This window comes from Dermochelys coriacea, chromosome 19, assembly GCF_009764565.3.
Source record: "Dermochelys coriacea isolate rDerCor1 chromosome 19, rDerCor1.pri.v4, whole genome shotgun sequence".
NCBI lineage: Eukaryota > Metazoa > Chordata > Testudines > Dermochelyidae > Dermochelys > Dermochelys coriacea.
Window position 1 is genome coordinate 19,319,778 of NC_050086.2, and position 63,926 is coordinate 19,383,703.

The 63,926-nt window shown below is 44.8% G+C and overlaps 1 long non-coding RNA gene across 1 annotated transcript; it reads left to right on the forward strand.

Annotated features, from left to right (window-relative positions):
* Positions 1–31,069: 31,069 nt before the first annotated feature.
* On the forward strand, positions 31,070–47,928 carry LOC122458248. The gene is made up of 3 exons (XR_006278172.1): positions 31,070–31,080; positions 46,610–46,614; positions 47,815–47,928. It is a non-coding gene; the product is annotated as an uncharacterized LOC122458248 (long non-coding RNA).
* The last annotated feature ends 15,998 nt before the right edge of the window (positions 47,929–63,926 follow it).

Below are 63,926 nucleotides of genomic sequence, written 5' to 3' on the forward strand. Positions count from 1 at the left end.
TCAATTTCTTTACATGTATAGGGACAACTTTCTGATTCAGAAGCAATGTATAAAACACTCAATTTGCGACTACCTGGAGGATGAAGGGATAACCACTAGCAGGCAGCATGGATTTACCAAGAACCAATCATGCCAAACCAGTTTGATTTCCTTCTTTGATAGGTAACTGGTTTGGTGGACAATGAGAAAGCAGTGGGCATAATATACCTGGACTTCAGCAAGGCTTTTCACACAGTTCTACATGACATTCTGATAGGTAAACTGTAGAAACGCAGGCTTAGTCAAACTACTATTAAGTAGATACATAATTTGATAAACAAAAGCAAGCAAAGAGTAAGTATTAATGGAGTGAGGTCAGATTGGAGGGAGGTCTCAAGTGGGCTTCCACAGGGCTCTGTTCTGCATCCATTTGTGGCCCATAATGCAAGAAGGATCAGCTAGTTCAGGCAGAAACTGTAGATGCAGGAAAGCGAACTGTAGATGCAGGAAAGAGCTGAACGAGGATGTGAGCGTTGTCATTCACATACAAGGACAAGACTGTGTGACAACTGAAGTTTGGTACCATAAAACATGTTACAGAGACTACACAAGATTTTTGACAAAGTCAGCAGGTAAGGATAGTCCTACTTGTCCTGAGCAGATGTACAGCAAAGCTTACAAGATTTTATGGACCACTATCATCAACCATATGTTCATTGTAGACCAGGAGGTGTTGCAAATGAGAAGACTTACCCAGATTTTCAAGAGCATGAAAATTTTGATGCTTCAAATTACACGTAAGCAATACATGATAGACATTTTCGTATTTATTTGGGCCAGTCATGGTAGAGACAAATGGAAATTACAAGATCACAACACTTTTCTAACCTTTCAGTTTGTGGTAAATCTCAAAGACAGTAGTAGTAAGACTCATGCCTTACAACAATACTCAGTTTCCATGTGAGGAACCCTGTTTTAGAAATCATGCATGTTGTTGTATTACAGAGCTGATAGACTGACATATCATCTGAAATGTGACTTCCCTCAGCTTGCCTTTCACATACCACACTGCAGGGGTGTTAGTGAGCTGGTGTATGCTGACACATTATCAATAAGGGCACTTATAAATAGACTTCCTTATCAATCACAGGCAAGAACAGATACAAACACAACTCGGAGTGGGGAGGAGAAAATTCATTCTCTACCTCAAGCTGATCTACCGTCTCATAGGTCATCAGCAGTAAGTACACTAGCTCCTGATGAGCAGTCAACTAGGATTCTGTACAAAGCTGAACTGATCAACAAGACCACATTGAATGATAGTCCGGGAATGAGTTGTCGCTGTCCACCAACATCAGTCTATTTAACTGTTGATGCTGCAAAGTCTGATGTGCCAATTGAACTTTACAATTTGATGGCCTGGATTACTGGAGTATCAGAAAGAAAAGGAGTACCCGTGGCACCTTAGAGACTAACAAATTTATTAGAGCATAAGCTTTCGTGAGCTACAGCTCACTTCATCGGATGCATCCGATGAAGTGAGCTGTAGCTCACGAAAGCTTATGCTCTAATAAATTTGTTAGTCTCTAAGGTGCCACGGGTACTCCTTTTCTTTTGCGAATACAGACTAACACGGCTGCTACTCTGAAACCTGGAGTATCAGAGGCACCATCACTGGCTGCTTATGTGATCTTCCAGTTGATGTGGACTACCCTACATCACTTTGCGAAGACATTGTTTATCTTGCATCCAAGGGTTGAAAACAGAGTCCTAAATCCTTTTGCCTTGGACTGACAATTAGACACTTGACAGAAACCTCTCAAGTTGTCTCCATGCTAAACAAACTGGGACACTGTGCATTGGAATACAGTGATTAGCTATGACATGAGCCTTGCTCAACTACAATGTGTTCAAGGGTCTGATAAGATTCCAATGGACTTTGCAAAGAAAGCGCCCGAAGTTCTAGTTTGGGACAATATTGGTTTTGGAGAAGAAACCCTATCCAGCCATGGCACCACCCACCATACAAATGGAATAATGCTGCAAAGCCACATCACTGAATCAACCCCATCAAACAGAGCCCCACTGCCAAAAGGGGAATGTATTCTCTTAAAACCCCCTTGTTTTGCAGTAGAGGAGTGCTACCAGAACAAGAGGCAAGGTCCCCAAAACCTGAGTCATGATGCACATGCCGCATTAGAGGCTGACAGGTGTGGCACAAACCAGTTGTTATGGAGCTTATTCCTTCACCCACTTACTTCCCTGGTCCTTCTCGCATGAACAGAGAGCAACAATACCCGAAGTCCAAAGGTGCAAACAATTCGATGTTTATTGGGGTGAACTTCCAGCAAGCATGATTCCAGTTTCCTTCCTTAGTGTCCCCCTTCCCAGCTCTGACACCACACAGCCTTACACCTGGGTCCCTGTTCCCATTCCTGCCCTTAGCCAAACATGACTGCAATTTCCCCACCCCCATTCCTGTTCCCATTTCCCCCCCACATACACCCCTCCCACTTCCTGATTGACTGCAGACTATATAGTAAAACAAGTTCTGCTTAGCTATACCTTAACCAATCTTTTTCCTGAAATTTAACTAACCAATCCTAACCTATTGTAACGTGATTATGTAACCAATTATATCCCACTACCTTAATTAGTTTACATCCAGCAAAATTAATTATACAGCAGACAGGAACAATCACAGAACCAGACAGAGATTATATAGACAGACAACAGCAAAGTGGGAACTATAATGACAAAACAATACAGAAGTGAGGGTTTCACATCCCAGCTATTGATAAGTGAGTTCTTGCCAGACAGGATGCTATCAAACTAAAAGTTTCCTTTTACATCTTCTAGGCACTTCCCTTTCTCTGGAGGCGACAGGCATTATCAGGACAGGATTGTATCCTAACAGCCCAATAGCACCTTTTTTCAATGTGACTAATTTTGAATGTGAGTAGCTGACTGTTCGCTTCCCAGCTTATGGCTGCCTCTGTTGCTTAGCCCTAAGAACAGGGCCTCAGACTGTCATAGTAAGAGAAGGCCCTTACACCGGCAGACAGTGATTTTGATTCTTTCTTTTATACCTCTATAACCAGCCAAGAGATAAGAATACACCTAAATTCTTACAGTATAGGCCTTTACAGACAGGCCTGAATATCTATATCCTAACACCTGGAACCAGCACTGAGAACTGGACTAGCAGACATTCTTATGAAGGCTCTCAATGCTGACTCATGTACAGTTCTTGGTTGGACAGATTTTCATACTGCTCTTCAACATGATTGTACTCTTGAGAAGTCAGCTATCCATTACCTCCCAGTCATAGAATAGAATATCAGGGTTGGAAGGGACCTCAGGAGGTCATCTAGTCCAACCCCTTATTCAAAGCAGGACCAATCCCCAATTTTTGCCCCAGATCCTTAAATGGCCCTCTCCAGGATTGAACTCACAGCCCTGGGTTTAGCAGGTCAATGCTCAAACCACTGAGCTATCCTTCCCCCCCAAACCAACACAGCTTCCTAATGTCTGAAACAAAGTATTGATACAGCTGATCAGCTTGAAATTAAGCATGTAGTCTTGGTTTTTGACTAAGCAATGTAATGGAGCTTAAACTATATGGAAGGAATGTGCTAAACCTCCATAACATTATATTAGCCATATTAATTTTATACAAGGTGTAACTGCTTCCCCCATGCCACAGAGTTTTCATGAACAGCCACCAAAGCAACAATTTGATCCCCCAGAGCCATCCCAAGGCTCAGTGTTCCCATCATACTAAAGCAGAACAAACATGATGGAAAGACGATGACTACACAAGACATTTGGTAGTGTAAAAAAGAAAAGGAGTACTTGTGGCACCTTAGAGACTAACAAATTTATTTGAGCATAAGCTTTCGTGAGCTACAGCTCACTTCATCAGATGCATTCAGTGGAAAATACAGAACTGACCATAGAATCATAGAATATCAGGGTTGGAAGGGACCTCACGAGGTCATCTAGTCCAACCCCCCTGCTCATAGCAGGACCAATCCCCAACTAAATCATCCCAGCCAGGGCTTTATCAAGCCGGGCCTTAAAAACTTCTCAGGATGGAGATTCCACCACCTCCTTAGGTAACCATTCCAGTGCTTCACCACCCTCCTAGTGAAATAGTGTTTCCTAATATCCAACCTAAACCTCCCCCACTGCAACTTGAGACCATTGCTCCTTTTTCTGTCATCTGCCACCACTGAGAACAGTCTAGATCCATCCTCTTTGGAACCCCCTTTCAGGTAGTTGAAAGCAGCTATCAAATCCCCCCTCATTCTTCTCTTCTGCAGACTAAATAAGCCCAGTTCCCTCAGCCTCTCTTCATAAGTGATGTGCCACAGCCCCCTCATAATTTTCGTTGCCCTCCACTGGATTCCCTCCAATTTGTCCACATCCCTTCTGAAGTGGGAGGATCAAAACTGGACACAATACTCCAGGTGTGGCCTTACCAGTGCTGAATAGAGGGGAATAATCACTTCCCACGATCTGCTGGCAGTGCTCCTACTAATACAGCCCAATATACCATTGGCCTTCTTGGCAACAAGGGCACACTGCTGACTCATATCCATCTTCTCATCCACTGTAATCCCCAGGGCCTTTTCTGCAGAACTGCTGCTTAGCCAGTCGGTCCCCAGCCTGTAGCAATGCATGGGATTCTTCCTTCCTAAGAGCAGGACTCTGCATTTGTCCTTGTTGAACCTCATCACATTTATTTTGGTCCAATCCTCCCAATTGTCTAGGTCCCTCTGGATCCTATCCCTACCCTCCAGCTATCTACCTCTCCCCCCCAGCTTAGTATCATCTGCAAACTTGCTGAGGGCGCAATTAATCCCATCATCCAGGTCATTGATAAAGATGTTGAACAAAACCAGCCCCAGGACCGACCCCTAAGGCAGTCTGCTTGATACCGGCTGCCAACTAGACATCGAGCCATTGATCACTACCCATTGAGCCCGACAATCTAGCCAGCTTTCTATCCACCTTATAGTCCATTCATCCAATACATACTTTTTTTAACTTGTTGGCAAGTAATACTATGGGAGATCGTATCAAAAGCTTTGCTAAAGTCAAGATATATCACATCCACCGCTTTCCCCATATCCACAGAGCCAGTTATCTCATCATAGAAGGTAATCAGGTTAGTCAGGCATGACTTGCCCTTGGTGAATCCATGTTGACTCTTCCTGTTCACTTTCCTTTCCTACAACTGCTTCAAAATGGATTCCTTGAGGACCTGCTCCATGATTTTGCTGGGGACTGAAGTGAGGCTGACCGGTGTATAGTTCCCCAGGTTCTCTTTTCTTCCCTTTTTAAATTATGGGCACTATATTTCCCTTTTTCCAATCGTCCGGGACCTCCCCCGATCATCATTAATTTTCAAAGATAATGGCCAATGGCTCTGTAATCACATCAGCCAACTCCCTCAGCACCCTTGGAGTCATTAGATGTGGACCCATGGAATTGTGCATGTCCAGCTTTTCTAAATAGTACTTAACCTGTTCTTTCACCACTGAGGGCTGCTCACCTACTCACCATGCTGTGTTGCCCAGTGCAGCAGTCTGGGGGCTGCCCTTGTCTGTGAAGACAAAGGCAAAAGAATCATTGAGTACTTCAGCTTTTTCCACATTATCTGTCACTATGTTGCCTCCCGCATTCTTGTTACCCTTCACATCCCTTGCTAGGGACACTCAGTCAATCTAGCTAATATTCATGTCTCCTGATCTGTTTCAGTTGCCAGTTTATTCAATTAGCTGTACTGGAGAAAGTTACTAGAATACTGGGGGAGATTTCAGACTCACTAAGACCTCACCGTCGATAAATCAAGGGCTAGATTTGTGCCATATACTCCAGATAGAAAGCCTTTTAAATAACTGAATTTGGTTAACAGTTAAACCAAACTCTAAAGATGAGGTGGTCCTGTGGAAAGGATTATCCTGCCATCTCTACACCACACAAAATATTCTCTAGGGTATTTTACCTTCTGTTGATGTATGATTGGATAAATATGGCAGGTTGAGATACAGAAGAAGAATCATGCTTCTGCTTAGTTACTGATTGACCTTAACTTCCTGTAGCCTAAATTTCTCGTGAGAGACTAAATAGTTCATTATGAAAAGTTTAAAGAACAGAAGGATAGTGCAGTGGTTAGGGTGGTACCTGATGATTTAAGAGATGTGTTAGTTTAAATGGAAGACATAAGCTAAAAAGTGGTAACGTAACCCAGTCACTGTCCAACATTAAACAGTGTTGAGGGTCCAGGGTTGAGAATACAGAGACCTCAGCTTGCTCAGTACCATAGCAAAGACACCCTTAAAAATCCTTTTAACCTTGTGTTAAATATAGGGAAAAGAAGGAAAAACAGAGCATTTGAAATGTAAAGTATTAAATTAGGCTTTCATTTTAATAACATCCCTTGTTCCTTTTCCCTTTAGTGGGAGAGAGTTTTAGAAGGAAAAAAATATGGCCACTGGTGATAAGAGAGAAGATGGTGGTGATGAGGAAGATGATGGCTAACATTTCAAGTTGTTCTGCAAGGGATAGTGTGAGTATAAGGATATGCAGATGTACATTCTGTAGTATCTCTATCTACTATACTGAGGTGAGGTGTTTGTGACTGTGCTACATGTATTAATAAACTATTTGTAAATATAGAAGACTTCTTATAGTGTGAGTATTGCAACTGTGCACATTGGGGTTCCCAATTATATAATAATTTAAATAATACTGGGCCTGATCTTGGGACAAGAACCCATCAACCCTCAAGGAGATAACTGGGAATTCTTAAGTAATCAACATAGTTTATACATCATCTATAGATCAGGCTACAGCAGGAATTGTCTTTGGTGTAAGACCTAGGGTGCCATCACCTTCAGCCCCCAACTAAAACCTCTCCAACGCATCATCAAGGATCTACAACCTATCCTGAAGGACGACCCATCACTCTCACAGATCTTGGGAGACAGGCCAGTCCTTGCTTACAGACAGCCCCCCAATCTGAAGCAAATACTCACCAGCAACCACACACCACACAACAGAACCACTGACCCAGGAACCTATCCTTGCAACAAAGCCCGTTGCCAACTCTGTCCACATATCTATTCAGGGGACACCATCCTAAGGCCTAATCACATCAGCCACACTATCAGAGGCTCGTTCACCTGCGCATCTACCAATGTGATATATGCCATCATATGTCAGCAATGCCCCTCTGCCATGTACATTGGTCAAACTGGACAGTCTCTACGTAAAAGAATAAATGGACACAAATCAGACGTCAAGAATTATAACATTCAAAAACCAGTTGGAGAACACTTCAATCCTTCTGGTCACTCGATTACAGACCTGAGAATGGCTATCCTTCAACAAAAAAACTTCAAAAATAGACTCCAATGAGAGACTGCTGAATTGGAATTAATTTGCAAACTGGATACAATTAATTTAGGCTTGAATACAGACTGGGTCATTACACAAAGTAAAACTATTTCCCCATGTTATTTCTCCTCCTCCCCCCCACTGTTCCTCAGACGTTCTTATTAACTGCTGGAAATGGCCCACCTTGATTATCACCACAAAGGGTTTTCCTCCTCCCCCCACTCCTGCTGATAATAGCTCATCTTAAGTGATCACTCTCCTTACAGTGTGTATGATAAAACCCATTGTTTCATGTTCTCTGCGTATGTATATAAATCTCCCCACTATATTTTCCACTGAATGCATCCGATGAAGTGAGCTGTAGCTCATGAAAGGTTATGCTCAAATAAATTTGTTAGTCTCTAAGGTGCCACAAGTACTCCTTTTCTTTTTAGTTGAGCTAGGGTAAGTGACTGGTCTCTTGGGACTGGAAACAACCTGAATATTGTGTGATTTTTGCTGTAAGTGACCATTTATCATTAAAAAGAAAAGGAGTACTTGTGGCACCTTAGAGACTAACAAATTTATTTGAACATAAGCTTTCATGAGCTAAGATGCCACAAGTACTCCTGTTCTTTTTGCAGACACAGACTAACACAGCTGCTACTCTGAAGCCTGTCATTTATCATTAAGTTTGTCTGAGTGGCAAGATAGACTGGAGAATCTAAAGAGACTGTCTGTGACTCCATGGTAAGTCTGTTATAGTGATCCAAGAGTTCACATTTGTTACTGGCTTAGTGAAATCTAATTATAGATTTTGGTTTTGTGTTTGGTCACTTACCCTAGATCAACTGGCACCCTACATCTTACACCACAGACAATTCCTGCTGTAGCCTGATTATTGCTTATTGTTTATGTAAGCAGAGTCAGAATGAGCTCTACCCTGACATCTGGTGGTGACCTGTAGAACAGGACCTCAGGGGCTGATCTCATTTGCATGGGCACACCCACCCTGCAGAGCATGATGGGACTGCTTGCCCAAATGGTCACTTTGGCTGCCGTTGAATTCCCAGTCTCTTTGCTAATGGGGCAGGAGTAATAAAATGTTGTTATCCTGGTTATGTGAATCAAGGACAGTAGAACAGTACTTGGCTGGTGGAGAGGCAAGGTTGGCAGTGAAGACTGAAGCAGAACCCCATGGAGAGGTGTGGCAATCATCCATTGACCCAAGCAGCGGAGCAGGTAAAGTGTCCCCATACCTGGCCCCCACTCCAGGCTGGGAGGTAAACTCTGCAGATGAACTTCTGAACTCTGGGGCTGCACTGACAAAGGGACATAAACTGTGGGTGGGGTCACTTTTGGGTTGCTGGACTCAAGAACCAAAGGGAAAGGACATGGCCCAATCTGCTTGGGGGTGGGTCTTAAAGTTCATGGTTTGTGTTCATGAACCCTAGTTGTGGTGTTTTCCCAATTTAATGCTGAGTTGTTTACCTCTTGTTATTAAAGATTTTTGCTACACCAAGACTTTGTGTTTGTGAGTGGGGAACCCTCTTTGAGGTGCCCAGGGTTGTGTGTGTAATTTTCCCAGGTTACTGGGTGGGGGCTCGAGCCGTTTTTGCATTGTATTGTTGAAAGGGAACCTCTATGTACTGAACCCGGCCCTTTTTGTCGTCAACTCTGCCTGGAAGAAGGGTTACTTTTGTACGTGTCACTCAGGCCAGTCACCAAGTCATTTCTTTTAGTAACACCTGCTGCAGGTGGGGGTGGGTGGGATGCAGAACTCAAAAGCACATCTTTAAGTTGAGATTGTGAGCTTTGGGCAGAGACTGTGATCAAGCAAGGTGAGGACCTGGCTTCTAGGCACTACCGTAATACAAGTAAATGATCATCTTCCTGCCCAGCTCAAAGAGGGCAGTGCAAAGCCTATGACAAGCAAAACTGTTTTACGAATGATGGAACCTATTAAATAGTTATTTGATTCCCCACCCCCTCTCCCGCCAATTCCCAATCCATTGCTTCTGGCCTGACTATCTTGTTCTATGCCTGTGCTGCTGTTGACTTTTAATCCTTCCTAGTGTCTGTGGGTTCTTATTTTAATCCTTGCCCCACTTGTTTCTTCTCATTGTTCACGACTACAGCGATATGTCTTCTCCCTCGCTGGTCTATTTTCCTTGCATATTTACTCTTTTTAACCCTTGCCTTTCTTTTCCTCCTTGGGATCTCCCAATAGTGGTGGCTCCCAAACAAAAGCCATAGGAGGTGCAGATGTGTATCAGTGGACCTACAAAGTCATTAAGTAGGCACACTATGTCATGTCAGCAATGGACAGTATCATCCATGATCAATATGGACTTACAGTGTTTTGAAAGCTGTATCTAAGTCCAAGCTACCCCACTTAGCAGTGACACCTGTCTTGCTATATATTAGCTTTGAGGAATGCAAACCTCTTAATTTTGGAATACCATCTGCTACTAAAAGGCTGCCAAGGAGGGACTTGAAAACAAATATTTGGAGGGTAGTATAAACAGCAAGGAGGGAGAGGACAAAATCAGGCTGTTATAAGGCAGCATAACCAGGAATCATGGGGTGAAGCTAAAAGAGAGAACATTGACTCCAAAGAGCAGGAAACGTTTCTGAACAGTGAGATCTGTTAGGCTGCATCCTCCTCCTCCTCCAAGATGAGTGTGACACAGTGGCTCCTTGGCAAAGGTCCCCTGTTCTTTACAAATCATTCTCACCTCATACCTGACAAACTTACTAGACCGAACGTGTCTTAGAGGATATTTATCCATAAAGAGTAACATGCTAGGTATCTGCAGAAAGCTCATAACTTGTCAAGATTAATAACTGTTGTGAGATGTATATACAGGAAATATATAAGGAATAATGTATTTATGTTGAAAGTGTGAGTAAAGTTAGAGTAAAAGTTCGTCACCAGGGGATAATGTGTCTCAGTGGTGGCCCATTTGGGCAGGGGAAGGCAGGAGTTGTCATTCCACCTAATTTAGCCAGTGATGCAGTGCTAGGCTCAATTGTTTAGCTGTGTGCAAGCCTAAGGCCCTGTGTACACTGGCAAGTTTCTGTGCAGTAGTAGAAGAGGCTGTGCAGTCCCAGCTGCGCTCCAGTCATAGGAATTATGATACTTATGGACAGATTTCACGATGCATGACAGAAAGGGGCCATGACCGGGACACATTGCAGAACAGGGTCAAAGTGAAGGCGCCTAGGCACTGGAGGCAAACCGCCGCTTTGGTGCTGCACCCACAAACTGCTGGTTCTATAAAAAGCTGGATGTGATACTCGGTGGTGACCCCATCTCCACTGAGAAGCCCATAGTGGATACTTTGGTGGCTCACGTGCCAGTTGAGAGTGGACCAAGCCAGGAGGAGGAAATCTTAGACAAGGATGTGGAGGGGGAGAGGGACCCAGAGGCAGAGGCTGACTCAGAGGTCAGAGATGCAGGCAGCCAGGAGCTTTTTCTACCCTGGAGGAGCCTTGCCAGTCACAGCAGTCGGATCTTGGCAAAGCACAAACAGAAGAGGAGGCCCCTGGTAAGTGGATTTGATTTTGGGAATTGTTGAAGCGAATTGTTAGGGGCAGGAGGGTTGCAGAAAGCAGGCTTGTCTCCTACCACATGCCTAGTCTGTGCGGCGGAACAGGCTGTTGATTGACTCCCTCACTTCACAGGAATCTTCCTCAGAGATCTCCAGGAAACTCTTGTGGAGATACTGGGCAATCCACTGCAGCAGGTTCTTCAGCAAAGCTGCTTTGTTTCTTGCCCCATTAACGGTAACTTTCCCGCACCACAGTGCAGCCATGGGGGTGGGGGTGGGAATCATTGCTGCACACAGGCACGCCACATAGGGGGCCAGAGCGGAAGCCGCAGGCTTGGAGAAGAGCCTCCCTTGATTCCCTGCTCATCCACAACAGTGAGATATCTTCCATAATGATCACGTCCTGTGGAAAGTGTGGGGACAGGAATGATTATCAGGCCCCCCCCTACAGTGCTGGCTCTCCCCAAGAGTCACATGCCCAGTGTACAGCAGGATCCAGGAAGAGTGATTTACCCTGCCCCTTTGGCTACTCACCATTTTGGGGGTCTTCTGGCTAATGTGTGTTTGCCTGGGGTCAGCAAGTTAGTGACAGGTGTGTGAATACTGGCTGTGTTTTAAATCATGGAATTGGTGTTATGTGTGTGCTGCAAACAATACTGCTTCTGCAAAATGTTGCATTTAAACTTCATAGAGATGACCGAGGGAGCCCAGCCTCCCTCTTTGTTTTCGGCGGCTGAACAGCTGCGCAGAATTAAAAAGCGGCCAAGAAGAACTAAGGAAGACTTTCTGCGTGACGTTATGATGCACTCCACCTCCGAGAAACAGGAATTGAAGAAGTCGCAGGTCAGTGAGAAGAGGGACCGAAAGGAGAATGCGGCACACCAGAATGAAGCCATGGATTGGGACTTAAAGGTTATGGAGTGCCAAGCAGACACTCTCCGGGCGCTACTAGCTCTGCAAACCAAGCAGCTCCACGCCTGCCTTCCCCTGAAGCTGCTGTTGCAAAACTCTTTCCTGTGCACCCCCCCAAACAGTGCCAACACATTCTTATCAACCTCCTGGCTCCAGTCTATCCCCCAGCATTCCACTCCTGCCCCGTCACAGTCCAGCCCTGCGGACTCCCAGTACCCACTGCACTCAACACCCAGCCCTCTGCAGTTTGGCCCTGCTGAAGTACAGCACCCGCTGCATTGTACTCCAAAGGAGAAGGTTGGATATGATCCCTGGATATAAACAAATCTTTAGCCATCCTGGGACCCCTCCTTCTCCTGGGACCTTCCCTTCCCCTATCCCCTTCACTGCTGCTGGGTTTTTTTGTTTTGGTTTGGTTTGGTTTGACTCTCTCCTCCGGTTCTTGTCTTTTAATAAAAGAATTGTGTTAGTTTGAAAGCAATCTTTAGTCTAGTAATTGAAACCAAAGAGAGCACTGCAAAGCAACATACAATTATGTTAAACCCACATATTGCATCATGTGCACCAATCACCTCCTAGCATTACAAGCACTGCACTCCTGAGCATATCAACATTAGTGGCTTTCAGCTTCAAATTGCTGCGTCAAGGCATCCCTAAGAGCAAGGGGTTCACCCTGTCTGAGAGATACAAAAGGCTGTTTTCAGTGTTTTCAGAGACGCACTCTGGGCCTTTCACTGAGGAATCCCCTTGTGGAGATTTTCATGAATACTTGGATCCTGTGTGACAAAGGTCCTCCTCTGCCTTGGTGGGTCCTGCGCTTATTGGCGGATTTGCTCACCTCAGAGATTCACGGCAGCCCTCAGTTTGGCCACTTTTGCTAGTGGCTCAAACCTGCCATTCACTCAGCTAACCTCATCACTGGCCAGCATGGGGAAAGGGAGGAGAACAATCCCTGCAGTCTCTGCTGACCCACCTAGTGGGTCAGGGGGACTGGCCAGGGACCTTCCCCTCTGGTGGGACCCACAGTCCAGGTCAACTCCTTTTATACCTAATAGGGAGTTGGGGGGATGGGGGGAACCTGGGCCCGCCCTCTACTCTGGGTTCCAGCCCAGGGCAATGTGGATCACAGCTGTCTACAGTGTTTCCTGTAACACGTGACAGCTACAACTCCCTGGGCTACTTCCCCATGGCCTCCTCCCAACACCTTCTGTATCTCACTGCAGGACCTTCCTCCTGTTGCCGCTTGTACTTCTCAGTCTTCCAGCCATACGCCTTCTCACACTCAGCTCCTTGCGCACCTCTTGCTCCCAGCTCCTCGCATACACCTCACTAACTGAAATGAGGTCCTTTTTAAACCAGGTGCCCTGATTAGCCTGCCTGTCCTAATTGAGTCTAGAACAGCCCATTACCTTACTCAGGGGAAAGGGGACTGCTTAATCTGGGGCTAATGTATCTACCTTCTATCAATCTCCTGTAGCCATCTGGGCCTGACTCTGTCGCACCTGGTTCTTATGAAACCAGCCAGACTGAACTAATTTATTAGCTAGGAAAGAGAATTACTGTATTAATAAGTGTAGATCCAGGTCCATATTTCATGATTTTGTTTTGTATTGTAACTATTTATTTCCACAAGACTCTCTTGGTTCTAGTTAAATCTTTGTTCTTTCTTAAGCAAACCTTCTTTTGTTTTATGATAAGTATTCACAAGTGCTGTGTGTTGTACAGAAGCAGTGGTGTAAGGTTAAACTGGGATACATGATGCCGCTGGCAGCAGCGGGTCTGGAATTTCTGTGAGCAGCCAGTTTTGGAGCTGGATATCACAGGGGACGCTTCAAAGGGACTAATGGTCTGGCGGTCACCTCTTGTTAATCTGCAAGGCGGAGGCAGGGCTGGCATAGCCCAGAGAACAGTGGTTGAGTGGGTGACAAGCAGGTGATGCCAGAGAGCTGACCCCTGGCCAGGCAAAGGCAAGACTCCCTCACACTGGAGGCAGGTGGGTAACAAGGTCACTCAAAGTCCTTGGTGCCCTGAGAACTATAACAGTGGGAAATGGTAAAATTCCCATCACATAGAACTGTTAAAGTCAAAATTATCCTGAAAGGAAACAATCCAGCCCTGATACCAGGGAAATGGGCTGGCTGAGCTGACAAGTCTTTTCCATCTTTAACTTCAATGACTGTTTGAAAGAGTTCATATGGAAGAAGCATGTTTTCAAGAGGGAGTTGAATGATCAGAGGATGGTGACCGCCTGGATAGGAATAGGAGACGATTTTCCTCGTAACAGCTCTGAAACAGGAGCTCTTCTGTTCTAACCATTTGTCATGGACTCTTTGCTCTGTGTGATGTAGCTTGTCACTTGAAGAAAGCAGATTTCTGTTTCCTTGTGCTGGCTGCTATTCTCTATTGCAGCTCATGTTTACAGCTTCCTCCATACACTTAGCTCTGGGGATCGCACACTGCAGAGCTAGTGCCATCATTAAAATGTGAATAAAGTCCTGCATTACCAAGCTGGCTAGCAATGAACCCAGAGCTATGGTGCTACAATACTCACACTGCCACAGTTATTTCCTGACTGCTTTATTAATTATTATTATTATTTATTTGTATTCTTGTAGCACCTAGGAACCCCCAGCCACGGACCAGGACCCGCATTGTGCCAGGGAACTTTTATTTTCAGATCAACATATGGGTCAATTTGCTGTAAACAGAGAGAGCCCTAAACTGGAAATTGTGTCTGACCCTTCCACTCCCCCCATCCAAACTTTAGGGTTTCAGCTGAAAAGAAACCTGGCTTGGAACCACTCCAGTCTTGAGTGTGGCCATCTGTGGAGATCTCCTCTGGCCGCCAGGAATGCCAAGTACCACAGCATTCCCTCAGTACAAACACCACCACTACACTTTGCAGAATTAAATAGCACAAGAACACAGGCAGGACATGCCATAAACCAAATCCAATAAGGTGTAGATATAACTATAGATATGTCTTTGTTTGATTTTTACTCCATCCGTTCCTATTGCTCCCATCACACACAGGGAAAGGTGCAACATGCCCCTGCAGAAAAAAATGACAATCATACAGTATAGCAGGATAGCAAAAGAAGTTCATGCATAGGAAAATGCCACCTCTCCCAAGCAGATTACACCCTGTTCCTAAAAATCAGTGCTCAGTTTGCTTTGAGGTTTAGGAAAACTGGGAGCCCCTAAGGAATCAGAGCCCTCCAGCCAACCCCAGCCTAGCTCTAATCTGCTTTTGCAGTCTTTTAGGGAGTATTATGCTCTGTCATGCTGCTGGACCCTTATATTCACGTATGGTTGGATTTACAGGGTCCACTAAAGAGGCAGATGGTAGATTACTATGTTTATCATAAGGGAAAACATCTGTAAATTTAGAATTGACTACTTTTTGTCCTCTTAATGAGGAATCGCCTAGTAACTTTGCTGAATGGTTATATCGATGGCAAACTTTAAGAACTGTTTAGGCTAACCCCTGGGAAAGGGAGGAACGAGCATTTCTGGTACAGTTCTTGAAGCATTACCAGAGGATTGTAAGGACTACATTCAGCAATATACCCTGACCCCCATAATTTAAATTATATTCTTGGAAGGGCTGAGCTTGGTGGAAAATAACTGTGTATGGAGGCCAAATCATTTAAAGTGGAAGCAGGAAAAAACATATGAAACTAATTGGAGGGGTTGGGAGCACGGATTCAAGAGTAATGGGACATATAAGGGGCAAGAAGAAAGGAGTTCAAGAGATTGAGGAGGTATGAATCGATCCTATAACAGTGGTAGTTTTGTGTGAGAATAGTCAGAGACAGATTGGTTCTTTCCTTCTATTTAATGGTCTTACAAGAACAATGTCATAAATAGTACCAAGGTGGACAAGTAAAACGATATCGTAAGCATCCCATTAATGAGCGAAGCAAGCTAATTTTGTGTCCCTCCCAGGATGTGGAATTTGGTAACTCTCAGAAGGCCTGTGGTGGTTAGTGAAAGGACAGAGGGCCAGCCTGTGACCAGCTCTCCACCGTCAAAATGTTTGGTTGACTTTTAAGCTTTGCCATATATACTGTAACTGGCCAGCACTATCCAGCCCCCTGCAAGTATGTTCACAACCTAGCCTTTCTCTCAGGACAGGTTCTGCACCATAAGCTTGCTATTCAGATCTGCAAGAAACTATTTTCCTGTAACCTGTAAAGTCGGAAGGTGTGGGGGAGAATCCAGCTCCTCAAACTGCAAATGAAGAAGGGACCCTCTTGGATGGAGCTTTCTTCACTCTGTAATCACCCTCTGAAGGGACACGGCACACACTGCTTTCGACACTGACCTGTGAGAACCATGGCTGGTGTACAGGTACTCACATCAACTATATTTGGTGCACTATCATTTCCAATTTAAGTTCCACTCTGTTCATTTATGTAAAAAAAAATGTATTTCATTGGCTGTGGGTTTTTGCACATTGCTTTGCTGCATTGTTTCTTCCCACTCATAAAACTATATTTTTTAGAATAAAATTATCTTTAGCAGTTCACAAACATATTGCACAATGCATAGCAGTATTCAAAGCAAACAGTGCTTGTAAAGATACAGCAGCATCATATAATTCATACCTCTAGAAACACAAAGTCATATTGATAATGTACATCAAGAACTACACAGTTTTTAGTAGCACCCAAAGCACAAGGCCCCCAGAACTGTCCAGCACAGAACACCTCCTGTGCCTTATCATTGCAGTGCTCTTTCAAAAGCCTCTGTCACCCACATAGCTCCACATTGGGCTCTTATAATGGCTCTTGTTGCAGGCTGTTCAAAGTAAGCAGACAGGCTGCTCCTCCTCCTCCCTGGCAGGGTTTCTCCTTTGCTTCACAGATATTCTGCAGAACACAACAGATAGCTATAACCATTGGGATATTTTCTCATTGAGACCCACTCTAGTGAGTAAACACCACCAGCACATCCCTTCAATCTACCAAAGCACATTCAACTGTCATTCTGCACCTGCTGAGACATACTTGAATATACCTTGGTGCTATTGAGGTGACAAATGTACAGCTTCACAAGCAGGGGAGCAAGGGGTAGGCTGGTCCCCTAGGGTATATCTACAATGCATTTTGAAACCTGAAGCAGGGAGTCTCTGGGCCCAGATGCACAGACTCAGGCTCACGGAGCTTACACTATGGTACTAAAACAGCAGTGTTGAAGTTGCAGCTTGGCTGGTGGCATGAGCTCTGAAGCCCCCTCCCTCCTCCTCTTCCCCAGGCTTTGCTGAACATCTGCGCAGCAGTTCTTAGTGCTATAGAGGCTGTAGAGCTGGGCTCTGAGACTCACTGCCATGTATTTTAAAATTCAGTGTAGACATAACCTCAGAATCACTACTGGCATTTCAATAGCTTCGGTGGTAATCTGCAGGTCAGAAAAGAATGTCCCTGCTTGCAGCTTTCTGAACAGTCCTTTGTTCTTAAAGAGGCAAGTGTCACACACCTTCCCTGACCAGCCCACACTGATTTTGGTGAAGCAACCCCAGTGGTCCACCAATGCTTGTATAATCATAGAAAAGAAGTCCCTTCTGCTGATGTACTCTGTGGCAATGTGGGCTGGTGCCAAAATAGGATATGCCTATCATCCAATCATAGTTTGAGAACCCCATTGCTGCAAATCCATCCACTATTTCCTGCACATTGCTGAGTGTCACAGTCCTGCATAACAGAAGATGATTAATGACCCTGTACACTTGCATGACAATGGCCCCCATGATGGATTTTCCAATTCCAAAATGGTTTCCCACTGACCAGTAGCAATCCAGCATTGCAAGCTTCCAGAGTGTGATTGCCACTTACTTCTCCACTCTCAATGCAGCTCTCCTTCTAGTGTCCCTCTGCTGAAGTGCTAGGGCAAGCTCTGCACACACAGCCAGGAATGCAGCCTTTCATATCTGAAAGTTCTACAGCTACTGCTCAGCATCCCAAACCTGCATTACAATGCAATCCCACCAGTCAGTGCTCGTTTCTTGGGCCCAGAAGTGGGGCTCCACCATCTGCAGCTGCTCTGTGCTCTGCACCAACAACCCTGAACTGTTTTTCGCTTTGTCCCTCAACAAACTGTCCTCCAAATAATCATTATGTCCTCCATTGTTGTGGTACTTCCTGAAGGTCTGCAAATACAGGAGAATTGTATGTTTTGTATTTGCAACATTCAGGAGGATAGTATAGAGCTTTGCAGTTTCCAGGCTTCTGTCAGAGATGGTGGACACTGAAAAGTGCCACATGGGTTTGTAGGATTTTTTAAAATGGCAAGAAAATTATGGGATATGGATGGCATTATGGGATTAAGACAGTTGCATGGTGAAGACTTGACCCATAGTTCCCAGAGATCCCTGGGTGCATAGGGATCCAGTGGGTGCTCAAGCACCCCTCTTCCCCCAGCCCTGCCCCCACTCCACCCCTTCCATGAGCCCTACCCCACCCCCATTCTAACCCCTTCCCCAAAATCCCCCCCCAACTCTGCCCCCTCCTTGACCCTATTCCAACTCTCCCCCCAAATCCCCGCCCCAGCCCTGCCTCCTCCCCTGAGCACACCACATTCCTGCTCCTCCACCTCCCTCCCGGAGCATGCTAAAGCTGCCAAACAGCTGTTTGGCGGTGGCCGAGCAGGAAGTGCTGGGAGGTAGGCGGAGGACCGGGGACACAGTGCACTCAGGGGAGGAGGAGGAGGAGGTGGGATGGGGGGGTGAGGGGAGCTTGTCTGCTGGTCAGTGCAGATAAATCATTTCTATCCCACAACACATTGCAGCAATTTCCCAAAATGAGTTGCATTGGACGGCTGCTCATGGCTCACTGGGATACTTACCTGTGGTGCGCTACAGTTCGCATCAACACAATCACTCCTGGTGAGTGTGCACAGTGCCTATGTAAGCAGCCAAGTATGCATATGGATGAGTTATATACTGTCAAGGTTCCTTCCCCACTCTGAATTCTAGGGTACAGATGTGGGGACCTGCATGAAAACCCCCTAAGCTTATTTTTATCATCTTAGGTTAAAACTTCCCCAAGGGTACAAACTATTTTATCTTTTGCCCTTGGACTTTGTTGCTGCCACCAACAAGCATCTAACAGATATATAACTGGGAAAGAGCCCGCTTGGAAATGTCTTTCCCCCCAAAACCAAACCTCACCCACCCCCTTTCCTGGGGAAGGCTTGATAAAAATCCTCACCAATTTGCATAGGTCAACACAGATTCAAACCATTGGATCTTAAGAACAATGAAAAAGCAATCAGGTTCTTAAAAGAAGAATTTTAATCGAAGAAAAAGTAAAATAATCACCTCTGTAAAATCAGGATGGTAAATACCTTACAGGGTAATCAGATTCAAAACATAGAGAATCCCTCCAGGCAAAACCTTAAATTACAAAAAGACACAAAAACAGGAATATATATTCCATTCAGCACAGCTATTTTATCAGCCATTTAAACAAAACAGAATCTAACGCATCTCTAGCTAGATTACTTACTAAATTCTAAGATTCCATTCTTTTCTGTCACAGCAAAAGCATCACACAGACAGAGAGAGCCTTTGTTCTTTTCCCCCTCCAGCTTTGAAAGTATCTTCTCTCCTCATTGGTCATTTTGGTCAGGTGCCAGCGAGGTTATCCTAGCTTCTTAACCCTTTACAAATGAAAGGGTTTCTCCTCTGGCCAGGACAGATTTACAGATGTTTACCCTTCCCTTTATATTTATGACATATACTAACTTTGGCAGCTGTATGCCAATGTAATTTACGTTGACCAACATTTGTAGTGTAGACAGGTCTGTGTGTCATATGGACAGTTAAACCCAGAGGAGTCAAGGCAAGAAAAGAACGAACAAAACTTTGCAGCTGTTCAGGCTAGCACACAAACCCATAAAGTAACCCAGGACCTCCAGAAGCCCCATATGGTGGGGATACATACAGTACATGTAACATAAGATCAGCCAGAAGATTATAGTCTGTATAAAACTGTAATCTTAGCAACTGAAAAAGTACAGAATCGAGACCCATTTTATCATGTGCAAAATCCACAGAATAGAGTATCGATAATGCATTATCATGTATAAACCTGGTATTAACCATCATAATCCCTAGGTTTTATTATTACTTTTCATCAGCAGATTTCAAAGCACTTTACAAAAGAGGTCAGTTTTCTTATCCCTATTGTACAATATGAACAATAAATATAGGCCTGACGTATTGTCTTTATAGTGCTATATTTTGAATAAGAGCAAATAAAATAAATATAACAATAGTATATGATTACATTCATATTCTGTATAGATAATAAATTAAAAGCAAAAATGGTTAATGCACTGTTAAGCACTCAAAAGTTAAAAAAAATCCGTGTTCAGGTTAGTACTCAATCATACCTCTGTCCTCCTGCACATGATGACAGTGGAGTTAGAGTAGAGTGAGCTTTGTCTTCTGTTCTTAGCAGGAAAAACTGCACTATAGGGACCACTGAAACCCTGATCTAGGGAAGTCTCCTGTCTCGTGCATGCTCAGTGTTCTTCAGATTTTTCTCTTTTGATAATAACATGAACAATAGCCACTAGAGGTCAGACTTTTATGTAGCTAGCATTCAGAGGGAATAGTAGAAGACAATTTAAAGATAATTATAATATTTTATTTCTTATTATACTATTTCTTGTTCTTCTGGCGTAGTGCTCTTTATGATGAAATGTTCTTGCATTCGGTCAAAGAAGCATTCAGGATGCCCAGCTGCATTAAGAAGAGCAGCGAGATCATATTGAAAATATATTGCCATTTTAGGAGCTGATATTTACTCGCTGGCCACAAACACAGTTACATTCAGTTTTGGTTTTCAGTTTCACCATGTCAAAAAGGCTAAAACAGAAATGGAGATGGTTCAGAGATTAAATTGATCAGAGGCATGAAAAGGCTGCCATCAGAAGTGAGTTTTAACAGATTAGGTTTCAGAGTAGCAGCCGTGTTAGTCTGTATTCGCAAAAAGAAAAGGAGTACTTGTGGCACCTTAGAGACTAACAAATTTATTAGAGCATAAGCTTTCGTGAGCTACAGGACTGTATAGACTTTGTGAGGAGACATGACAGAAGTATACAAAGTAATGAATAGTAAAATGGGGGCTCATTTTACCTAGTCACATAAGAACATAAGAAGAGGTAATCATTTAAGGCAACAAAGTTAAAACTGATAAAAAGAAAAAAATGCATAATGCATAATTAATCTGTGAAACTCACTGCCACAAGATATTATTGAGGCCTAACATTTAGTAGGAATCACACAATAATTAGACATTTGTATGGATAACGGAAACATCCGTAGGTGTAGTACAATAGGCAGAATTATATAAGGGATATAACCTTTCCATTTCCAGACTATACACAATGACTGAAAACTTCCTGGGTCAGCAAGCAACTTCCTTGTGGGGCAGGTTATTCCATAACTGTCTTCTCTGAGTGTGTTACACCTTCCTTTGAAGCACCTGGTGCTGGCTAGTGACAGGCTATGTCTCCACTGCACATCTCCTGCAGCAGCATGTAGGGTATGTGTAGGTGTGCTGCACATCTCTCCTGCAGCAGAATGTAGGGTATGTGTATGTTCCCGGGGTGAAACCTAGACTGTGGGACCGCTAAGCCCTCTGTCCCACCAGCCTGGAGTCCCTCTCACACTGTGATGCTGGTGGCAAGCTACAAACCTCTGGCAGGTACTGTACTTAGACACACATCCATAGGCAGGGACACACCCAACTATGATACATGAATGCTTCTCCTAGGCACTCATGAACTAACAATCAAGAGGCTTCATCCAATTCCCCCCAGTTCCCCAGCCTTGCACCCCAGAACTGTACGATCTTGCCGTGGTCTAAAACTTGACTAGTGTAAGTTCATTTCCCAGCCTGCCCCTCCCCCAATGTGAGGAGGACACACTCTAGCCTTTGTAAATTGAGCTGAGATTTCCCAAGCACTTCAAGCAAAAAACACTGTTTTAGATAAAATATAAAACAGATTTATTAACTACAGAATTATTTAACTAATTATAATTGCTAGTAATAAAAGGTCAGAGATAGTTACCAAAGAAATAAAAGCTAAATGCACAGTCTAAATCTTAAACCTTTTACACTAGACAGTATTTGGATCAAGCTGTTTTTCTCACCCCACTGGACATTGCAGGTAGATTATAGTTCTTAATACATAGGCTTCCCCTTTAAGCCTGGGACTAGTCTCCTTAGCTCAAGTCTTTGTCTTCCCAGCATTCTTGTTTCTTCCACCATTGGTGGGGGAGGAGAAAGGCCAAGTGATGTATCACTTTCCCCCTTTTATAGTTTCTTCCAGCTTGCTGGAAAGAACTATGCTTGTGACATGGGGGTCCTCCCCCACTGGTCAAGCAGTCTCCATTGTCTACGTGCTCTCTCTGAGAAAAGTCTTCTGGGATGGTCGTTGGGAGTGTGGATCCCTTTTAAAGGGCCATCAGCGTATCTGGCTACTCCACTGTTGTACCTAAAAGGATGGTTATGAGTATTCCCCACCCACAACATATTTCAGTAACACACACATAGCAAAACTTCATAACTTCACATACAATTCTAGCATATACAACCCAACAGGATATTAATGTTCAAGACTTTTAGAATGATACCTCACAAGGCATACTTTGTACAAAACATATCATAATAATATGACAGTAGGGAATATGGGAGGCTCAGGGGTCGCTTTGAGGTACAGAGTGCCACAGTGGGTGCACGCTGCAGTGAAAAGCAGGGTGTGCACCAGTGAAAGGCTCTGGCAGGGAAGCAGCTGCCTCCCCTAGCCAGTGTCTTGCCCTGCCGATGGAGCCTTTCCCCATGGCACAGAAAGATTCCTGCAGTTGGGAGATTCCAGAGCTGGCTGGGAATGGCTCCAGCAGCTCCATGTTGCAGGCATCTTCTCTCTGGTGGGGAAAGACTCCAGCAGGGGGAGGCAGCACGATATTACATTGCTAAAATACAACTCTCCCATTCAAAATTAATCTGGTGGAGAAAAACCTGAAATGTTTTTCTAGATCTTTAGTTTATGGCATCTTTGTATTGACATGATTCACAAGGCTTTGGAGAGATATCAGCATTTTCTAGTATTCCATGAACTTCCTGCTGTGCTTTTTCTTGAATTCATACCATCTCCTTGACTTGTATGTCCTTAGTATTGAGGAAATTAAAATCAGTGAGGTTAACGTCTACTATCTGCTTGCTGCTTTATCAATAATTTAATCTGTTAGTTAAAATTCTGTATCTTGAAGTATAGTCAATGGTATTTTAATAAGATAAATAAATTGTGTTTCTTTCAGTTTGTGCAGATCACTTAAAGAACGAACAAGCCATGAGGAAATTAAAAACCCAGCAGTGCTTTGGCTCTTCTTATCCAAATAGCATTTATTTCAAATCCATCCTAACACACAGTGCCTAGGCACTGAGAATTCAGCATTTTTGAATGAAGAAAGGAGCTGTCTCTGTGGCATGAAGTGTGGACATTTCTTCCTTTTTGCAGTGATTGTTCCTCCCATTGGGCCATTTTATACCTAAAAATAGCAGAAGTATTAGGGCTTATCTAGTGCCATAGATATGGATAGGGTCAAAGACAAACACAAATAACAAATGCCTGCTTCAAGGAGTTTGCAATCCAATGCCCAAGTTCTGTAGTTGACTTTCCTGGGCATAGAAGCTCATGCACACTCCAAATGTTGAAGGGTCGAAACCTAAATGACAAATTCTTCTGCAGCTGCGATTGCTGATTATTGTGCAAATTCCCAAAAGGCAACTGATGTGCTTTATCCTTGATACTTTTCTGGAATTCAGTGCCAGGCAAAGTGAACTTTGCTGCATTCAATGGAGGAGGCTGCTGTTGATGTGTGTAAAAAACTGATTTTCCAATAATTCAACTAGCAATCAGCTATCACAAGATAGCCTTTATTTTACACTATATATAAGTTCATGCCTACCTTTCTCCATGGTTGATCAACAATTCTATGACTCCAGATGTTCTGTACTCTCCAAGCATGAGCAGTGAGGTCAAAGGCTTCAGAAGGCAGTGCAGTATCTACAACGAGCTCCCAGCAAATCAGCAAGGCAAACCACTCATGATGCATGAAAGAGTTGAAGGACTGAAAGGGACCTCACTTATGGCAGGAGAAAGTATTATCTAGACCATCCCTGACTGGTGTTTGTTTAACGTGCTCTTAAAAATATCCAATGATGGAGATTCCACTAGCTCCCTCGGCAATTTATTCCAGTGCTTAACCACCCTGACAGTTGGAAAGTTTTTCCTAATGCCCAACCTAAACTGCCCTTACTGCAATTTAAGCCCATTGCATCTTGTCGTATCCTCAGATGTTAAAGAGAACAATTTTTCCCCCTCCTCCTTGTAGAAACCTTTTATGTATTTGAAAACTGCTATCATATCCCCTCTCTTCTCTCTTCTCTTCTCCAAATTAAACAAAGCCAATTTTTTCATGACCTCATAGGTCATGTTTTCTTGACCTTCAGTAATAGTAATCATAATGTAATTAAATTTAACATCCCTGTGGGAGTAAAACTACCAAAGAAACTCAGCTCAGTAGCATTTAACTTAAAAAAGGGGAGCTACACAAAAATGAGGAGGCTAGTTAAATGGAAATTAGAAGGAACAGTCACAAGAGTGAAATGCCTGCAAGCTGCATGGAAACTTTTTACAAACTCCATAACAGAGGCCTTAATTAAATAAAATAGTAAGAGGTGATGAAGCAAGTCTCTAGATATAGCAGGCCTCCTTTCAATGTCACCTGGTCCCACGCTCTCAAGATCAGTTTGGTATGTGGATGGGCATTCTGTATGGTATTCAGAGGTCTCCCCAGTCTTTTGGCAGTCAGGATCACTTTCGGGCTAGAATCTCTAAGCTAGGCAGTGCAGATATCTTCTTGGTGCAGTTTGGGTAATGAAGTAAGATCCAGATAAGTGGCATTTGCATACACCTCAAGTATACCACCAGGAAGGGTTCCAAGCACCTTGATGGCCCAAATCTGGTTCATAATGTCATCAATAGTCTGGGTCTTAGCCATCTTATACAAAGCTCTCACTCCAGGAGCTGTGATGTCAATCCATTCCTGGTCAGGCAACCTCTCTCCATGTGGCCTTTGGGATAATGCATCAGCATCCAAATTCACATGACTTGGCCAACACTGTATTTTGAAATTATAGGTGGCCAACACTGCCAACCACCTATGCCCCATGGTATCCAATCAGGAAGACTTCAGGATATAAATTAAGGGATAGTTATCAGTATCGTCTGTGAATTTCGCTCCATAGAGACAATCATGGAATTTCTTGGTCACAGACTACTTTAATGCTGGATAGTTCTTCTATGGTGATGGTTGCCTACTAGCTTAGGCAACTGCTCTCCATCCATCTGACTCATATTAGTAGAAAACTCCTCCAAGTCCTCTGTGGTAGATACATTCTTTTGTATCAACAAAAGCTACCACCAGAGCATGAGTCAGTGAAGCTATTAACATCTGAAAACCATTCTTACAATCCACTGTTCACCATCTCCAAAGGGTTCTTTGACTGTGTAGCACTTGACATCTGGATGCAGAGCCCAACGTTTTCCTATGGGGGGGATACAACTTGGTGAGTTCATTTAAGGGTCTACCATAGGCAGAAAATTCCTCTATAAATCACCCATAATAATTGCAGAACTCCAAGAAACTCTGCAATTCTTTCAAAGTTTTGGCTCTTGGCCATGTCCTCAAGGCTTCCAGCTTATCTGGATGTGCAGTAACTCCATCTCGAGAAATTATATGCCCTATATACGCTACTTTTTCCTGACAGTACTAGCGTTTGTCTAGAGATAGTGTCAACCCCTTTGTGATGGGATGCACTTGCCCTGCCTGGACACTGGGGTTAAAACCACACACCCTTGCCCCTGCTGGGCATGCTCCAATTGGAACAGCAGTATAAAGGGCAGCACAGCTCAGTCTGGGCGGAACACTGAGGAGGGAGGATGTATGACTCAGGTTCCTGCCCTGGAACTGCAGAAGCCTGAGACCATGGAGGCCAATACTGCCAGGATCCAAAGAGAGACTCAATTACCCACAGACACCCAGGAAAGCGGACAGCCCACTGGGAGCTTCACAGGCTGGAGACCCAGAGACCACACCACTGGAAGACATGGTAGGAAGTAGCTCAGGGGAACTAGACATTGGTCTGGTTGTAGAACTGATGAATAAATAAACACGTTTCAGTTGTATACCTGCTAAAAAGTGGTGAATACACTCACTGCTGACAGCGACCTGGGCTGGAACCCGGAACAGTAGAGAGGGCCTGGGTCCCCCTACCCTGGCCACTACCTCCCTGGGTGGTGGCCCATGTGTTACCAGATTTGCCAGTTACTGTGCAGTATGCTCATTTATTAGAGTTACTCTTCTGGGGGCAGGGGTCTGTAATTCTATTAATGTACTGCTTCTGTCACTTGTGTGTTCACATGGAGCTCTACTCCTCTGTAAAGGGGCTATGCCAGGGCTCGACCCTCTCTGGGACGGCAGGGAGCCACACCGGCTCACTACACACAGTTAACTTTCGGGAATTTGTCTGGCCACCAGAGTCTCCCTCAGCAGCCCTTGTGGTAACTGGACGGAGCACCATAGGCCCGGGCCCTGGGTCAGGGCGGGGCACCAAATAGTCAGTAGCTCAGGCCCTCAGCGGGGCTGAGCAAATAGCCCAATGTTAGCAGGCCAGGCCCTGGGTCAGGGTGGGGGAACAAACAGTCAATAGCTCAGGCCCTCAGGCAGGGGCTGAGCAGCACAGCATGTGTGAATTAGCCCAGGCCTCCAAGGACCTGGAAGAGGGGGAGACTGCCACCCATGAGTTGGGTGGCAGAGGGGACGCAGGCCCACCCACTCCGCTGTGTCCCAGCCCGGGACCCTAGCAGCAGCAAATGACCCGCTGTTGGGTCAGTGGGGATCCTGACCGCAACACACTGACATGGGTTCTGGCAAAGTTACAGCCAGATTAGGGTCGGCTGTCCCCGGGCTACTTCCTAACTCCCCTCCTTCTGGTACCTGGGTCCCGGCAGTGTTCTCCGGGGGGTCCAGCACCATGGGTTCCTTGGGGCAGTGGACAAGTGGCTGGCCTGGTAACTCCCCGGGAGAGCGGGCGCGGGGAGGGTCCGGCAGGGCCCCGGGAGAGCGGGCGCGGGGCGGGTCCGGCAGGGCCCCGGGAGAGCAGGCGCGGGGCGGGTCTGGCCAATCTTGGCATGGACCTGGGGCCATGGGGGTTTCCCAGTCGTGGGCTAGGCTGGCTACGTCTGGCCTCCCCAGCAGCTGATCCTTTAGTGAGCTCTGAGGGCCTGCCTTTATACTTCTGGGTCGCCGCCTGTCCCTCTGAGGGGGGGGCTCAGAGCTTCCTGGCTCCGCCCACTCTGGTGTCTGGAGGGGCTCGACCCTCTCCAAGGTGGCAGGGAGCCACACTGCCTCGCTACATCCTCCCTTCTGCAAGTTCCCTCCCAGTGGAGCTATCCTGCAGGACTTAGGTTCCACAGGGCTGGAGTCCTCCAGCTCTAGAACCAAATGAACACGCGCACACACACTAACAGAGCAAGTCTGAGTGACCCAGGTCAAGCAGCACTTTCCAGCTGCAACCCTTATATGCCACAGGTTTAACACCTCTCTAATCCCCACTTTCACGTCACAATTGTACTGGTAGTAAGCCACTTGATGAACAAACCCCATAGTATGTTTGGGTGCTACAGAGATCTTTAGCTTAGGTAAAAGAAGCATTGCTGCAGAGTAAATGGGAAGCTAAAAACACAAAACAGTAAAGTTCGGAGAGAGGGAGAAAAACAACCAGCTTAACCATAAAAGTTATTTATTGAATAATAGTGATAACTACACAAGGAGAGCCTAAACCAACAGTTTACATTATTAAAGGTTAATACCTGAGATAGAAAAGAAAACAGAGAGAGGGAGAGAGAGATCTCACCCACTCCACGAGGCTTGAACTGGTCGGGGTTCCCAGGTGATGGTGGTAGCTCAGGATCCTGAGTGTAGGAGACAGGCAGAGCCCCCCAGCACAATCAGTGAGGAGATGGAGTCCCAGTGAAACTGCTACAGCGTTTGGGTCCCTGCATCAGAACATGTACTTGAACATAGGTAGGGGTTTTTGTAGAGAAACAACAATGGTTCAAGGGAGAACACTAGATGTTTTTATGGGTAAACCAATGACTCAGGGGTTTTCTTTAGGCTAGACAATAAGAGCAGATCATGGGTGGTGTTTTCTTTCAGGGAGCTCACAGTGCAACTAGGCTGCTTCAGTATTTTGGATATTCAAGGATTTATTACTAGAATTGATCTGATAACTGCTGAGCTGGGTGTGTGCAGGCTTAGGTTCATTAACATCTGGAGCAGAGATCTCCCATGATGCAGTTCTTCCCTGCTTTTCTGGTCCCAGAGTTCAGTGCAGTTCTGTATTCTCCATTCTGTATGCTAATGGGGATGTCTTAATCTTGTCACCCTTGTCAGGAGGTGTGCCTTTCACTGCTCTCTGCAAGCCTTTCTCTGATCAGTTTTTGGTTCAAGCAGAGATTGGTGGTGGTAGGGGGGAGGGGTGTCTTTCATGAGTCAAATTGTGCCCTGGTTCCCCAAGAACACAGAGCTGTCTGGTATCACATGCCTTCTGACCACTAGGCCACACAGCCCTGAGAGAAAGGGCAGCCATACTGACTATAAAGCAAGTTTCTAATCCTTTAATCATTCTCATGGTTCTTTGCTGAACCCTATACAATGTTCCAATAACCTTCTTGTATTGTGGACACAAGAACTGGGCACAGTATTCCAGCAGCATTTGCACCTGTGCCAAATACAGAGGTAAAATAACCTCTCTACTCCTACTCGAGATTCCCCTGTTTATACATCCAAGCATTGCATTAGCCCTTTTGGCCACAGCATCACACTGAGAGCTCATTTTCAGCTGATTATCCACATGATTTCAAAATCTTTTTCACCATTATTGCTTCCCCAGAAAGAGTCCCCCATTTTGTACATATGGCCTACATTCTTTGTTCCTAGGTGTAGATATTTGCATTTAGCCATATTAAAACACATTACTTGCTTGCATCCAACTCATCAAGTGATCCAAATAGCTCTGTATTGTTGATAGCTCTTCATTATTTATCTCTTCCCCAATTTTTATGTTATCTCCAAATTTTATCAGTGATGGTTTTGTTTTCTTCCAGTTTACTGATAATGATGTTAAATACTTAAATAGGGCCAAGAACAGATCCATGCGGAATCTCAATAAAACATTTCTGCTCAATGATGATTCCCTGTTTACAGTTACATTTTGAGATTTATCAGTTAGCCAGTTTTTAATCCATTGAATGTATGTCATGGTAACTTTATATCATTCTAGTTTTTTTAATCAAAATGTCATGCTGTACCAAATCAAACACCTTACAGAGGTACATTACATTAACATTATTGCTGTTATTAATCAAATTTATAATCTCATCAAAGAAAAGCAGCAAGTTAGTTTAACAAGATCTATTTTCCATGAACCTGTATAGATTACATTAATTACATTATGCTCCTTTAATTCCTTATTAATCAAATCACTGATCTTCCAACTCTTCCTGCTCTTCACTATTTAAGTGGCTTCTTATAGATTTGATTAAAGCAAAATGGCTTTTTGCTGCAGTTTACAGTCATAGAATCATAGAGTTTCAGGCCAGAAGGGACCACTAGATCATCTAGTCTGTTCTCCTGTATATCACAGGTCATCAATGCCACCCAGCACCCACACATTAAACCCAACAATAAAAATGAGACTGTGACATTCCCCAGAGTATAATCTGGACTTTTGGACAGCTGTGTCCCCTCAAATCTCCAACTTGGGGTGTCTTTTACACTGCTTTTCTCTGAGAGCAACCAATCCTAGTCCTGCTCACACACAGCCTCTAGATTCAAAATCACTTCCAGCTGAATTACATGAATGCTCTGGCTAGCCATTCATGAATTACATACAGGGTAATTTCCAGCAACTTTCCAGTCCTATATCTTCTCCCAGAAATGTGCATCTTGTACTTGTCCTGCTCTCTACTGGACAGTGAAAAATCATATGCACAGTCCTTGTTATCTCAAGTGGAGATTCCCAGACACTTCAGTCCAAACACACTGGTTTAGATAAAACAATAAAACTGGGTTATTAACTACAGAAAGATAGATTTAAAATGATTACAAGTAATGAGGCATAAAAGTCAGAATTGGTTACAAAGAAAATAAAAGAATAAGCTGCTAGCTAATACCTAATTTAGCAAGCTAAATGGATTCAAAACAAAGGTTTTTCTCACCATAGGCTCTTTACAGTTTTTATTGGCTGGAAGTCTCCAGGCCAGGACTCCTCCCACAGTTCAGTGTTTGTTCATGGCATTAACAGCACCAGAAAGGAGAAGAATGGAGGAGAGAGATCAGTTGTGGGATTAGCTCTTTATTCTTGTACCTTTTTCCCCTCCTTGAGTGCTATCTGCCATTGGGGTTCAGGTGACAGCCAGTCTGTTTACACAGGAACTCCCAGATGTTTTCCATTGCTAATATGTAAAGTTCTGGCTCAACGCCTCCTTCCTGCCAAAGAATGACCACTTAACCAGATGATAGTTCATGATAGTCCATTTGATTATGGTGATACCTGGCAGGGGCATCAGTGTGTCTTTTGTTTCTGAAGAACTGGTTTGGGCCTGCTTTTCTAGGGTGACCAGATGAAACGGACAAAATATCGGGACACATGGGGGAAGCAAAAAAAAAAAAAAAAAAAGCAGCCAGAGTGGCCAAAGCTACAATATCAGGACAAATGGTGTCCAGACCGTGCATCAGTCAGGACGCAGGGCAAAAAACTAAAAATTGGTTTTATCGGGTCGTCTGGTCATCTATGCTTTTCTGAGTTTGGAATATGTCACAGCAATGTTATACAGTAGAAACTTTACCTATGTGCATAACTTTACATACACTGTCACCACACATTTTACCAGGACAATAATGTTCAGTAGATTATGAGTTTTCAAATGATACCTCACAGGGCATACTTTGTTCAAAATTTATCATAGTTTTGTAAAAAGGATGAACACAGCAGTCTGTCACAGAGACCAAAGTATTACAGCCCACAGGTCAAGAACAGGAGGGACTGCGGTGCACCACAATGGTAGAGAAATTATTAAGTGAGAAATACCCAGATAATCCTGGCAAGTGACCCACATGTTGCAGAGGAAGACAAAAAACCCACAAGGTCATGGCCAGTCTGACCTGGGGGGGGGAATTCCTTCCTGACCTCACATATGGTGATCAGTTAGACCTTGAGGATATAGAGCAAAAACCAGCCAGCCAAATACCTGAGAGAGAGCAAGCTTGGTGTCAGCTCAGAGCACTGGCCCACCCTACCCAGTGTCCAATCTCCAGCTGTGGCCATCCCTGATGCTTCAGAAGAAGGAGCTAAAAGAACCCTCCCAGAATACTTGGGTGGGGAGGTCTCTTCCTAAGCCCTGACAGTGGTCAGATGAAACCCTGAAGCATGAGTGTTAGGAACATAAGACATAAACTGGAAGTAAGTCCCAGAGTTGTAGAGTCCTGTTCCCTGCCATCACAAGCAACCCTGTCATACAATTGCGTTCATAAATTTATCCTGCTCTCTCTCTCTTAAAACTAATTGTTTGCCTCCACAGCTCCTATTGAAAGGCTGTTCCAGAATCTCACCCTCTAATGGTTTGAAACTTTCTTGTAATTTCCATCCTGCATTTGTTTGTGACCAGTTTATATCCATTTGTTCTTGTGTCAACACTGTCCTTTATCTTAAATAGCTCTTCGCTTTCCCTGTTATTTACCCCCAATGTATTTATACAGAGCAATCATATCCCCTCTCAGCCTTCTTTCTGTGAAACTAAACAAGCCAAGCTCTTCCAGTCTCCTCTCCATTCCCCTCATCATCCTAGTAGCTCTTCCCTGCATCAGTTCCAGTTTAAATTCATCTTTCTTGAACAAAAGTGAACAGAACTCCAAATGAAGTCTTATCAATGCCTTGTACAATGGCATGAATCTATCTCTGCTGGAAATTCCTTCCCTAACTTAGCATTTGCCTAGCTCAGCTGCATTACAGTGGTAGCTCATAGGCATCCTGTGACCAACCCCTGCACCCAGGTCTCTCTCCTCCTTTGTCGCATAGTAACGTCTCCACTGCAGCTTTTTTAAGTGTAGACCTGCCCTTGTGGAGGTAGATTACCTACCCTGACGAGAACAGCCATGCCACTGTTTCAAGTATAGACAAGCCCTCAGATATGGGGGCTCTATTCTCAGCTCTGCCTAATGTGTCTTTGGGCCAGTCTACACTTAAAAGGCTGCCTCGGTGCATCTGCGCCGCTATAGCACTTTAATGAAGACGCTCTAAGCCAACGGGAGAGAGCTCATGGGTGTAGTTACTGCACCTCCCCGAGAGGCGGTAGCTCTGTCGGCAGGCGTGACAGTTATATACAGTAGGTCTGTAGTGTAGACCAGGGCTCAGTGTTGATTCTCTGTTATCTAATGTCTGAATGATAGTTACTGCCCCACCCGTAAAACCTTGTCAACAGAAACAAAGGTTGTGAAATGTTAACAGCAAGCAGGGGAAGAGCTAGGATGAGAACGGTCACCTTTCAGTTTAGCTCACCCTCTCCTTGTTTCCAGGGTAACCATACTGTGTGGGTCTCATTGCTTCTCAAAATCATAGGAAGATCAGAACTTTTTGCATCCCTCCGAGCAGGGCTGGCCCCAGATGAAATGGCACCCCAGGCGAGGAGCATCTTTGGTCCCCGCCCCTTCCCCATTTATTAAACTTTTGAATACCGTATTTTTTGAATACCATGCTCAAATAAATTGGTTAGTCTCTATGGGTGCCACAAGTCCTCTTGTTCTTTTTGCATATTTTTATTGCATTTGCAGCCCATTTCAGTTCCGCAGACTTAAAAAGTCATCAAATATGTGTTGAGCATGGCAAAAAAAGTAACAGTATTTATTTTATATTGATGTGTAGATGGGGATTCAGCAGATATCTTTGGCATCTCATCAAATACATCCTTTATTAGCTGCTACTTACACTCTTCAAGTCTTAAAACACAGGAACGCTTTTACAATTACACAATAAAACAAAGTTCTCCGTTTCGCAGCTGGGCTCTCTCTTCACGTTGTTCTTCTATCTCACGGTCAGCGTGGCACTAAAGCAGTGAGTTGGCACAGCTCTGACTCTGCCTTTCTCCAAGCAGCACTGATACCCACCGGCTGGCTCTGCACAGTGGCACCGATAGGACTCCAGAGCCCCAAGGCACAACTCTGCTGCAAACACTAGGTTCCAGCATCCGGATCCCGCCAAAGGCTGGTCACAACGAGCCCAGAAATTGTACCATAAAAGAGAGACCAAGCCTTGCTCCTGCCGTTCCCTGCTCTATCCAGACCCCAACTAGCCTGGGGCAAGAAAACGGAAAAGTCTTCAAGGCGGCCCGGCCCGAGTGTGTTCCTGGGAGCCCGCGAACGCCGGGCTTATCCGCCCCGGTTCACTGCTCAAGCCCAGTGCCGACGCCCTTTCCACTGGCCCGTCCGTCGCACGTTCCCCGGGCGTTTGCGGCCCCGGCTGGGCACTGAGGAAGCTGCCAGCTCGCTGCGGGGATGCTGCCGGCCGCGCAACTTGCAGGGCGGGGGCCCAGAGGGACCGGCTGCAGCTCGCTGCAGGTGCCCGGAGCGGTGCTGACACGTCGGCCGGGCCGCCGGGCGCTGGAGCTGGCGCAAGGGGAGAGGCTGGGGCAGAGCGTCCGGCTGCAGCTTTCGCCTCCCGACAGGGAGCAGCTTGACCCAAACCCCAGGAAGACCCAGAGGAGCGGAGGCAGCTCCCAGCGCAGCGCGCCGCTCCCTTGCGTCCCGGGCAGGGGCAGAAGCTGCCAAGACTCCGGAGCTGGGGACGCCTCCGGGCAAAGGAGCTGGGCTGGGCGGGCACAGGCGGGATCCCCGAGACCCTCTCGCCGGCCTTTGCAGGGACTGGCGCTGGGCACCGGCTGGCTGCGCGGGGCCAGAGGAGCATCCCGCACGCTGGAGCCGGGGCCGCCGGGCCGAGCGGCTCCGGGAGCAGCAAAGCGCCCGCTCCTCGGCTGGCGGCCCCGGCGCTCCCCCGGGCAACCGCAGCAGGAGAGAGCAGGGGGCCCGGAGAACCAGCGGGTAAATGCCTGCACGCGGTGCCAGAGGCGGTCCCGGGGACGGGGTGGACCCGGAGCGCCCTAGGCCGGGGTCTGACTGCGGGGACTTCCCTGGGATAGTGGGGAGGGCACATGGCTGGCCCAGCCGGGTCTGTGCTCAGAGGGCCCACGCAGGGATGTGAATGTGTAAGGATAATTTAGTGGCCTAGCTTTCCCCTCTCAGGAAAAGTCCCTCGGGAGATTAAGGCACGGGGACCCCACCCAAGGATTCCTGCATCCAGCCGGAACGTCTGATGAAGCAAGAGCAGATCTTTTAGAAGACATGGACCTGGATTTAAAGCCACCCAGGGATAGACATTTTACCCCATCGCTTGGTAATCCTTTCCAATCGGTAATCGCTAGCGCTGGTCAAAAACTTGTCGTCAAAACTTTTTCCATCAAAAAATGCGTTTTTTTCAAAACCAGAATGTTTCATGGAAGCAGATTGCTTTAGTTGGAAATGTTGTCAGGAATGTAATGCATCCGATGAAGTGAGCTGTAGCTCACGAAAGCTTATGCTCTAATAAATGTGTTAGTCTCTAAGGTGCCACAAGTACTCCTTTTCTTTTTGCGAATACAGACTAACACGGCTGCTACTCTGAAAGTTGTCAGGAAGGTTTCTAAGGTCTGGTAGAAAAATTCTGGTCAGAGATTGGCCCCTCACCAGAATAGCCAAGAGGGAGGGACTGCCTAGATGGACATGAGTGTCCTAATTAGCAGGCTGCAGTCAGTCTCTCTGGCAGGTCTAGTAGCAAATACCACCAATGACTGGTGATGGGACACTAGATGGGGCGGGCTCTGAGTGTCTACAGAGAATTATTTCTGGGTGTCTGGCTGGTGAGTCTTGTCCACATGCTCAGGGTCTAGCTGATCGCCATATTTGGGGCCAGGAAGGAATTTCCCCCACCTCAGATTGGCCGGGACCCTGCGATTATTTCCTCTTTGTCGGCAGCATGGGGCATGGGTCACTCACTGATTTAAACTAGTGTAAATGATGGAGTCTCTGTAACTGGAAGTCTCTCAGCCATGATTGGAGGACTCCAGTAACTCAGCCAGAGGTTCTGGGTCTGTTACAGGAGCGGGTAGTCCAGGTGCTGTGGTTTGCCAGGTGCAGGTCAGACGAGATGATCACAATGGTTCCTTCTGACCTTAAAGTCTCTGAGTCTAAGAGGTTAGGGCTCAGCAGGCTATAGTCAGTCTTTCAATCTCTTATATGGGAGCTGGAGCTGATCCACTTTGTATCAATAATTAAATATTCTTTGGGGCAGAGAGAGAGACTGACTCGGTAGCCTGCTGATTAGGACAGTCCTTGGGATGTGCACTGCAGCAGGCAGAGTAAGGACTTCAAATGGGTCTCCACAGCCAACGCGTGTGCCACCAGCCTACTAAATGTGGGTCAGTTTTTTTCTCTCTCGCTCTCTTTCTCCCTCCCACCACCACACCTCTCCGAAAAAAGATTTCCCAAAGGTCTTGGTTAAATTGTTTGTGATATGAAATAGTTTTGTTTTCCAGCCAGCCCTGTTAATTTCCCTCACTGTTAAAAACGTGTCTGGTATTTGCAATTTGAACTTTGCTGTCTTCAACTTTCATCTACTGGATCTTGTTTTGCCTTTGTCTGCTAAGTTAAAGAGCCCTACAATATAAATCACCTCGTAAGTAAACTAAATAGATAGAGCTACTTTAATGCTCACCAGAGCCGGACACACTACACTGTAATGGTCACAGCAATGCTGGATCCAGAGGCGGTTCCACTTCCCTACTTCTCAGTGATCTCCCCTTGTTAATATACCTCCAAGAACTGTGTTAGTCCTCAGCCCCCGCGTGGCACTGGGAGCTACTGTTCAGCTGCTCTCCACCATGGCCACTCAGTCCCTTTGTGAGTCCTGCTTTGTAAGCAACAGTCCCCTACTCCCATCCTGCAAGTTTCACCAATATTGTTTGTTCCTGGCACCAGATGGGATCCATCTGACACTGATGCAGATTTCAGGGCATTGAGGTTTCTCCAGTATTCAGGGAGCAAGAACAGCTCCACTTCATACGTCCCAGCTCTGCTTTCCTGACGATTTTTTATTTTAATTTAAACCATTCCAAAATGCTTTTGTTGTTGTAAATGTGAACCTGTGCTATCCCCTAGTGGCTAACATTGGCCAAGCAGCTAGTGCCTGCCTCTTCTCACCCTCTTTTGGACAGTTTTCAGAGTAGCAGCCATGTTAGTCTGTATCCGTAAAAAGAACAGGAGTACTTGTGGCACCTTAGAGACTAACAAATTTATTAGAGCATAAGCTTTCATCGGATGCAGCTCACGAAAGCTTATGCTCTAATAAATTTGTTAGTCTCTAAGGTGCCACAAGTCCTCCTTTTCTTTTGGACGGGGGCACTATGGGGCATTCACCTACCACAGAGGAGGAAGGATTGTTTGGGAGATGAGAATTCGGGAGCCATTGCTTATGACAGTCACATCCTCCTTGGCAGGAGCTAATGGGTAACATTTTCAAAAGCCCGTAAGTGATTTAGGCTCAGTAGCCCTTTTGACTTTCAATGAGAATTAGACTCATAAATGCTTAAGAGATGCTCTGCAGGGGGATGTTTTGTCACATTCTTGTCTGGTGGTTTGGTTTAAAATGTCCCGTGGCCATACAATGCAAATCTTCTTTCAGATTATCTGGCAACTTTTAGAGACTTGTCTAACCCACTTTGAACATAGATTAAGTCTCTCTCAGGATGAGTTTCGGTAGAAAAAGGTTCATGTGGATGTGGCTGCATTTTGGATTAATTTAGTCCTCCCATTGCTCTCCCACGCTGCATTGCTTCACACCTGGATAGATCTGTCTGTTTACCTGTGTGCCTGCCACTGTGCTGGGGTCAAGTTGACTGGATATCACCTCCCCATTTAGATATTGGTACACAGCCAGGTGTGCCCCATTTGCAGTTACACACTCTGGAGTCATATGCCCTTCTCACCATTACAGCAGTCAGGCCTCATGCTTCCATGTGGAGCTGTGCAGAGACCATGGATTTCCCTGAAACCTGGGATAGAAGACAGACCAGTCCTGCTTTAACAGCAGCCACCACAGTGCCAAGCCATATGAGCATCTAGCGAAGGGAGAGGGGGCATTCTGGAAACAAGTTCCAGTTTCACAAAAAAGGAAAGGAGCTGTGGAAGAATTATAGAAACAAGGACAGCACTAGACCCTCCAGCCACACTCCCAGCACCTGCCCCACCGTCACAGAGCAAGACCCAGACTAGAGTTTTGCCAAGGAGGTGACCACCAAACCCCAGTATTTTGTGGACAGCCTCAAAGGTTCCCAAGAGACCTGGACCCCATCCAGGATCCTGATAAGGAGGAGGTTTCCCTGGAAAGCCAGGGTCTCTTCCCCACACAAGTGGCCTAGGCAGACCCCAAGGAAAAGACCGTGTCAGAGATGGATGCCCAGACCCAGGTAGATGGCCAGCCTGACAGTGCTGGGGAGGGGAGCGCAGTCTGGAGGTAGTATGTGGTGTGTTATAATACAACCATACAGGGTGCTAAACAGCCTCTCCTCTGGGCAGGGGCGCTGGAACAATGTGTATCGTGGGGGTGCTAAGAGCCAATGAACCAAACTGTAAACCCTGTATGTAATGGAAACCACTTCAAGCCAGGGGGTGCAGCAGCAACCCTAGTATGCCTGGTTCCAGCTCCTATGCCTCTGGGAACCTAATGGCCACTGTCATTTGGAGCAGATGTGTGCAAAGAGCCATATTGACTTTTGTCTCCCGCACACCCATCCTGACACACACATACTCAAAATGGCATCTGTGCCAGAGACTTTAAGCTCTACAACACTTATTTCTCTGAAATGTCAAATCCCACATCCATTGGCCACACTGACACCCCAGCCCCCTTTCCCTCCCACTCCCAGACAATCGCTGCCACCCCATGTGCTTGACTGTGATGGTAGGATTTAAGCTGTACAGTGTTTATTTCTCTGAAATATCAAAACATTCCTTCTCCCTCCCAATAATCCACCACTCCCCCCGCTAGGGTGACCAGTTGTCTCGATTTTATAGGGAGAGTCCCAATTTTGGGGGCTTTTTCTTATATAGGCTCCTATTACCCCCAACCCCCATCCCGATTTTTTACTCTTGCTATCTGATCACCCTACCCCACACACACATACTCAAGCTGTCAGCGCCACAGGGGTTAAAAATCAATCACATGGTGATGCGCACATGTGTATGGAAAAGGCAGATACAGAAAGAGAAAATACAATATCAAAAGTACTTTGCTTCTTCCCATTTGAGAATGCTCTGAGATTTCAGCTACCTTAGCTAAACGTTTCGTGAGATATTTCAAAATGCATAGAGATTAGAAGGCACTCAGTGTCTTTTAAGCAGACTCTTTGCATTGCTAACCCCTTGGATTCAGAACAATAACTGCAGAAGTCTACTTATTTTGCAGTGCACTTTGTGCTGATCTGCAGATATTATAAAGGAGGAATTAAGGCGAAGTAGTGCTTTATCTTGGCACAGACATGGCAAGGCAAAGCAGGGCTCCTGGATCAGTGATATAACTCTCCAGAATGGTCCTTCCAGAGCTGTTGCAGGACTGATGGGTGACATCACTGCCTAGCTTCCTGGTCTGCCCAGCATCTTTTTTTGAATATGACCCTTCTCTGCCTCTTAGCTGCCAAAAAAAGGACAGCCTGCAGAGGTGCACATGCAATTATTACCCGGCCCCCTGCGTCCCCCCCCTACCCACACCCCAACCCTAAACCCACCACCAGTCCGAGGTTGGTAGTGTTCCTGTGCAGAGGAGTAGTAAGGTGGAAAACCTCCACTTCCTTACCATCTCCAAGCTCACCCCAAACTGGAAAGTGACTAATGGTGTTCCAAAACTGAGGAAGAAGCAATATGTTATCATTATTGCCATAGAGACCTGAACCAATACAATGACTTTCTTCTGCATCTCCGCTCTCCCAGCTCCTACACATGACATGCTGTGCCCTCCCACCCCCCGGCAGGAGCATTATCAACCCCACAATGCCCGGCTAATCTGCAGGTCAAGAAAAGGAAGACACAAGATGAGATGTTTGGGGACCTTGTGTCTGCATCCCAGAAGAGGGATAAGAAGACAGAGGAGTGAAGAGAAGGTCTCTTTGCAGAGAGAGAGACAGAAAGTTGAAATAGGGCAGCACTGAGAAAGACAGAGACATGCAGAAACAAGTGTTGGAGTTGATGCAGAAGCAGACAGTCCTGTTGGAAAATATTCTGGTTTAATGTTCCTGCCCAGCTCCTCAACCCAGCCATCTTCTATAGCCCATGGGGAGCAACATATATGGGGAGCAGCAGTACACCTCCCCAAGTTGCAGCCACAGGCACATCCCTTCCCACTCCACACACCAAGACCACAAGCACAGAGAACACCTTCACTCATTCATCCCACCTTCACTCCTGCAGCTATAGCTGATGAGTTCTGCCCTGGCCATTCTATACCCCAAGACAAGGGGCAACATGAAAAAACCCTGCACCTACACATTTGTGACCACAGGAGCACAAACATGCACTCTGTACCTTAAGCAAGCATGCCTCATCTGCACTGATGTATTCCATAAAGCTTGCACTGTTTCATGTTGTGGTTTATGTTCCATTGGTTTTAAGTTTGCCTTGTATATGTTCAGCTTCTCTGAACATGTTCATAGCATTCTGAAAGTCTCTGCATCTCTGCTCCCACCCATTGGCAAGGCCCTCTCCCTGCTCTCACAGATGTTGTATAAAATACAGCACACAATGATCACATGATGCAGATTCTGCACAAAAGCCTTCCGTCTCATCATGAGACAATGCCATCTCCCTTTCAGCCTTCCAAATGCCCACTCCACTGTCATTCTGCAGCTACTCAGGGTACAGTTGAACAACTCCTTTCTCCTGTCCACGTACGTAGTAAAAGCTTCATAAGTCAGGAAAGCTGAGAGTAAGATGGGTCTCATAGAATCATAGGGTTAGAAGAGACCACAAGGGTCATCTAGTCTAACCCCCTGCCTGAACCATCCACGCCAGGAGGCTATCCAGCCTCCATTTGCAAACGTCTGGTGGAGGAGCTTCCATCACCTCCCTAGGCATCTGTTCCATTGTCCTACTGTTCTTTCAGTTAGGAAGTTTATCCTGAGATTTAATCTAAATCTGCTATGCTGTAGTTTGAACCCATTGCCTCCTGTCCTGCCATATATGGCAAAAGAGAACAACTTTTCTCCATCTTTTTTATGGGAACCTTTCAAATATATGAAGACAGCAACCATATGCCTCCTTAGTCTCCTCTTCCAAACTAAATATAGCCAGTCACTTCAGCCTTTGCTCATATGACTTGCATTCCATCCCTTTGATCATCTTTGTCACTTGCCTCTGGATCGTTTCTAGTTTCTCTACATCCTGTCTATACATTGGTGACCAAAAAACTGGACACTGTACTCCAGCTGAGACCTAACGACCGAGGAAAACAGTACCATCACCTCCTGTGACTTGCATGATGTGCATCTGCTAATGCAGCCTAAACTTGCATTTGCTTTTTTGCAATAGCATTGCATTGCTGACTTATGTTGAGGTTGTGATCCATCATATCTCCCAGATCCTTCCTTCATTCTGTTGTTGTGCATTGGATTTTTCTTCCCTAAGTGGAGCACTTTACATTGGTCTTTGTTGAATTTCATTTTTGTCGTCTATAGCCCAGTTCTCCAATTTATCAAATCCTTCTGAATTTAGCTCTGTCCTCCAAAGTATTGGCCACCCCTCTTAGTTTTGTGTCATTTGCAGATTCGATCAGTGTGCTCTGTATTATCTCCAGACCCAGAACAGATCCCCGTGGAACCCCACGTGATACCTCTATCCAATCTGACATCATTCCATTAATAAAAAAAAAGGAGTACTTGTGGCACCTTAGAGACCTAACAAATTTATTAGAGCATAAGCTTTCGTGAGCTACAGCTCACTTCATCGGATGCATTCGGATGCAAATTGAGTGTTTTCTACATTGGTTTAGTAACTTCCCAGGTACTGAGGTCAGTCTGACTGGCCTGTAGTTCCCTGGCTCCTCCTTTTCCCCCTTTTTAAAGGAGATGGGCACTACATTAGCCCTTCGCCAGGCTTCCGGGGCCTCACCGGTCATCCATGAGCTTGTAAATATTATTGCCAGTGGCTCTGAGATTTCTTCAGCTAATTCCTTCAGTACCCTGGGATAAATAGCATCCAGCCCCACTGATTAGAGTTTATTTATATTGATTGGAAGATCTCTGACATGTTCTTTATTTACCCCGATCTGCATCCCTTCCCCTTTATTGTCTATGGTAACTTCGCTAGTCATTCAGTCACGTTATTTTTTGGGAGAAGACTGAAGTAAAGTTGGCAGTCAGCAGCTCCACCTTTCTATCATCTTCCGTTACCAGCTCAACTTCTCCATTGAGCGGTGGACACACGCTGTCCATGATCTTTCTTTTTGTCTGACATATTTGTAGGACCCCTTCCTGATGTCTCTACATTTCTTGCCAGCACAATGTAATGCCAGTTACATTTCTTGTAACTAATTCTTTGCCTTGGCTTTCCTGATTTTGTCCCTCCATGCTCGCGCTATTCCCATGTATACTTCCCTGGTGACATGCCCCTCCTCCCATTCCCTGGATTGAAACCTCTTCTTTGTAGACAGCTATAAGCTCCTGTGCAGCCACACTGGTCTCCTGTGGCTTTTCTAATTTTCCTCTGCACATGAATAGCTTGATGTTGAGCCTTGAGTATTACATCTTAGAGGAACTGCCAGCTCTCTTTGACTCCTTTTCCTTTCTAATTCTCCTTCCATGGCACCTGGCCTACTATTCTCTGAGTCACTTGAAATCTGCCTTCTGAAGTCCAGTGTCCTTGTTTTGCTGTTCTCCCACAATGATGGGGAATCACAACACCATTAATGTTCATAGCAATCCTGGAAGCAAAATTTCCACTTTTTTGTCCAAGCTGAGGGGAGTTCTCATGTAGGGGTTCTGTTGCTGCAGCTCCTTGGTGAGCTCTGCGTAGATCTCTAGGAAAGTGGCCTCTTGTCAAGTTCTGCTTCCAGGGTTGGTCATCCCAGGTCATGAGCATTATCCTTTCCCACTGGTCAGCGGTGGTGTCCTGAGCCCAGAAATAGCACTCCCCTCGATGAAGCTGCTTCTGGAAAAATTCATCCACAAGTAGCTGCTCAATTTCATTCTCCTCTTCCTCCTCTACCCTAATCAGCTCAGCTATGAAGTGGCTGGATTCCAAAGCCCAAGCCATCTGTCTGTGCAACTGCAAGTGCTTGTGCAGCAGCTCCTGAATATTAATGACTATCAGGATCTCAGCATGATATTATATTTCCTCCATGACAACTAACAGCAGTTTGAAAATGGCCCTGGCTCACAAAAGACAAGTGAATCATGGGATACAAGCATAGGAATCATGGGAATTTGCTACTGTGACCCCAGGTCCCAGAATGCTCGTGGCTTCCGACAGGCATCCCACAGTACATCACAAGAAAAATCCCACAATGCACAGAGCCCAGCAGTGGGACAATGCCCCAAGGGATACCTATCTAGAATGCTGAGTGCTTACTTGAAAATAACTCCATGCTGCTTGGATGCACTGACTCAAAGATAAGTAGGATGAAGCCAACTGTGTAGATGCAACTACTTCAGATTAGTTAATAAACAAAACAAAGATTCTGCAAAACCTTCCCATGTAGACAAGCCCACGTCACTTGCAAATGACTCACTTGGGGTTTTTGAACATTTTACCCTGTCTGAACATATGGAGCAATAGAAATAAACTAGTGAACAGCAGAGGCTAGCCACACACACACACAGACACACACACACACCTCTACCCCTCTCAGACTCGTAACACTCCCATACAAACAAGCAATATTCGAATTTACTGATACTATTGTCCTGAGAGTGTCCATCACTCAGCCTCTGTGTGTAAGAGCTCTACTTATAGGTTATCCAATGCCAGAATAAAATAAAATTAAGAACATAAGAATGGTCCTACTGGGTCAGACCAAAGGTCCATCCAGCCCAGTATCCTGTCTACCGACAGTGGCTAATGCCAGGTGCCCCAGAGGGAGTGAACTGAATAGGTAATGGCTACTGATCTCTCTCCTGCCATCCATCTCCACCCTCTGACAAAGAGAGGCTAGGGACACCATTCCTTGCCCATCCTAGCTAATAGCCATTAATGGACTTAACCTCCATGAGTTTATCCAGCTCTTTTTTAAACCCTGTTATAAGTCCTAGCCTTCACAACCTCCTCAGGCAAGGAGTTCTACAGGTTGACTGTGCATTGAGTGAAGAATAACTTCCTTTTCTTTGTTTTAAACCTGCTACCCATTAAATTCATTTGGTGACCCCTAATTCTTATATTATGGGAACAAGTAAATAACTTTTCCTTATTCACTTTCTCCACACCACTCATGATTTTATAGACCTCTATCATATCCCCCTTAGTCTTCTCTTTTCCAAGATGAAAAGTCCTACCCTCTTTAATCTCTCCTCATATGGGAACCATTCCAAACCCCTAATCGTTTTAGTTGCCCTTTACTGTGGCACCATGGGTCATGTGACCTTTGTCTGTTCAGCCAAAGCCCCAAATCACATGGCTTCAGAAAAATGCCTCTGCCCACCCTTGATCAGAGGGTGGAGCCTGGGTAATATAGGAGATCCCACTCGCCAAGCCCTTCCAGAATCTGCCCTGCCTCCTCAAAATCATCCCCTCATTTACAGCTCCCACAATTCCAATTTCAGGGCTCCAGACAAGCTTTTCCCCTCCAGTGACTGACCTGGGCAAGGGCTCATGGATGCCACTGTAGCCCAAGCACTTGGTCTCCTTGTACAGCCCAAGACCACCCCTGAGCTCGCTGAGAGAGCTGATGACTCACTGCTTGCCTCTGATCCTGTCAGTCAGGAAGCCATTGTTCTGGAAATTGTGCATGGGGAACACTGTGACATTAGACTCCATATTCTTTATGAAAATATGCTTATGATATGGGTCTGACATAATTGACATGTTCTTTATGCAAGAGGGCTCATGTAAGATATCATTGGAAAGGTTATGATTTACTGAATGTGAGTATCCATTTTGTATGCTTGTGTCATTTCTCTACTTGAAGATAGGAATATTGACTATGTATCTGTATTTCAAATGGGTTATTTTGGGTGTCACCCCCAACTAGCCCTTCAGGTACAACAATGAGAAAGCCAGACAGTGCTAATGGCCCATTAGCAAAGATAATGGACTCTAAAAGAGAATAGTCTTCCTGTGGCTGCTCAAGACAGCCTACGAGCAATGGCTGCTACAGCCATGCAGAGACATAGGTCCAAATCAGCTGGTACTGGATACCCCTTGTCAAGGTTCCTTCCCCACTCTGAACACTAGGGTACAGATGTGGGGACCTGCATGAAAACCTCCTAAGCTTACTTTTACCAGCTTAGGTTAAAACTTCCCCAAGGTACAAACTATTTTACCCTGCCACCACCAAATGTCTAACACCGGTATTATTATTATTAGGAAAGAGTTTGTTTGGAAACATCTTTCCCCCCAAAATCCTCCCAAATCTTACCCCCTTTTTTCTGGGGAAGGTTTGATAAAAATCCTCACCAATTTGCATAGGTGACCACAGACCCAAACCCTTGGATCTTAAGAACAATGAAAAAAGCATTCAGTTTCTTAAAAGAAGAATTTTAATAGAAGAAAAAATAAAAAAAAGAATCACCTCTGTAAAATCAGGATGGTAAATACCTAACAGGGTAATTAGAATAAAAACATAGAGAATCCCTCTAGGCAAAACCTTAAGTTACAAAAAGACACAAAGACAGGAATATACATTCCATTCAGCACAGCTTATTTTCTCAGCCATTTAAACAAACAGAATCTAACGCATCTCTAGCTAGATACTTACTAAGTTCTAAAACTCCATTCCTGTTCTGTCCCCAGCAAAAGCATCACACAGACAGACCCAGACCCTTTGTTTCTCCCCCCTCTCCAGCTTTGAAAGTATCTTGTCCCCTCATTGGTCATTGTGGTCAGATGCCAGCGAGGTTATCCTAGCTTCTTAACCCTTTACAGGTGAAAGGGTTTTTCCTCTGGCCAGGAGAGATTTTAAAGGTGTTTATCCTTCCCTTTATATTTATGACACCCCTCCTCACCTTTTGGAATGCCAGTGTTTTTCTAGTGGAAGACAAAAGGTTCCTGCCTTATACAAGAGCGATATAAGGCAGGGGAGTGACATCATTGTGGTTCTCCTCTGCCTCCCCACCCAAAGAGACACTGAAAAACACCTGGAAGCAAGAACTGAACTGGGGAGAGAAGGGTTGAGCCCAAGCTGGAAGGGCATCTACCTTGTGAGTAATAATACCTGAGGTCTCAAGATGAAGACCAGTGCAGCTGCCTTTCAAGACTTTCTGTAATCTGCCTGCAACAATATCTAGGGTGAGAAATTACTATTTGTAACCAATTTCTTTAGTGAAACAAGCTTAGTTTGCATGTTTTGTTTTATTTGCTTAATAATCTGATTTGTTCTAGTAACTATCTCTTTAACCACTTAAGATTCACCTTTTGTAGTTAATAAACTTTATTTCTTGTTTATAATATAATCCCATTTGTGCCTCCACATTGAGGGAGGAGGCAGGTTTCATAATATAGCTTTGGAACTGCACTCCAAGGGAGGTGGACACCTGAGTGATGGGGCAAGTCCCTTAAGATGAGTCTTCCCAGAGCTGATCTCAGTGTCTGGGTCGTTCTGAAGTTGGGTGTGGCCCTGCCTGTCTGTGTGTTCGAGGAGGCTTAATAGCCTGGCTCAGCAAGAAAGGTAAAAAGGGTGCCCAGGCTGGCAGAACAGGCGGGCTCAGTGGTATCTCAGCACATCGGGTGGTACGTTGAAGGGGGGAAAACTGTCACAAACACCGTGAACTCCTTAAGTTCAGCCTAATGCAGTCACCACACTTTCCTGTGATACTTGGCCAGCCAGGAGATTCCATGTATCTCCTGGTGGCAGCACATTGTGATGTTTAACTCATAGTACTGCTAAACCAACTGCCTTTTCCCTGTGGCCCAGGGTCCCATAATCCCCAGCCAGACTCATCTGGTTTTGGGTATGTTGAGGGGTGCGTGGGATTGAGCAGCTGAATAGGCCTCCTTACTTGTAGGGTCAGCCATTTCTCTCCCCATGAGATACCAAGAATTCACAGACGTGTTCCAAAAATGGAACACAGACCCCTTGCCCCACCACTGTGAATATGACTGCCCAATTGATTTGTATCCCAATGCCAAGATATTATTTGGGCAAATATACTCCATGTCTGAGCCTGAAATGGTAGCTCTTAAAGCCTATATCCATGAGAATCTGAAAGAGGATTTTATCCAATAGTCTGTCTCCCTAGCTGGGTTCCCATCTTGTTAGTGGGGAAAAAAAAAAGGTGGATCTTCTGAGGCTGTGCATGGCATACAATCATTGTGTGAAATTGATACCCACTACCTGTGATCCCGGAGCTCCTAGACTGGGTAAGAATTGCCCAAATATTAACCAAGCAGGATCTCAGGGGCCTATAATCTAGTTAGGATTTGGTTAGGGAACAAATGGAAGACAGTGTTTTGAACATAATATGGCCACTTTTAATACCAGGTTATGCCTTTTGGCCTTACCAAAGCAACTGCCACTTTACAGCATCTCATCAGTGATGTCTTGTGGGACATATTGGACCACCATGTGATTGCCTATCTAGAGAACATTTTAATTGATTCCAAGTATAAACCCATGCAAGACCAACATGTGTGCAATGTGTTGGGAAGGCTCCACCACATCTATGCAAACTTGGAAAAATATATCTTCAGGCAACCTACCATAGAATTTTTTGGGTGCACACTGTCTCTCAAAGAGGTCCACATGCAGTCCCACAAGGTAGAAGCAATCCATGACTGGGTGATGCGCTGAAACATTTGGGAAATCCAACTTTGTTAAACTGCCTAATCGATTTGCATCCCAATGCCAAGATACTATTTAAGCAAATATACTCCATGTCTGAGCCTGAAATGGTAGCTCTTAAGAATCTAAAAAAGGATTTTATTCAACAGTCCGTTTCCCCAGCTGGGCGCTCATCCTCTGTGTGGACTACCATGCCTTAAATAAAATCACTGTGCAAAATCAATACCCATTACTCTGATTGTCTGGTGACCATATATAAACTTCTGGATTCCTTTCTAGCCTTGTCTGAGCAACAAGTCATTGCCCTCCAGTTGCTGTTTGTCCTTGCTTGACCTTGCTGCCCATACCCATCCTGTTTTGCTTCCTTGCCCAACCCCACCAATTGCCTTGCTGTATCTTCCCCTGGGATTGGATCTCCTGGCTATTGAACCTCTTGCATGAACTCTGACCACTAATCTGGACTGCATTTCAACCTGCCTGACACCTGGACATTACAGCAGGAGAGACAAGCAGGGTAGAATCCTGGACCAAATGTTTCAAAAGTGACCCCCTAATTCTAGGTGCCCAGCTTGAGACCCCCTACAGACCTGGTTTCAGAAGTGCTGAGCACCTATATATCCCACTGACTTAGGTTGGAGTTACAGATGACCAGTGCCTCTGAAAATGAGCCTTTGGTCTCAAAAGGGCATAGAGTTAATGGCCAGAATGCCAGAGGTTTTTTAAGTATACCAAAAGCAGGAAGCCTGCCAAACAGTCAGTGGGGTCACTGAATGATAGAGGTGCTAACGGAGCACTCAAGGAACAGAAGGTTGTTGCAGAGAAGCTAAATGAATTCTTTGCATCGGTCTTCACTGCAGAGGACATGGGGGAGATCCCCAGACCTGAACCATTCTTTTTAGGTGACAAATCTGATGCACTGTCGCAGACTGGGGTGTCTGTAGAGGAGGTTTTGGAACAAGTGATCAATTAAAAATAAGAAGTTACCAGAACCTGCAGGAATAAACATATGAAATTGCAAAACTACTAACTGTGGTACGTAATCTATCGCTTAAATCAGCCTCTGTACCAGATGACTGGAGGATAGTTAAAGTAATGCCATTTAAAGAAAAAAAAAAAGACTCCAGAGACAATCCTGGCAATATAGCCCACTAAACCTAACTTCACTACCAGGCAAATTTTTTTGAAACTATAGTAAAGAACAGAATTATCAAACACCTAGATGAACACAATATGTTGGGGAGAGGTAACGTGGCTTTTGTAAAGGGAAATCATGCCTCACCAACCTACTAGCATTCTTTGAGGGGGTCAACCAGGATGTGGACAAGGGTATTCCAGTCAATGCAGTCTGCTTGGACTTTCAGAAAGCCTTTGACAAGATCCCTCACCAAAGGCTCTTAAGCAAAGTAAGCAGTTCTGGGATAAGAGGGAAGGTCCTCATGAAACAGTAACAGGTTTAAAAGACAAGAAACAAAGGGTAGGAATAAATGATCAGTTTTTACACTGGAGGGAGGCAAATAGCAGCAGAGTTCCACAAAGATCTGTAGTGAGATCTATGATTCTCAAGGTATTTATAAACAATCTGGAAAAGCAGGTGAACAGTGAGGTGCCAAAGTTTGCTGATGATACAAAATTGCTCAGGATAGTTAAGTCCAAAGCAGACTGCAAAGAGATCTCACAAAACTGGGTAACTGGGCAACAAAATGGCAGATGAAATTCAATGTTGATAAATGCAAAGTAGTTCACATTGCAAAACATAATCCCAATTATACATACAAAATGATGGGGGTCTAAATTAGATGTTACCACTCAAGAAAGAGATCTTGTAGTCATTGTAGATAGTTCTCTGAAAACGTCTGTGCAGCAGCAGTAAAAAAAGCTAACAATGTAGGAAACCATTAGAAAAGGGATAGATAATAAGATAGAAAATATCATAATGCCAATATATACATCAATGGTATGCCCACACCTTATGTACTGCATGCTGTTCTATTCGCTCTATCTTTGAAAAGGTTCAGAGAACGGCAACAAAAATTATAGGGATCTGGAACAGCTTCCATCTGAGGAGAGATTAGAAAGACTGGGACCGTTTAATTTAGGAAGCGGATGACTACAGCAGGATATGGTAGAAGTCTATAAGATCATGAAGAACGTGAATTTGGAACTGTTATTTACCTCTTGACATAACACAAGAACTAGGGGTCACCCAATGAAATGAATAGGCAGCAGGTTTAAAACAAACTAAAGGAAGTATTTCTTCACACAAAGCACAGTTAAGCTGTGGGAACTCATTGAATGGGATGTTGTGAAGGCCAAATATAACTGGGTTAAAAAAATAGGTAAATTCATGGCGAATAGGTCCATCAATGGTCAGAGACAAAATACCATGCTCTGGGTGTCACTAACCCTCCAACTGCCAGATTCTGGGACTGGATGACAGGGCATGGATTACTCAGAATTGCCCTGTTCTGGTCATTCCCTCTGAAGTGTCTGGCCATTGTCAGAGACAGGATACTGGGCGAGATGGACCATTGGTCTGACCCAGTCTGGTCGCTCTTCTGTTCTTAAGGGACCATTAGGCCATCTAGTGTGACCTCCTATACATCACAGGCCATTACATGTCACTCAGTTACCCCTGTATTGAGCCCAATAATTTTTGTTTGATTAAAGCTTAGCTTGTATTTGAGGCATTCAAAATCGACAGTCGTTTTCTATAGAAATATGAGATGAAATATGGGGAAGAATGGATTTACTTGGACTTGGACTTAAAATTGGCTTTGAGAGAGTGTAAGTCTGAGAGGGGAAGCTCAAGGCTAGAGTTAAACCCTATTTCTGCTCCTTCTGAGGCATGATTACCATAATATGCTGTAGAGACAATTCTGTTCTGATGTAACAATTCTATACTGCAACATGTAACAATTCCCCTGTTCAGGATGTCCCAATATTTCCTTACAATAAAAATATTCAACCCTCACCCAATAAGATGTAAGCCGCAATCTGCACCATTCCAGTGAGTGCAGGAGGGAAACAGTGTCTCAGTGAAGGGGTGGCTAGAGTGTGGGGTGATGCAGTGACTGAGCAATGGGGTGTGTAGGGGCAGCAGAGTTAATGAGTGATTGGTGAACAGGAAGCAGGGTATGGAGATGTGGGAGAAGCAGGGAGGTTTATACACAGCATGTCTGTTCTCTCTTTATAAAGATAATGATTTCCTTCATGAGAAGGACCTAAATAATTTCTGTTGAGCAGAGGAATCACAGGAGGTGGGCCCTGGACCTGGAACTTCCTAGCCCTGGAGCCCTCTGAGAGAAACCAAGCACCACTACACATGGCAGGAAGCAGGCTCCCATTTTCTGTCCAAGCCACTCCTGAAGGAAGACATGCTTGAGAGCAACATCCAGAGCTCAATCGCCAGAATAATTCTCACACACACACACACACACACACACACACACACACACACACACGATGTAACAGACAGAATATGCGTCACAAAATCTTATCTCATCACTGAGGGCTACAAGAGAGAGAGAGAACTGTCTGCAGAGCACTGGTCTACATAGCAGGCAAAGAGATGGAGACAAGTGACAGCGGGGAGACAGAGCAGGTGGGAACATCCCTCTCAAGAAAGGTGAGGAGAAGTCTGAGAGGAGTGAGCAAGTGCCCAGCACAGCCAGACTGCTTCTCAGCCTCAGCACTGGAAACACTGAAATGCAGAGATGTCAGTGAGCAAGTAGCCCCTGCTCCATTACACAGATGTAGAAGCTAGTTGTGTAAGAGCCTTGTAGAGCCCAGTGATAACCTCTCTGCCCAGAGGTGAATTCTCCTAGCTTTCCTGCATGTATTCATTATTCCAAAAGGCTGAATCATTCAGTGACTAATTCTTGTACTGGAGCTTGTTCATGAGCACGTCATTGTGCATATTCAGAATTCAAACCATAGTGATTAGTTTTACTGGCCTTGTAGATCACATGGTTTGTTCTGTTCCCCTAGCCAATGGACACGGCTCTGAAAACTAGGTTTCCATGGTGATCACTCACATTTCTCAGTTTAAAATGGGGTTTCCACCAATATTTTCTATATTTGCTTTAAATTTACTCTATGCACTGGTCTACAGAGTGAATTTAAACACCTCATTCCCCAGGCTATTCATGGGAAGTGAACATCCCAACGCTCAGAGGGGAAAGTCAATTCCATTTTTATTTCAGACCAATATTGGCAATGTATTTCTCAGGACAATCGGCCAGCTCTAGCTCTTGAAGGCAGACATGGTTCCTGATGTATAGAGTTTTTGAATTTTCCCTAAGCACCTGACCCACATTGTATCTGTCTGTGAGGAGAACACAGCTCTGGCAAGTCTCACACACTTCCCATGTGTTTGTCTGTTTGTGCTGAGAGCACGGCTATGGTGGGGTTCCTTACCCATTGTTCATTGTGAGACACCATGTATCGTATCCCCAACCCAAGCATTTGTACAATTCCTGGCACAGCTGTGGATCAAGGCCTTTCTTCTTCTTTTCTTTTCTGCAGACATGACTGTGTTCTGCCGGATCTGATTGTGGGCCACGAGGCATGCAGCGATCCCAGGAAGGCTGAAGAGAGACCCATTTTCTGCAGCTCAGAGCAAACTTGGAACTTTTGAAAACATATTGCTAAACACTTGTAAAAATCTAGCTCTGAGTCACTCCGGAAAACACCGCAGCCATAACTATAGTTCAAAGGGCTGGTGCTGTCTGAGCAAAATACTCTCTGTTACTGGATATTAACTTTGGTAATTTATTCATTCAAAAAGGCAACATTAATAGTTTCTTTCCCTCTTGGGATCAATGACCATTTCCAGCTTTTGTTCATTAACAAACACAGCCCCTCAGTTCTGAGTTCATGAAGTAAACAGACCCCTCTAACTGTGACTCAGGGTTATTGTCATGCTATCTATCCAGCTTCCCTTTTTGAACTGCTTTGGTCAGAATTTGCACCCAATTTTTTCAGTTTTTCTGTCTTTCTTCTAACTCTAGGATTGGGGTGCACTCACATTTAGCATTCACCACTCCCACCCTGTTTATGTGAGTGTGTATACTTCAGTAGCAGATGCTATTATCATTTATCTTGGTAAAATACATGTTTTATGCATATTCTGTTTGAGTTGTCAGCTGTGTAGTGAGTGTGCTCTGTAAACTTTCATCTTGTTCTGCATAACATGTAGTTGTATTCAAGGTGTAAGGATTGAATGTTTTATTTTACAGTTACATCAACCAACAATGGAAGAAACCAGATTCAGCATCTTACTCAGAGAACCCCTAAAATGTCACCACGTCTCGCTCTAGCCTGCTTTCTGTTAAATACCTACAGCATCCACAAGATGGCACTGTTCCACAACCTCTCTGATAATCTAGTCTGACTTCCACTGTAAACACACCAGGGAACCTCACACAGGGATTTCTGCAGCAAAGGGCATTATTCTTCCCCACTAGGTAAGTGACACTACAGAGCCCAATAACTGGTGTTTGAACTAGAGCATCTTTTCAAAAGAGATGCATCATCTCAGTGTAAAGACTCCATTGTGCTCATGAATTTGCTATGTCTCTCGGAAAGCTGTTCCATTGGTTAATTACCCTCACTATTAAAAATGTGTCTCTTGTTTCCAGTTTTGATTTGTCTAACTTCGTCTTCCAGCCATTGCATCATGTTCTACCTTAGTCTGCTAAATGAAGGATCCTCTACTGTCCTATTAGAAACCTCCCCATCAAGTCTCCTCCTTTTAATAAGATAACAAGATTGATCTCCTTAAGAATCCCACTGAAAAGCAGGTTTTCACGATCTTGGATCATTGTTGCAACTCCTCTCAGCTTTCTCCAATGTTTCAACATCCTTTACAAGTGTGGACACAAGAGCGGGACACAGTACTCAAATAATGCTCACACACACTTCCTTACTCTGATTCAACATCCACCTATTTATATTCTCAAAGATCTCATTAGCCCTTTAGCCACACCATTGCACAGGGAGCTCATGTGCATTTGGTTATGTACAAAGACCCCTAAATCCTTTTCAGTCACTCCTTTCCAGGATACATCCCCCCATCCTGTAAATATGTCCTGCATTCTTTTTTTCTAGTGTTGTATGCATGCAGGTATGACCTTGTATTTGTTTTTTTTTCAAACTGCAGGGTTTTTTTCTTTGATAACTGTAGTTTAAGAAAACTAATTTTTGAGTCCCCCACCCCATATTGGTTTGGCTTTGTCTCGGGTTTTTTCCTAATGAGGCTAAAAATATGGTAAAACTTGTTAGAGATGAAAAATTCACAGGAGAATATTGATTTTAACTACATGAATATTAAAGGCCCTTAGAACCTGATGTACCTATTTTAAAGCGGGATTCTGCTGGTTATTTTTCTGCAAAATATCCATGGGAGTGACTACTGATTTGTATAAATTGAATGGTATGTCCTTTAAAATAGGGATGCTAGGGGAAAGGCTCCGCTAAACCATTAGCAAACAGTGAAATGTTTTTACAGATTCAAAGGCTGTGATACCACAGATCAATGGGATTATTCAAAATGCAGAACATTGAGCACGTGCATAAATCTCTGCGGAACTGGGGCCATACATTTCAAGGCAGAAAGGGCTATGACCATCTAGTCTCCCAGAAATCTTCACCCAGTAATTCCTGCTTTGAGCCCAATACTTTGTGAAGGAGCTAGAGTGAATTTGAGTCTGGATTTTTGACATATATAGTTGTGAAAGAAGGGATATGGCCTCCTTTTTCAGCTTATAAAAAATGGGTTATCCCTGCTTCATTGTTCCACTTAAGTCAGCTGGGGTATTATAAACTGTTAGCCATCAGTAAACCCTTAGTGAGTAGTACAGGTTTGTCCATATCGTGCACTGATGTCCGAACGTAAAGTCTTCTGAAGTAGGGAGTAAAAATAAATCGCCTGGGACTCGAGCCTAAGAATTAGGCTCCTCTGTTGAACCTCTGAGGTAATGAGTTATATAAATGTCCTTGTGTGATTACTGGCAGCTCTCTGGCAGACACGGCCTAGCAGGGGATGGGTTAGACTTGCTAGCCTGTTTGCATGGATCTTGGCTAAAACATTACATATCCAGAAGGAGTCTGCCCACATTCCAAAGTGATGCCCATTAAGCAGTGCAGGGTTCCCAGCTTTATTTCCGTAGGGAAAATGTAGATAAAATTTGGGTAGCACTTGGACGATGAGTAAAATTTTCAAAACTGCTTTAGTGAGTTAGGAGCCTAAATCCCTTTGAAAGACAATGGGATGCAGGCACATAGGGCCAGATTTGTAAAGGTATTTTGATACCTATAGAAGGAGATAGGTGCATAGGGATAGATTCACAAAGAAACAGAGGGTATGTCTACACTGCAATTAAACACCCATGACTGGCCCATGCCAGCTGTCTCGGATTCACGGGGCTTGGATTAAGGGGCTGTGTAGTGAGGCGGAGTGGCCTCTCACTGAGCCAGAGTGGGAGGGACCACTTTCTGAATCCAGTGAGCAGAGCCAGGCTGTGCTCGCCCCTCCCACTGGAAGTCAGTGGCAGAACAGGAAGTATAAAGGGTGGGTCCTGGAGCTCAGTTGGTGGGCAGCAGACGAAGGAGACAGATGCCTACTACCCACTCCTAAACTGGGAGACTGCTGCAGATCCCTGCAGAGCTGAGGACTGGCCAGAGCTACTGGAGCGGCCAGCTGACCACCGCACTGAGGAGTTGCTGGTACTGCCACTGGCCTTTGAACCGGAGGACCCTCTGTGGATCCAGGTACACCCCAAGGGGAGGGTGGGAAGTGGCCCGGGGTAGCTGACTCCAATCTGGTTGCACAGCTGCCAGAAATGCGGTCAGCATGTTGTGGGTGGATTCCCCGCTGACCCAGTGGCAGAATACTCCGTCACTGGGTCGGGGCATGGTAGAGTCGGGTGGCCCAGGCCCCCCAACCCTCTACCGCCCCACACTGGGGTAGCAGTCTCCCCTCATTAGGCCAAGAGACCTGCGTTTGTTGATCATCCGCCATAGCTAGGACTCCCTACCCTCTTGCTGTTCTTCCCTGAGTACAGGCCAGAGTCATAGACTCCTTGCTGCCTTATCCTGACTGAGGACCTGGGCTAATAACTGTTTGCTACTCTGCCCCAATTGCAGACTAGAGACTCCAACTGGTTGTCGCTCTGCCCTGATTGCAGGCCAGTCGCATAGACTGTTTGTTGCCCCGCCCTGCTTGAGAGTCCAGGGTCCAGAGACTCATTTGCAGATCTGCCTGGACTGCAGGCCAAAGCCATACAGTCTGTGTAGTGCTCTGCTAATTCCCTGACTGTGGGTGACACCCAGTGATGTAGTGAGGCGGAGGGACCCCCATTAACCCACTATAGGCTGTTTAACTGTGGTGTAGACATTCAGGCTCAAACTGGAACCAGGCTTTGGGACCCCACATGGGAGGGATGGTCCTAGAGTCCAGGCTTCAGCCCAAGCCCAAATGTTGACACTACAATTAAACAGCCCCGTAGCTGAAGCCCAATGAGCTCTACTCAGCTGACATGGGTCAGCCATGGGTATTAAGAACATAAGAACAGCCATAGTGGGTCAGACCAATGATCCATCTAGCCCAGTATCCTGTCTTCTGACAGTGGCCAATGCCAGGTGCTTCAGAGGGAATGAACAGAACAGGGAATCATCAAGTGATCCATTCCCTGTTGCCCATTCCCAGCTTCTGGCAAACAGAGGCTAGTGACACCATCCCTGCCCATTCTGGCTAATAGCCACTGATGGACCTATCCTCCATGAACTGATATAGTCTTTTTCTGAACCTTTGGCCTTCACAACATCCCCTGGTGATTAGTTCCACAGATTGACTGTATGTTGTGTGAAGAAATACTTCCTTTTGTTTGTTTGAAACCTGGTGCCTATTAATTTCATTGGCTGAGTCCTGGGTCTAGTGTTATGTGAAGGAGTAAATAACATTTCCTAATCCACTTTCTCCACAACAGTCAAAATTTTATAGACCTCAATCACATCCCCCCTTAGCCGTTTCTTTTCTGAGCTGAAAAGTCCCAATCTTATTACTCTCCTCATACGGAAGCTGTTCCATACCCCTAATCATTTTTGTTACCCTTCTCTGTACCTTTTCCAATACTAATATATCTTTCTTCAGGTGGGGCAACCAGATCTGCACACAGTAGCCAAGATGTGAGCATACCATGGATTTATATATTGGCATTATGATATTTTCTATCTTATTATCTATCCTTTCCTAATGGTTCCTAACATTCTTTTTGCTTTTTTGACTGCAGCTTCACATTCAGTGATGTTTCCAGAGAACTATCCACAGTGACTCCAAGATCTCGTTTGAGTGCTAACAGTTAGGTTAGACCCCCATCATTTTGAATGTATAGTAGGGATTATGTTTTGCAATATGCGTTGCTTTGCATTTATCAACCTTGAATTTCATCTGCCATTTTGTTGCCCAATCACCCAGTTTTGTGAGATCCCTTTATAACTCTTCACAATCCTCTTTGGACTTAACTATCTTGAGCAATTTTGCATCATCAGCAAACTTTGCCACCTCACTGTTCACCCCTTTTTCTAGATTGTTTATGAATATGTTGAACAGCATAGATTTCACTACAGATCCTTCGGGAACTCTGCCACTATTTGCCTCTCTATTCTAAAAACTGACCATTTATTCCTACCTTTGTTTCCTGTCTTTTAAACCTGTTACTGATTCATGAGCGGACCTTCCCTCTTATCCCAGACCTACTTATTTTACTTAAGAGCCTTTGGTGAGGGACCTTGTTAAAGGCTTCCCGAAAGTCTAAGCACACGATATCCACTGGCTTACCCTTGTCCACGTGCTTGTTGATCTCCTCAAAGAATTATAATAGATTGGTGAAGCATGATTTCCCTTTACAAAAGCCATGTTGACTCTTCCCCAACAAATAAGACCATAAGAATGGCCATACTAGGTCAGACCAAAGGTCCATCCAGCCCAGTATCCTGTCTACCGACAGTGGCCAATGCCAGGTGCTCCAGAGGGAGTGAACCTAACAGGTAATGATCAAGTGATCTCTCTCCTGCCATCCATCTCCACGCTCTGACAAACAGAGGCTAGGGACACCGTTCCTTACCCATCCTGCCTAATAGTCATTAATGGACTTAACCTCCATGAATTTATCCAGTTCTCTTTTAAACCCTGTTATAGTCCTAGCCTTCACAACCTCCTCAGGCAAGGAGTTCCACAGGTTGACTGTGCGCTGAGTGAAGAAGAACTTCCTTTTCTTTGTTTTAAACCTGCTGCCCATTAATTTCATTTGGTGGCCCCTGGTTCTTATATTATGGGAACAAGTAAATAATTTTTTCTTATTTACTTTCTCCACACCACTCATGATTTTATATACCTCCATCATATTCCCCCTTAGTCTCCTCTTTTCCAAGCTGAAAAGTCCTAGCCTCTTTAATCTCTCCTCATATGGGACCTGTTCTAAACCCCTAATCATTTTAATTGCCCTTTTCTGAACCTTTTCTAATGCCAGTTTACCTTTTTTGAAATGAGGGGACCACATCTGTACTCAGAATTCAAGATGTGGGTGTACCTTGGATTTATATAAGGGCAATAAGATATTCTCTGTTTTATTCTCTATCCCTTTTTAATGATTCCTAACATCCCGTTTGCTTTTTTGAGTGCCGCTGCACACTGCATGGACGTCTCACACACTGCGAGAGCTATCTACGATGAATCCAAGACCTTTCTCCTGATTAGTTGTAGCTAAATGAGCCCCCATCATATTGTATGTATAGTTGGGGTTATTTTTTCCAATGTGCATTACTTTACATTTTCCACATTAAATTTCATTTGCCATTTTGTTGCCCAATCACTTACTTTTGTGAGATCTGTTTGAAGCTCTTCACAGTCTGCTTTGGTCTTAACTATCTTGAGCAGTCTCATCTGCAAACTTTGCCACCTCACCGTTTACCCCTTTCTCCAGATCATTTATGAATAAGTTGACTTGGATTGGTCCTAGGACTGACCCTTGGGGAACACCACTAGTTATCCCTCTCCATTCTGAAAATATACCATTTATACCGTTTGGTCCCTGTCTTTTAACCAGTTCTCAATCCATGAAAGTATCTTCTTTCCTATTCCATGACAACTTAATATACGTAAGAGCCTTTGGTGAGGGACCTTGTCAAAGGTTTTCTGGAAATCTAAGTACACTATGTCCACTGGATCCCCCTTGTCCACATGTTTGTTGACCCACTCAAAGAACTCTAATAGATTAATAAGACATGATCTCCCTTTACAGAAACCATGTTGACTTTTGCACAACAATTTATGTTCTTCTATGTGTCTGACAATTTTATTCTTTACTATTGTTTCAACTGATTTGCCCGGTACTGATGTTAGACTTACAGGATCTTTAATTGTCAGGATCATCTCTAGAGCCCTTCTTAGATATTGGCGTAACATTAGCTATCTTCCAGTCATTGGGTACAGTAGCTGATTTAAAGGACAGGTTACAAACCATAGTTAATAGTTCCGCAATTTCACATTTGATTCTTTCAGAACTCTTGGGTGAATGCCATCTGGTCCCGGTGACTTGTTACTGTTAAGTTTCTCAATTAATTCAAAAACCTCCTCTAGTGACACTTCAGTCTGACAATTCCTCAGATTTGTCACCTACAAAAGATGGCTCAGCCGTGAAGACTGAAGCAAAGAATTCATTTAGTTTCTCTGCGATGACTTTATCATCTTTAAGTGCTCCTTTTGAATCTCGATCGTCCAGGGGCTCCACTGGCTGTTTAGCAGGCTTCCTGCTTCTGATGTACTTAAAAAACATTTTATTACCTTTTGAATTTTTGGCTAGCTGTTCTTCAAACTCCTTTTTGGCTTTTCTTATTACATTTTTACATTTAATTTGGCAGAGTTTATGCTCCTTTCTATTTATCTCACTAGGATTTAATTTCCACTTTTTCAAAGATGCCTTTCTATCTCTTACTGCTTCTTTTACATGGTTGTTAAGCCACAGTGGCTCTTTTTTAGTTCTTTTACTGTGTTTTTTAATTTGGTGTATCCATTTAAGGTGAGCCTCTATTATGGTGTCTTTGAAAAGTGTCCATGCAGCTTGCAGGGATTTCACTCTAGTCACTGTACCTTTTAATTTCTGTTTAACTAACCCTCCTCATTTTTGCATAGTTCCCCTTTCTGAAATTAAATGCCACAGTGTTGGGCTGTTGAGGTGTTCTTCCCACCACAGGAATGTTAAATATTATATTATGGTCACTATTTCCAAGCGGTCCTGTTATAGTTACCTCTTGGACCAGATCCTGCGCTCCACTCAGGATTAGATCGAGAGTTGCCTCTCCCCTTGTGGGTTCCTGTACCATCTGCTCCAAGAAGCAGTCATTTAAAGGATCGAGAAATTTTGTCTCTGCATTTCGTCCTGAGGTGACATGTATCCAGTCAATATGGGGATAATTGAAATCTCCCACTATTATTGAGTTCTTTATTTCGATAGCCTCTCTAATCTCCCTTAGCATTTCATAGTCACTGTCACTGTCCTGGTCAGGTGATCGATAATAGATCCCTACTGTTATATTCTTATTAGAGCATGGAATTACTATCCATAGAGATTCTATGGAACATGTGGATTCATTTAAGATTTTTACTTCATTTGATTCTACATTTTCTTTCACATATAGTGCCACTCCCCTCCCTCCCCGCAGGACCTGTTCTGTCCCTCAGATATATTTTATACCCCAGAATGATTGTGTCCCACTGATTGTCCTCACTCCACCAGGTTTCCGTGATGCCTATTATATCAATATCCTCCTTTAACACGAGGCACTCTAGTTCACCCGTCTTATTATTTAAACTTCTAGCATTTGTGTACAAGCACTTTAAAAACTTGTCACTGTTTATTTGTCTGCCCTTTTCTGATGTGTCAGATTCTTTATGTGAATGTTTCTCATCTGATCTGGCCCATGCTTTATCCTCTTCCATCCTCTCCTCCTGACTAAAACCTAGAGAATCTCGATCAATAGACTCTCCTCTAAAAGAAGTCTCTGTCCGATCCACGTGCGCCTCTGCAGCAATCGGCTTCCCCCTCCTCCCATCTCTTAGTTTAAAAACTGCTCTGCAACCTTTTTAATGTGAAGTGCCAGCAGGCTGGATCCACTTTGGTTTAGGGGGAGCCCATCCTTCCTGTATAGGCTCCGCCATCCCAAAAGTTTCCCCAGTTCCTAATAAATCTAAACCCCTCCTCTCTACACCATCATCTCATCCATGCATTGAGACTTTGAAGCTGTGTCTGCCGATCTGGCCCTGCGTGTAGAACTGGAAGCATTTCTGAGAATGCCACCATAGAGGTCCTGGATTTCAGTCTCTTTCCTAGCAGCCTAAATTTGGCCTCCAGGACGTCTCTCTTACCCTTCCCTATGTGATTGGTACCTAAATGTACCACGACCACTGGCTCCTCCCCAGCACTACACATAAGTCTATCTAGATGCCTTAAGAGATCCACAACCTTCACACCAGGCAGGCACATCACCATATGGTTCTCCTGGTCATCACAAACCCAGCTATCTATCTAACAATCTAAATTTGTTAGTCTCTAAGGTGCCACAAGTACTCCTTTTCTTTTTGCGAATACAGACTAACATGGCTGATACTCTGAAACCAGCTATCTATGTTTCTAATGATCGAATTTCCCATTACTAACACCTGCCTTTTCCTAATGACTGGAGTTCCCTCCCCCGGAGAGAACCTCAGTGTGAGAGAATACCCCAACATCATTTGGAAGGATGGTCCCAACTATGGGAAGGTGTTCCTCTATTCCCATTAACGGCTCACCTTCCCTGAGCCTTTCATCCTCCTTAACAGTGCAAGGACTGTCTGACCAGAGGTGGGACAAATCTACAGTGTCCTGGAAAGCCTCATCAACATACCTCTCTGCCTCCCTTAGCTCCTTCAATTCCACCACCCAGGCCTCCAAAGTCCGTACATGGTCTCTGAGTTTGCTATTGTACACAGTTTTTATTCATAGAATATCAGGGTTGGAAGGGACCTCAGGAGGTCATCTAGTCCAACCCCCTGCTCAAAGCAGGACCAATCCCCAACTAAATCATCCCAGCCAGGGCTTTCTCAAGCCAGATCTTAAAAACCTTAAAGGAAGGAGATTCCACCACCTCCCTAGGTAATGCATTCCAGTGCTTCACCACCCTCCTAGTGAAAAAGTTTTTCCTAATATCCAACCTAAACCTCCCACACTACAAGTTGAGACCATTCCTCCTTGTTCTGTCATCTGCTACCACAGAGAACAGTCTAGATCCATCCTCTTTGGAACCCCCTTTCAGATAGTTGAAAGCAGCTATCAAATCCCCCCTCATTCTTCTCTTCTGCAGACTAAACAATCCCAGTTCCCTCAGCTTCTCCTCATAAGTCATGCATTCCAGTCCCCTAATCATTTTTGTTGCCCTCCGCTGGACGCTTTCCAATTTTTCCACATCCTTCTTGCAAAACTGGACACAGTACTCCAGATAAGGCCTCACCAATGTTGAATAGAGGGGAACGATCATGTCCCTCGATCTGCTGGCAATGTCCCTACTTATACTGCCCAAAATGCTATTAACCTTCCTGGCAAAAAGGGCACACTGTTGACTCATATCCAGCTTCTCGTCCACGGTAACCCCCAGGTCCTTTTCTGCACAACTGCTGCTTAGCCATTCGGTCCCTAGTCTGTAGCGGTGCATGGGATTCTTCCATCCTAAGTGCAGGACTCTGCACTTGTCCTTGTTGAACCTCATCAGATTTCTTTTGGCCCAATCCTCTAATTTGTCTAGGTCCCTCTGTATCCTATCCCTACCCTCCAGCGTATCTATCACTCCTCCCAGTTCAGTGTCATCTGCAAACTTGCTGAGGGTGCAGTCCACACCATCCTCCAGATCATTAATGAAGATATTGAACAAAACCGGCCTCAGGACTGACCCTTGGGGCACTCCACTTGATACCAGCTGCCAACTAGACATGGAGCTATTGATCACCACCCATTGAGCCTGATGATCTAGCCAGCTTTCTATCCATCTTATAATCCATTCATCCAACCCATACTTCTTTAACTTGCTGGCAAGGATACTGTGGGAGACCGTATCAAAAGCTTTGCTAAAGTCAAGGAATAACATGTCCAGTGCTTTCCCCTCATCCACATAGCCGGTTATCTCACATAGAAAGCAATTAGATTAGTCAGGCATGGCTTGCCCTTGGTGAATCCATGCTGACTATTCTTGATCACTTTCCTCTCCTCTAAGTGCTTCAAAATTGATTCCTTGAGGACCCGCTCCATGATTTTTCCAGGGACTGAGGTGAGGCTGACTGGCTTGTAGTTCCCTGGATCCTCCTTCTTCCCTTTTTTTAAAGATGGGCACTACATTAGCCTTTTTCCAGCCGTCCAGGACCTCCCCTGATCGCCAAGAGTTTTCAAAGATAAAGGCCTGTCAAAGTTCCTTCCCCGCTCTGAACTCTAGGGTACAGATGAGGGGACCTGTATGAAAAACCCCCTAGGCTTATTTTTACCAGCTTAGGTTAAAACTTCCCCAAGGTACAAACAATTTTACCTTTTGTCCCCGGACTTTATTGCTGCCACCACCAAGCATCTAACAAATATAACCGGGAAAGAGCCCGCTTGGAAACGTCTTTCCTCCCAAAATCCCCACAATCCCTATACCCTCTTTCTTGGGGAAGGCTTGAGAAAAATGCTCACCAATTTGCATAGGTGAACACAGACCCAAACCCTTGGATCTTAACAATAAAAAAAGCAATTGGGTTCTTAAAAGAAGAATTTTAATTGAAGAAAAAGTAAAAGAATCACCTCTGTAAAATCAGGATGGTAAATACCTTATAGGGTAATCAGATTCAAAACATAGATAATCCCTCTAGGCAAAACCTTAAGTTACAAAAAGATAAAAACCGGAATATACATTCCATTCAGCCAATTTATTTTATCAGCCATTTAAACAAAACAGAATCTAACGCATATCTAAGTAGATTGCTTATTAACCTTTTACAGGAGTTCTGACCTGCATTCCTGCTCTGGTCCCAGCAAAAGCAACACACAGACAGAGAGAACCCTTTGTTTTCCCCCCGCTCCAGCTTTGAAAGTATCTTGTTTCCTCATTGGTCATTTTGGTCATGTGCCAGCGAAGTTATCTTTAGCTTCTTAACCCTTTACAGGTGAAAGGGTTTTTTCCTCTGGCCAGGAGAGATTTAAAGGTGGTTAGCCTTCCCTTTATATTTATGACACGCCCCCCAAATAACAGATAGGGTGAAACGCTGGCTGTGATTTCTTCCTGGAGCTCTAGGAGAAAACAGAGTTAATAAGACACATGCACCTCTAAATATACTACCAAGTATATAAAGACTAACAATATTTTCCATATCTCAAGGATGATTTTAACCAGTTGATTCTGGGAAACTTTCACAGGAGAGTGCATCAGCCACTTTGTTAGAAGCTGAGATGTGTTGTATGTCGAAATCAAAATCTTGGAGAAACACTACAGGGTGGAATTCTTGATCTGGTCCTTCCTGCATTAAAACTTCTCCCACACCACGCTCGGCTGCATCTGTGGTTACTAGGAACGGTTTGTCAAAGTCTGGAGCCCTTAGTACAGGGTCAGACATGAGTGTCACATTAAGCTGGTTAAAGGCCTTCTGACACTCTTCGGTCCACTGAACAGCATTTGGCTGTTTCTTTTTGGTTAGGTCTCTCAGTGGGGCGGCAATTTGACTGTATTGTGGTACAAATCACCTGTAATATCCAACCAAGCCTAAGAAGGATTGGACCTGTTTCTTTGACTTTGGGACAGGCCACTTTTGGATAGCATCCACTTTGGCCTGTAGGGG